Genomic DNA, 72,089 nt, shown 5'->3' with positions numbered 1-72,089 from the left:
AGCCATTTTCGCATGGCTTTAATACAGAATCTTTCGAATTTTAAACTAAAACCAAGGCTACCTATACATGCCATCGTTTCAAAAGAAATTTCAGCTTAAAATATACCGTGATTATTTGATAGTGTGATGAGCTTTACTGACGAATCCCCAAGCTCGTAACAGCTTCAAAATCTATAAAACAGAAGTACACAAATATAAACACACAGTATGTTACTTGAAACTTAGTAAGTCGTAAGCATGAATAATATTTAACAGTAAAGATTAAAAGCACATCTTTTACTTTATAAACATAATATGCATTTCATAGTCACACATCAGCAACATATATCAATTGATAAACCGAATATTCTCTTGTATAAATCCATATAAGATATTCACCTTTAGTAACATAGTTACCAACTAACATTGAATTACATTTATATATATATAAGCTTGATAAATTTCAAACTCATAATCACATAAAAAATACAATTCTAATTAATTTACTTACCTTATTTCTATATACTCATACAACTAATACTGTACATATAATTCATTACATATATGTCTTCATTTTATATTTTCCGTTGTATCGTTTGAAATTTAAAAAGGATACACGAATAGTGGGAAGGCTTGTACAACGCCAATGTCTCAAACGTAGTCTTACATGTAAACAAAGATCGATGCCACTGTCCCAGACAGGGTCTTACACGAAAACACAAGTCGATGCCAACTCCCAGACGTGGTCTTACACGAAAACATTTATCAGAAGATCTCATGTATTTCTAGGGTTTGTACGGGCTTTCAGTTATTAATTATCAATTCAATCGAACTCAATTAACTTACCTCTCTCAATATATAGACAATCGACCAAGACAATTACTAAAGCCAATAATTCAATTTATTACATTTCTACTATAAAATAATGAATTTAACTAAATTTAAATCATATCGACTTACCTCGGATATCGATGGACACAGTCGACTACTCGATTACTTTCGACTTCACCCGATCTAATTCTGTTTTTTCGGTTCCTGATCTAAACATGTTCAAATTTAACACTTTTATTCATCAAATCATTCAATTTAATCCAAAAAATACATAAATAGGCAAATTACCATTTTGCCCCTGACATTTTACACTTTTTGCAATTTAGTCCCCATTGCATAAAACACAAAATACACCAAATTTACCCATACTATGCACACGCCGAATATCACCCTAGTCCATACAAGTCCATATATTTCTTTTATTTCTCATTTTAGTCCCTCAAAATTTTATTTTCACAATTTAGCCCTAATTACTCAAATTCACCAAAAATTCAAAGACAAAACATGTTAATCTTTCACATATCTTTAATATTTCATCATCAAACAACAAAAATCACAAGCTATCGTCAATGGCAAAACAAAAAATCGTCATCCAATCCAAAAATTAAGACATGCGTTTTGAAGATAACTTAGCAACGATTTCAAAAACATAAAAATTATCAAAAACCGAAGCAAAATCATACCTAAATCAAGCTAGTTTTGTGCCGAAACTTAGATTTGTCTTCTTTTTTTTATTTTACTAAATTTCAGCCATGAAGAGGATGAAAATGATTTTATTTCCTTTTTGTTTTATTTAACACATTTTAACATATATTTTAGTTTACCATTTTAACCTTATTTACATAAATTATAAAACATATAATATAAGGGCAATGTTGACCATTGCCACCCACTATCATCTAAATGACTTAATTGACATTTAAAACCCCTATTTTTAAAAGACAACAACAATTGGGTGCTTTTAGATTTGACCCATAAATTTTCATTTTACACGATTAAGTCATTTTCTTTAATCGGTCATTCAAATTATAAAATTTAAACACGGAAATTTCACACAATCAAATTCACACATAATAAACACACAAAATAATATTAAAATATTTTTTTGGCTCAGATTTGTGGTCCCAAAACCACTATGTCCGATTAGGGTTGAAATCGGGCTATTACAGTTTATTAAAAATGAGATGATGGCAACAACAAGGTCATCTGACTCATCATGTTCGAGCTTGGAATTTGAATAAAGGCTCAAACAAGGTTATAAAATGTCGGTGAAGAATTTTTTTAAAAAATTCATCCAATCCCAATCTTGAAAAATAGATAAATAAAATTCATCCAATCCCAATCTTGAAAAATAGATAAATAAAATTCATCCAATGCCAATCTTGAAAAATAGATAGATAAATAAAATTTATTGCTTCAAGCATTCTAACATCTATTTTTCTAGATTCTCAAACCTTTTTCAAAGCAAATTTTTTATTAAAACGAGATCAAGAGTTTGAGGATTGAAAACTCTCGTTAAAAGATTACTCTACCTTACTAGATGGGTTAGATGACTATGCACTGGTTCTTGGCATTTTCTTAAGAGCCATTCTATCTAATTAAACACTTAGAAACACTAAGACTCAAAAGAAAACTCTTTAGGAAATTTTAACAAACACTTGGTGGGCAAGGATTTTGGGCAAAAATGTTAAGAAAAACTTTAGAAATAGGTAACCTCCTACAACAAAACATAATATATAGTGCTCAAAAAAACTCAATAAAACATCAACAAGCACTATTTCAACCCACATTTTATAAAATCAACAAGTTGAAAGTTTTATGGTTTGACCTCAAAAATGTTGAAATAGGTGAAATCTCTAAGCAATGTTGAACAAATCTTGAGGAAATGATGTTTGAAGGTGTTGAAAAGCCAAGATTTAATGAAAAAAATGAAGAAATTTTGGACAAGATTTGAGAGGTTTTCAGTGGAGGGAAGAAAAATTCTTAGGTCTTTTGAAAATTTCTTTTAGAAACTGGTGCAGGTATCTTTAAACACCCCGTGGTATCGATAATTTCTCACGAGTATCGATAGTTTTATAAAAGTATCAATATTTTTAAATTGGTACCGATACCAATTTGCGATTGTGTTTTTCAAGTACAATGAAAATTGCAAAGCTGAGATTTTTTAGTCTTTAAAGGTTCTAAGGGTCTTAAAATGACTCTAAGATCATCCCTAAATGTTTCATATGCATAGAAATGAAAAATGTAAGCATAATGCATAAAATTCATAAATCAAACTTAGATTTTAAAGAAAAATTACTAAGTTAGTAAGTGTAAAACTAATTTAATAAGTTCAAAAACATCACAAGAGCAAGTCATGCTAGATAAATAATGTCAAAATAGATCAAATATCTACATAAACTCCCCCTATTCTCTCCTAAGTGTCCAAAATCTCTCTTTGTCTAATGGTTCTGTAAAAATGTCAGCTAATTGGTTCAATATGTTTATATACTCTAGAACTATTTCACCCTTTTGGACATGATTCTTAATGAAATGGTGTCTAATTTCAATGTGTTTAGTCCTAGAATGTTGGATGGGATTTTTAGTGAGACAAATAGCACTAGTATTGTCACACTTGATAGGAATGGTATCTATATCAATTCTATAGTCCTTAAGTTGTTGTTTCATCCATAAAACTTGAGCACAACAACTACCAACAGAAATATATTCCCCTTTGGTGGTGGAAAAAACAACACTATTTTGTTTCTTTGGAAACCATGATATTAGCATGTTGCCTAAAAATTGAAAAGTATCAGAGGTGTTTTTCCTATCTAATTTGCAACCTCCAAAATCCGCATCCGAAAATGCATGCAAGCTAAAAGATAAGTCTCTAGGATACCAAAGGCTTAAATTTGGAGTGTCTCTAAGGTATCTAAAGATTCTCTTAAAGGCTTTTAAATGTGATTCCTTAGGACAAGATTGATATCTAGAACACAAGCATACACTAAACATAATGTCAGTTCTACTTGCAGTAAGATAAAGCAAAGAACCAAATATTGACCTATATAATTTTAAGTCAACACATTTACCTTCCTCGTCATTCTCAAGCTTTGTAGAAGGGCTCATAGGAGTAGCTTGTGGTTTGAGAGTGTCTATCCCAAACTTCTTGACCATTTCCTTTGTGTACTTAGCTTTATTGATGAAGATTTCATCATTTATTTGCTTGATTTAGAGTCTCACAAAGAAATTTAGTTCTCTCATCATGCTCATCTCAAACTCACATTGCATTAACATAGAAAAATCTTGACAAAGAAGATCATTAGTAAAACCAAAAATAATATAATCAACATAAATTTGAACTACTAATAAATTTTCTTTTCTTTTAATAAAAAGTGTTGTGTCAACCCTCCCTTTACTAAAACATTTCTCAATAAGAAAATTTGATAACCTTTTGTACCAAGCTCTAAGAGCTTGTTTCAAACCATATAAAGCTTTTGAATTTTTAAAAACATGGTTTGAAAATTTTAGATCATCAAAACTAGGTGGTTGTTCAACATACACTTCTTCATTTATAAAACCATATAGGAAAAATACTTTTTTACATCCATTTGATATAATTTAAAACCATTAAAGCATGCAAAAGTTGGAAACATTCTAATGGCTTCCATCCTAGCTACGGGACCATAAGTTTCATCATAATATATTCCTTCTTCTTGAGTGCAACTTTGAGCAACAAGCCTAGCCTTGTTCCTCACTATGTTGCCACTCTCATCTAGCTTATTCCTAAAAACTCATTTAATATCTATAGTAGATTTATCATAAGGTCTTTCAACTAGGGTCCATACTTTACTTCTCTCAAATTGATTTAACTTTTCTTGCATAGCCAATATCTTATTTTCATCATTTAATGCTTCTTTGATATTTTTAGGCTCAATGCATGAGATAAGTGCAACAAAATTACAAGTATTTCTAAGAGAAGATCTAGTAGTTACCCCTTTTGATGGATCTCCAAATATCTTACCATCCTTCACATAGTTTAATTCTCTTGGATCAGTGATTTCTCTTTCATCTATTGTAAGCTCTTCTAGAGCATCTTGTGTTTGTTCTTGAATCTTCTCAATTGATGATTGATCCTCTTTATGATTATTATTAAAATTTTATGCATAATTATCATCAACACAAGAATTCTTTCTAGAAGGAGGTTTAGAGTCATCAAAAACATGTAGAGACTCTTCTACTACTAAAGCTCTTTTGTTAAACACTTGAAAAGCTTTAGAACTTAAAGAATAACCAAGAAAAATTCCTTCATCACTCTTTGCATCAAATTTACCAAGATTATCTTTGCTATTGTTTAAAACAAAACACTTGCATCTAAAGGGAAGAAAATAGCTAATGTTAGGCTTTTTATTTTTGAAAAGTTTATATGGAGTTTTCTTTAAGATAGGTCTAATCATTACTCTATTGATAACATAGCAAGCAATGTTTGTGGCTTCCACCCAAAAATATTTTGGTAAATTATTTTCACAAAGCATAGTTCTAGTAATTTCCTCTAAAGTTCTATTTTTCCTCTCAACAACTCCATTTTGTTGAGGGGTTCTAGGTGCAGAAAAATTATGGCTAATTCCATTTGAGTTGTAAAAATTTTCAAAACCAACATTTTGAAATTCGGTTCCATGATCACTGCTAACACTAGTGATAAAGTAACCTTTTCCGTTTTTGTTGATTTTTGAAAATGTGATGATTTTTTCTAAAGGTTCATCTTTAGTACTTAAGAAAAGAACCCAAGTAAATCTAAAATAGTCATCAACAAGCACAAAAGCATATTATTTTACACCTAAGCTAGTTGTCCTAATTGGACCAAACAAGTTTATGAATTAGTTGAAGAACTTTACTAGTTGATACATCATTAATAGGTTTAAAGGAAACTTTTTATATTTACCCTTAACACATGCATCACAAATTTTATCTCATTCAAAATCAATTTTAGGCAAACCTCCCACTAAGTCATTTTAAACTAGTTTATGCAATATGTTCATGCTAGCATATCCTAGTTTTCTATGCCATAATAAAGAATTAATTTCATTTTTAGCAACTAGGCATATGAGTGAATCATACAAATCTTCAAAATGCACCATATAAACATTTCTTATCCTATGTCCTACAAGCATAATCTTATTAGACACAATGTCAACTATTTTACAACCATTAGATTCAGAAAATGACATTGAGACCACTATCACACAATTGACTAATACTAATTAGATTATGCTTAAGACGATTGGCATAAAGCACATTTTCAATAAGAGTTGAAGAGTTTTTACCAATAGAGTTGTCACCAAATGTAATCAAATGTAATCATTCCTCCAATTTTAGGGTTGTCAACAATAGAGCATGCACACTTGTCCTTTAGGGTTGTCACCAAATGTAATCATTCCTCCAATTTTAGGCTTCAAATTGACAAAATGGCTCTTGTCACCAGTCATGTACTTTGAGCATGCACTATCAAGGTACCATGAGTTTTTGAGTGAATTCTCCACCTTGAAGTAATGTTCCTTTTTCCTACAAACATAGAATTAAACTCTGATTTTTGGTATCCGAATTCTTTTGGGTCCATAAGCATTAGTCCCTATAATTTTAGTGCCTTTAGAAATTCATTTAGAAATCAAGTTCTTATCTTGAGAAGTTATGAGTCCTTCAAAGACCCATACACTTTTAATAATTTTTCTTTTATAAAAGTTTTGGGAACTTCTATGTTTCTAGAAATTAAATTTATTTTAACAAAGTTTTGTTTTGAATTCTCCTTTTCAAAAACTTTGTTAGAGTGAGTTTTTCACTTCAAGTTGTTTTTATGATCATCATGAAGTTTAGAAAGTAAGTTATACAAATCAAAATTCTTTTCTCAAAATCTTTTCTAATAGTTTGCATATCATTTATTTTACTTTTAAGTTCATGCTTGACTTTGGAGAGTGAATTGTTTTTATTTTTAAGTTTTGAAATAGTTTCTTTATATTTTGAAACCATTAATTCAAACTCCAAACTCAATTCATCATAGACATCTTGTAACTCATCAAAAGAATAAGAATGTAAATTAGAATGAGTTAGAAGTTACCTTAGAGTCATCGATGGTCATAAGGTAAAAATTGACTACTTCTTGATCTTCATTGTCAAATGAGTCCTTATCACTCCAAGTAGTAACATGAGCCTTAAGTTTTTTTTTTACCCTCTTTTTTCCCATTAAGGACAATCAAACTTAATGTGTCCCGACTTCTTGCATTCATAGCATATGATGGGGTCATTCTCCTTAGTAGATTCAATCTTGGGTCTTTCCTTCTTTTAAAATTTTCTTCATTTGTTGGACCTCATAAACCCCTAGAATCTTCTTGCAAACATGGTCATCTCTTCATCCTTATACATATATTCATTTGAATTACCTTCTTATATTGTAGACTTGAGGGTAACACCGACCTTCTTCTTTTCAACTTTTTGTTCTCCTATATTCACTCATTCGAGTCTCGTTTCATAAGTGAGCAAGGAACCAATTAGCTCATCTAATGGAAGAGTCTCCAAATTTTTAGCTTCCTCTATGGCTGTAACTTTGGCATCCCAAGACAAAGGCAAGCTTCTAAGAATCTTCCGGACAACTTCTTCATTGGAATAGATCTTTCCATAAGATTTGAGCTCATTGATGATGATGGTAAATCTATCAGACATAGCTTTGATGTCCTCCTCGGGCTTCATCATTAAAGTCTCATAATTGAGAGTGAGAATTCTCACATTTGATTTCTTCACTTGATCGATACCCTCATGAGTGACCTCCAATTTTTCCTAAATTTCCTTGGCATTGGAACATAAAGAAACTCTACTATATTAATCCGAACCAAGTGCACAAAAGAGAGTGTGCATGGCCTTGAAATTGAGTTGAATGTTTCTTATATCTTTCTCATTCCATTCCTTCTTGCTCTTTGAAACTATCTTCTCTCCTTCTTGCTTTAGAGGAATGATTGGACCATCCATGATGACGTTCCACACAGCAAGATCCTTGGCTTGAATGAACAGTGTCGTTTTAATCTTCCAATATGAATAAATTACACCATTGAAGTAATGAGGTTTATTAACAAATTGAGACTCACCTATCATAATGGAGATGGAAGATGTAATCTTGTGAGGTTTGAATAAAAGTAAGTTGAGCTACCTCGAGGATCTTCTCTTGGTTGTTAAACCATCTTTTAAAGATTAGCTCTGATACTAATTGTTAGCTCGATAAATCAAATCGAATTTGCCAAGAAGGTGGTGAATTGGCTTTTAAAAATTTTGTGAAAGCTAGAAAGAAAATTGAAATATGAACACGATAATTTAGAGTGGTTTGGCCCCAATTTCCTACTCCACTACCTTAGCTTTCCACAACTAAGGATTTTTCCAAATTCACTAATTTGATAACCTTTGAGGACAAGGTTTAACCTTACAACTCTCTTAAGATTTCTGCCCTAAATATTAAGACACAAACCCTCTCAAGGAAATAAAAATAAGCAAATAAAGAAATAATCCTTATAAGATCAAAGTGTTTGCAAATTATGTTCAAATACAATCAAATACACTTGAGCAAAAGAATAGAAGTAAAGCTCACAAGTGTATGTAAAAAGAATATGGAAATAATAAGCTCAAATGTTGTTTGATTGATGATTTTTGCTTGAAAGTGCTTTCTTATTGTTGTAGTAACTTTAGAAGTTGGTATTTATACCCCCTCTCTAATTGATTTCCAACCATTGAGGTTGTTGTAGTCATGAATAGAGCCATTGGGGATGTAAAAACCAGAGCATTTAGTTCACCTACAACACTGAGTATCGATACCATATAAAAAGGTGCCGATAATTTTTGCAATAAATGCTAAATTCAATAACCGTTGGAGTTTTGCAATCGATACCAAAACAATTTTTTCGATACTTTATAAAAAGGTATCGATACCATATTGATACTTTGTAAGTATTGTGAGAAATAGAATGTTGTTTTAGTATTGTTTTTAAGAAGGGGTATCGATATTTTTTGAAATATCGATACTTAATAGGGTTTGTGAAAAATAAAATGCCATTTTGGTATCGCTTTTAAGAAGGGTATCGATAATTCATAAAATATCGATACTTGGCCAAAAAGGTATCGGTACTTTTTGGCCTAGAGCTATTTTGTCATGTTTGAAAATTATTTTGGCTTGATAAAATGATAAAAGACTTTGTTACTTAGTCAAAATCATTTTAACTTGATTTTAAAATTTTTCAAAAATATTCTAAGAGTTCAAAGTAGATATTCAAAATTTTATCTCTTAGACTACAATTTTAAAAAATCATTTTGTCAATTTTGTTCAGTTTTAACTTTTATTCAAAAACACTTCGATTTTTTATATCAAAACTTTTTATCAAATAAATCTTGGAAAAAAAATTAGGGTTCGAAGAAGACAAAACAAATTAGAAACAATGAAAAGAAAAAGAAAAACAAAGCATAAAATCAAGAAAGATAAAGATTAGGGTGAGATGGAAAAAGGTTGAATAGAAAAGGATGAAAATAAGATGGATGTTGGAAAGGTTATCCCCCTTGAAGAACAAAGCTTCAATAAAAGCAACCAATAGTGATGATCAAAAGCAGATGTCCTATGAAACCTTTTGAAGAAGAAACTTAAACAAGCTTCACAAATGGCCCTAAGCAACCCCCTAAGGCCAAACCATGGGAATTTGAGGGGGTGGGAAGAGTTCTCCCACGACTTCAAAGAGAAAACTAAGAAGAAAACCTACTTCTAAAATAAATAAAAGAAAAATCTCACAAATAGAAATAAATTAAAGAGTTGAAATTTATTAATCAATATATTATGAATAATAAAGAGGCCTTTATATAGGCTAACTAATTACATAAAAATAAAACTCCTAAGTAGAATAAAACTCTAATTAATCTACACAAAAAGTAGTTCTAATAGAATTAAACTTTTTGTTGACTAAGAAATATAAAACGTCTAAACAACTTAAAATACTTAAAAAATATTAAAATTTAGAATAAATAAATAATAAAAATATAAAACCTAATAGATACAATATTAAGCTCATATATAATCAATATTGAATCTCAAAATTGAACCCAACATGATTTAAACTTGAATTAAAGCTCGAAACTCATAATTTCCCATAATAATTTTGCCCAGAAATTTTGCTTGCACAGTCTTCACTAAAATGATCATAATTTGATCTCCCAAACTCAAAATCGAGTGATTCAAAGTGTGTTTCTAATTTAAGAGATATCTCTTTAAATGCTATGAATACATATCAACCCAGAAATGCTTGGATCACATCAAAAAATTGTTGCAAGTCGATTGATTTTCCAAACTTTAAAATTGGCGGCTTTGGTGAATTGAATTTAATAAATTTCACCCCATCTATGCATGTATCATTAAGCCAAGAATGACATTCTAAGCTATTGTGATCAATCATCTTTATTTCTTGATGAGTATAAACTTGTTTAAGTAAGAACTTAAAAAGCCTATCATACAATATCATTGGGGTTTTCTTTAATCCATACAGTTCCTTAATGAGTTTGTAAACATGATTGGGATGCTTGGAGTCTTCCAATCCTTTAGGCTACTCCACAAACACTTCTACACTGATGAAACCATTTAAGAACACAACCATTAAATCTATCTAGAACTATTTGATATCTAAGAAAGTTGCAACGACCAACAATAGTCTGATGGCCTCCAAACGAGTTACAAATGTAAAAGTCTCGTCAAAGCCAACTCTCTCAACCTGTGTGTAACCTTGAGCCACAAGTCTAGCTTTGTTTGTAGTGATGTTCCTATGCTCATTATTCTTGTTCTTAAATATCCATTTTGTAACAATTACATTTCATCATTCAGACCTGGGGACTAATTGTCATACATAATTACTTTGAAATTGATTTATCTTTTCTTGCACTGCTTGAATCCAATGCTCATCCTTGAGATCTTCTTCAAACTTCTTAGGCTCCATGGAATAAGTGCAACACACCATCCTAACCATGTCACGATAGTTTGGGCTAGGCTTGTTTACCATCAATTTCACCAATTACACTATCCAAAGGATGGTTTTTGCCTACCCTTGGGGATGGTTGTGGTTAGGAAAAGACATATGCAAGTTTATAAGTACTAACAATTTGCCTAGTTGCAATTTCTTCTACAACTGGCTCCATAGTTTTTTTTTTTTTTTTTGCATACTCACTAGATAAGGGACTTCTTGGTACAACTTTGATAACTACATTGATGCACTTGTTGTTCACTTTATGAGTCTTATTATTTGTAAAGTGCCCAAGGAAAATACCCTCATCGTTGTTTGCACTAAACTTCTATGGTATGTTTTATCTCTAAGTATATAACATACACTCCTAAAAAGATAAAAGCATCCTATAGACGGTTTCCCTTCCTCTCTAGATTTCATAAGGTGTCATCCCATTTTAAGTCCTAAACAGATAAAAAGAGTTGAATTTGACCATCAACCTTTTAAATTCAACTCTTTTTAAAATATTTAAATTTTTCATTTTTTTAACGAAAATATTGACTAAAACGTTAAATTTTTAAAATGGCAACTCTCATGACAATCCACATGTACTTCATGTTAATTTTGAATTTTATAAACTTTATATATATTAATTTTAGATACTTTTATAATTTTTAAATTATTTGTTAGCATGGTATATAAGACAAATAGTGTTGTTACAAAGATAAAGTATAAGTGGATTATCACATGGGTTGTCACACCAACATTATTAAAAAGTTAATATTTTAATCAATATTTCCACTAAAAAAAACGATCTGAGTTTTTTAAAAGGCTAATAGTTAACTTTAATTTAAAAAGAAATAAAAGTCAAATTAACAAAAAAAATGCAACTATTAAAAATTAAATTTATCATTCAGTTTAATTTTATAGATAAGTTATGGTGATGCCAATTATGAGGATTGTTATTTCTTTTCTTTTAGTACGTTACAGGAGGAAAATTACATTAGTAGGTTTGAATTTCTGTGTTTGAGGTATAAAAAAAGTCTAGAGACCAAGTCAATTGGACTCCTATTTTGTTATAACATTATGGCTGCCATTGAGGTATAAAAAAAGGAAGGTTTACTTTTGCAACCAAAGAAAGAAAATGCGGAAGAGACCGACTTACAAAGTAAAAAAGGGGAAAACGAAGAAATTACTGGCTTAAAACTGATTTCCATCTTATTTTTATTCATAAAAAATAAAAACAATTTTAAAATAAATTTAGTTTTTATACTTCCCATCTCAACCACTTAAATTAAGTAAGGTGGGAGTCAATGTCATGGGCATGGGCATGGGCATGGGCATGGGCATGGGCATGGGCATGGGCCAACTTATTTTCTTCCCAAGCCAGCTGAATTTGCCTTGGTTTAGTGAATTATTTGCTGCAATTGTCTTGCTGTTATTTTTCTATTTTGTTATTAATTTTTGGATATTGAATAATTTTTATTTTATTATTAATTTTGATATTATTTTAGAGGTCTTTATTTGCTAAGTTTTAGTTATTTTAGTGTTATTTAAATATAAAAACCTTTTCTGATATATTTTTAATTTATTGAGAAATATTTATTTTAATATGTATTATATTTTTTAAACTTATTTTATATAAAACAATAATAATATAAAGTTTTATATTCCTATTTCCTATCCCCTTCCTGTCCTGTTTAAAAGTCAATGATGCACTTGATTGACTTTATTTTTTCTCTCGAAAGGAACCGTTTGGAAACAAAACCGGTAACAATAATATCATCGGGAATTGACTTGAATTGATATTAGATATTGATGGGTTTATGGTTAAATTCCGAGGATCTAAGGGGGGTTTTATTATTATTTCAATTTCCTTCTTGCTTTTGGTGTGTTTGGTTCCTGAGAATTCTTTTTCTGGGGATTTCTTATTTCTTCCAAAATATTGTTTGAAAACATAGGTGGTCTCTCTATCAATATGACCGCCTCATTTTTTTAAAAATTTTTTTAGAATATGAATATATCACATGTCAGATTAAAAAATGATAGCGTATTTGATTATAAAATTTTAATATTTGGACTGTTAGATTAAAACTGGTGCGTTGGACCATATTACCCCACAAATTAATTGCGCAATAAAAGAAACGATAATCAGGGATTAGACAATTCCACACGAATTAAACAGTCTTTTTTTTAATCATCAAGCCATGTGAGATTACTAATCTAAGCTTATAAATATTACCCAGAATGAAGCTTCAAACACCCGCCTTTTCACATCAAAACAAACTCTACACCAGGTTTCTGATACAATCTCAGCTGCTTGGTTCATTAAGAGAGAGAAGAAGAACATGGATGTTGGTTACCATTCGTATGAGACTGAGTCAACCCACACTGCAGGGAAAGTCATCACTTGCAAAGGTAAACAAAAGGCGCCTCTGGTTTTCTCTCTATTTCCTATGATCAACAATCCGGGCTTTAGATTGAGTGTGATTTTCCCTTGTTGCAGCTGCTGTAGCATGGGGTCCTGGACAGCCTCTCGTCATTGAAGATGTTCAAGTGGCACCCCCTCAAAAGATGGAGGTGAGGGTCAAGATTCTCTTCACTTCAATCTGTCACACGGATCTCAGTTCTTGGAAAGGCGAGGTAATTAAACCCATCAACCATTTGTTTTTAACTCTTTCGTCTCAACCTCTGACCCTTGTGGCTTTTGTGTTAAAGAATGAAGCACAGAGAGCATATCCTCGAATTCTAGGCCATGAAGCTGCAGGGTATGTGACCAGGAACTAATTATATTTGTTTTCCCCCAAAGAAAACTATGAAAGCGTATTGCTGATGAATGAAGGATATGCTGGTGTTTGTTCCAGGATTGTTGAGAGCGTTGGGGAAGGTGTTGAAGACATGAAAATAGGTGACCATGTCATCCCTTTCTTCCAAGGGGAGTGTGGCACCTGCATCTGTTGCAGAAGCCAAAAAACTAATCTGTGCCAAAAGTTTGGAGTGAATCCATTGAAGAGCGTGATGGTAAATGATGGGAAGACGAGGTTTTCCACCATGGATGGGAACCCCATCTTTCATTTCCTCAACACCTCCACTTTCAGCCAGTACACCGTTCTTGATTCTGCCTGTGTAGTAAAGATTGACACCAAGGCCCCCCTCGAGAAAATGAGCCTCTTAAGTTGCGGTGTCTCAACTGGTATAAACTAATCACCAAAAAAACAATATCCCTCTCTGTTGGCCTATATTCAACTCGTAGTAATGTCTCTGGCTGACTGTCAATTTGTCAGGCGTGGGAGCAGCTTGGAATGTAGCCAACCTGCAACCTGGCTCAAGCGTGGCAATCTTTGGGTTGGGTGCCGTGGGACTCGCTGTGAGTCGCTTTGCTGACCCAATAAAATTCATATTTTAGTATGAATACAGTGTTGGACGTTACTGAGAAGTGAAAAGAATCAAACCATGCAATCTAGCGTGAACCGGATAAGCCGTAAATAATTAAATAACACATAAATTTTAAATGTAGACAGCTCCGATTTCCTTGCCACTTTTGCTTTTTTCCTGAATCTAACATAAAATAGAAATGCATATTTTTCAAGTAAATCATATAGTACGTAGCGTGAATCATCCCATGTGCTAAAGATATAAAATAGTGAAGTAATGGCAAATTGGAATGGAGCAGGTAGCTGAAGGAGCACGAGTAAGAGGTGCATCGAAAATAATAGGCGTTGATATCAACCCTAGCAAATTTTTCAAAGGTATTTATTCCCCCCCATCTTTTCTAGCGACGGCAAGATTAAGTGTTTTATGAGTAAATTAATATTGGAAGGTTATATAATGTTGTGGGTGGCGGTGGAGCAGGCAAAGCAGTGGGAATTACAGAATTCATAAACCCAAAGGATCTAGACGTACCAGTGCATGAGGTTAGTATTTAGTAATCATCATTTATGCAACTGTGGAATATAATAGACTTAAAAAAACAAATGGGTGAGCGCAGAAAATCGGAGCTATTACAGTGGGAGGTGTAGACTACAGCTTCGAATGTGTAGGAAACCTTGAAGTTCTTCGAGAGGCATTTTTGTCCACCCATACCGTAACTCCCTCCTCTTATCACCCTGCCTCTGATTTCCCAGTTTCATCTATTGTTGTCCCCCTTTAATCATCAAAGTGTGGCATGCATATACAGGGATGGGGACTGACTGTACTACTGGGGATTCACCCAAGCCCAATGTTGCTGCCTCTCCATCCAATGGAGTTATTTAACGGACGCCAAATCGTAGGATCCATCTTTGGAGGCTTCAAAGGCAAAACCCAACTGCCAAAGTTGGCCGAACAATGCATGTGTGGGGTAGGTAAAAGTTAAATCATCAATTCAAGCCCTGCTTCTTTCTTACAATCAAACTGAGTTTTTGGAATATGATTCCAGACCCTGAACTTGGACGAGTTTATCACACATGAGCTTCCCTTCCACAACATAAATGAAGCTTTTCAACTGCTAATCGAGGGGAAATCGCTTAGATGCCTTCTGCACCTCTGAGCTTTTACGCAATAAAATTATATAAATAAATCATATAGGTGCCGGTTGATTCACAATCACTGGCTTGTTTGTAGTAAAATTTTCTTAAATTTACGGTGCTTCAGTTCAGCATGAGGCCCCCACAAATTTCCTGCTTGTTAGATGATGTAAAACTTCTATCGATCAATTTGGTATCCCAACTATATTATTTTTCTTCGGAAGTTCGGAGCCTCCATGAACGTACAACCTGGAATTCTCAATGACTTGATTGATATTGGCGTAAAGCAGATCAGATCATATAGTTCATGCACCCAAGAAAAAATCCAACAAGTATGAGTTTTTATCCAATGCCGCCCAAAAGATCAAATGAAACAACACAAATTTAAGACTAAATAGGAGAGGAGGAAAAAGAGTTGATAGAGTGGGCATCTCATCTCCAGTGGCATCAAGCCAAAGCTTGGCACAGTACCAGTGACACAAAAGTACTAGAGAACCACTCCATCAATTACATAGCCCAGAATGTGCAAAAAGAAGTTCAATTTGGGACAAACCCTGTCCACATTAGTGAGTAATAATGCATAATATCTTTCAAAGCCTCGAAGTTCCATCCAACTCTATGTACTGCAAGTTGCAAGAATAAACAAAAGACAACAACACCTAGGGTAAACAACCAAGCGCTGCAGAGGACAATATATATAATATAAATGGACAAGCCATCCACATGGGAAACATCTTTACATGGGTGTGTGTATGGATTTTAAATATATATAAACCAGTACTAAAATCAGTTGGAGTGCCACAATGATTCAGTGCATGGGAAGGCGAGGGGTGCGCGGCCGAACTGGGGTCTTTGATGGGCTTACCCTGATCATACACAACAACAATAATATACTCAGAACACAATGGGAATAAATGCTTAATCAATCTTTGCAGATAAATTATAGCAAAAAAAAATCATTTGGAGAACTGATGGAAAAAACAGGGATCTAACCTTATGGGCAATGACCCCAGAACCACACCACTACAGTTGAGAGCAGCAATTGCACTTTCAGCCTGCAAGTGAATAATAGAATATTACAGATTCGTTCATTCATGAAAAGTCAAGCAACCCATTCTCAAGATGGTCTAAAAGCAGCTACATATCACTTGATTTGAAAACTAGGACATCGTCTCCGATAAGCCAACATCGGTTTACTGACCAAAGAGGGCAGACAATCGAGAAATAATTCACAAAATCACTTGCCATCCCAATCCAAACCACTTCAAATAATTCCTTTTCCGGCAACAAACACAACATATTTTGATAATAAGTAATCCTTTGCTTCAAGTGCCAGGCAAAGCTACAGTAATTAGCAAGTTGCTACTATACAAATGAAACATTTTGTGATTTAACAAGCAAAACTGCAATGCTATGGAAATGCAAATACCTAGAATACTCTAGAATATAACTAAATACTAGTATTTGAGGTACCCTCTGGATTTCAATCAGCACAAACTAAACCAAAGCTCTAAATATGACCAAGCATTGCATCATCACAACTGTAGGAAGCACCAGAGCAAAGAGTATAAATGTATAATAGTTGATAAGCAAGTCCTCAGTGCAAGAGCAGAATACACTCTTCAAAAGTTTCATGCACATAAGACACAATCCGACCCATGTTAAAACAGAAAAGTTTGATTGTACTGCCACAGGTGGAAGATTTAGTAGGAGGATTGTTATGGCAAGGGGTCCATAAACAGCATTGAAATGCTTGGGAGTATATAGGACATGCAGAAATGAAGCTACACAAACATTACCCTTAATAGACAGAACATCACACATAAATCAACTTAAAAGGAACATACATCATGGGAAACAATTAATCCAGCAACTTTGCATCATTGCACTAGAGAAAAAGGAAGCACAGCATGCCATCTTTGAGCACAAGAAAGATTCAAAGAAAGGCGGGTCACTGCTATCTACGCAAAATAGGATTATACAGGCACAAATTTCCCTAGAAGACAATAATGTGTTATACACTTGGTTTCAAATGCAAATCCATTGTATCTACTAGCAACAAGCAGATTTGCATCTATTAAAAAAATAGATCAACTAGATAGCTTATCAATTTATTTTTCTGACACCTAATAAAAAAATTTGCTCCAATATTCTTCCCGTCAATATCTCAATTGAAGATACCTCAGGCTTATTTCATTTTAGGTAAAATTTTAGAAGGAAAAGGTGCTCCAAAACACAACAAGTATTCTTAGAACTTTCTTCTCCGACCTTTAACAAGGAGTCAAAGACTTTTCCCAAGATACAGGAAAAAAGGAAATTTTTGGCCATTCCCCAAGAACCAAATTATCGGTAGTCTTTAGTTTCATTTCACTATCTTGCCTTTCCCTTTTTTTTGTTTCCCCTACTTCCTATCCATAGAACCCTGAACTTTTGAACAAAATGTTAGTATAGAAAGGATCAGAAACCCCAATATTTTGAGCTAACACAAACTTCTTTCTTGCTGGCTAGCTTACATCTTTAAGATCTTAAAGTAAGGTCACACAAAGACCTGGAAAACCCTTTTCATATCCGTCAAAAACCAGAGGAAATTTGTTCAGGCATGTTCAAAGAATAGCATGAATACAGAGGAAGAAACAATTACCATTACAAACTCAACAAAAGCAATGCGAGTTGAATGGTGGTAGTCCCCCAGCAACCTCAGGTGATAAACCTACATGAGACAATATGTCCTTCTAAATGCATCCTCACTTAGGTTTTTGATGTAATAAATAAAAGAAACAAAACTTTGTAGTCATGGAATAACAAACCTCCCCACAGACTGTTTCGAAAAAGAGCTTAACATCAGCTTGAGTAACCTGCAGTGTGTAAAATCATGTAATAAATGTAAAGAGCCTTTATTGCAATCAGGATTATTATTAATAATCAACATCCCAGAATGCTAAAAGCTTCTCACCTTCTTGTCAATGTTTGTACAGTAGATAGTTCTTGCACACATCTGGCGCTCATCTTCATTCTGAAAAAGAAATAAAAAAACATTTAACAAACTGAATAGGAGAGGAGAATGGCTTATGCATCAATTACTCAAGTTATAAATGAGTTCCAGCACAATAAATTGAAGAAATGAGCCTCACCCTTGGCAAAAATGTTGGGTTAACTGGTGCAATAGCTGTTTTCGAAGGTAGCACCCTAACTGGGTAGAATCCAAGCATAGTCCCTGCATGATTCAGAGCAGCTCGCGCACCTTCTGAACAGTCAAACCACCATGCAGTAGCATGTAAATATCAAGTTTTACAGTTAAATTCACAATCCTTAAATCATACATCAAATAACCGTATCTAAACATCACCTTCGTCAGTGAACTCAACAAAGGCAAAACGAAGCACAGAATTAGGATCACCACATATGCGGCAATCAACCACCTTCATAAGAAACAAAATTCATTCAGATACATTGCTTTTGATGAAAACTGCTAAGAAGCAAAGAAAACCATATCACCTGCCCGCAACTCACAAATAAACCTGCAAGCTGCTCTTCGGTGACCTACATCCCAACAAGCAAAAGACCGCATGAATCCAAATAACAAAGAGCAGAAATTGTAGAATTAATTTCAGCATCCTAACAAGCTCAAACCTGTTGGTCAATATCAGACACATAAACAGTCCTACGGATAACCTCTTCTCTCTGGGCCATACTTGTCCTATTGTTTAATCTCCTTTTACCTTGATTGAAAATTTTCTGCTGAGAAAATACAAAAACCAATGAACAAATCCATGAGATTAGATGATTCTCTCATCTACAATTGAGATTATGTATAACAAAAATTTGATAACATTTGGAAATTGAACCTTTAAATTTCATGCCACTTAAAATGTACATGAACCGTAGCCTCAACTAAAATTAACCAAAAGAAAAAACACATGAAATTTTCTTATGCAGAACGCACTCAATAACAAAACAGAAACTTTGAAAACCTTCATCCTTAAAACCCCAAACAAACAAATTTTATTCTTTTTTTTTTATATGCTAATTTTCTTCCTTCAAGATGACTAAAATTCTTAATAAAAAAACAGTAAACACAGCAATCAATCAACAAATGGGTTTTTGATGGCATACCCGCCTACCAGCACCATTTCCATTAGCATGACCATTCCTCGAGATGTTAGTGTTGTTTTGAAGAAAAGAGTTGTTAATGAAAAACCCTCCATTAAGTCCATGGTTAGCAATTGAATGGGGCACGAACTCTTCAGCCATGGGGTTAAGCTTAGAGAACAGTTCTTCCAACTCTCTCATGTCTCTCTTGAAGCTATCCCCAACGTCATCCCCAGTACCACCATTGCTCATCTGTAAATCCCCACCGTTGGATCGATGATGGGGGGCACCGATCTTGTCGTATAACCCCTGATCGTTCTGGTGTAAGCTCGGATCAATTCTTGACCCAACATGGTTTTGCTTTGACTGATCCTGATCGTTTGATGCCACTGCTGTTGCAGCCGCATCTTGATTCGAACCATTCTCAACTACTGCCATGGCCTGATAAATATTCCCAAAAAAAAAATCTCTTTTATCGACTGATCAAGAAAAGGACCTGAAATTTATAAGCCCAAACATCAAAAAAAAAAAGATGATTTTTTTTAAATGGCGTTGTGAAATGTAGGGAATATAAAAATGATAGAATCGTTTCGGAAACTAAGCCAAGGCTACATTCATCTCCATTGATGACGAGCAAAACTAAAAACCCACCTCGAGATCACTACGGAGAAAACGAAATGGAAATAAATAACAGCAGAAAACAAAGTAGAGCAGCCAAAAAAAAAAAGGGATGATTTTCCTTTTCTTACAGTGTCTGTAACGCTGAGCTTAACTTTTTTTTTTTTTTTGAATTGTTTTCTATCTAAAAATTAGGGATTTTGGATCGTTTACTGACATGTAAAAAAATAAAAAAAAATACATGTCTATGTATGACATGATTTTGATGCATGTATGTAGGATGATACTTGGCGACATCCATCATGCGTCTGTACTAGACGTGTCGCGTAGTTATTGGCTGCTGGGCGTAACTTTTAACCATCATAACAGTGAGGCACTGTTTCAGATTTTACGAGTGAATGAAGGGTGTTTTGGTAAATCAGCCCGATTCGCTAAACTTGGTTTGAAACAAATGTAAAAGATTTAGGTAGGTTTAGGTTGTATTAACGAGCACAAATATAGCTGGGGACCCAAGTAAATAGGACTGACCAAAAATGCAGTAAAACTTTTGGCATTTAATTCTTTATGTATTTAATATTTCATAAAAAATCTTATTCTAAAAATAATAGTTCATATAATTTTTTAATATTAAATAAATTATAATCATATTTATTAATATATCCAACACGGGTTAATTGCACCTTATACATTTAAATTGACTCAAATTTAAAATTGATCTCTAAACTTTAAAGCATTCTAATTGAGTTCTTAAAATATTAGTATTGAATCAATCATGTCTTTATATCAATTTAATATCAACTTGACAGTGTGTAGAAATATGTTATAATTAAAATTTAAAAGGGTTATTTGTTTTCTTGAAATAATATCAAGGATAAAACATCATGTCTACTTTTACAAATGTCATTCCTACAAGGCTTTTTTAGGTTTTTTCCCGCAAAACATCATCTTAACATCATAATGACCCTTGAAACTTATCAAATTTATTGAGGACCTTTCACTTTAAAATTATATTTTAAAATAGTATGTTATTTTTAAAATTATAAAAATATTTGAAATGTTAGATTATTTTAAAATATGAAAACTTTAAATTTAATTGTTAAAAGAAATTATAGCATTTTTTTTAATATGAAACATACAAATTACTTTTTTTCAAGAAAAATGTTAGATTGCTCATTATTAAAAAGATAGCACCAAAACATAAATCAATCACAAAACCCATAAAGCCCAAATTAAACACCTTCCTAACCAAAAATCCCTAAAACAAAACGCCCCAAGGCCGTATCAGCCTAAAAGCCCTTATCCTAAACTTAATCCACATTTTTCCTAAAACCCTAAGACAAAGCCGCAACCATCCACCAAAACTTGTTGGTCACTTTCCCTCACTTCTCTTTTAACTTTATCATTTCCCATGCTCTGACCGACTTTTCTAGAACTCTGTTTCTTAGGGCATCCCAGCCATGGCCAAGTTCTCTTCACCGATCCGATTCCGTTTATCGATCTGCCCATACTAAAATGCCTTTACTGAGTTCTTATTGTTTCCATTCCATTTTCCCAAGCCGTTCTTCTTCAGCATCTACCTCTCTGACCCACTCACTTTGTTGTTCCTGGACTTTGCTTTAGATGTACTGTCTCTTTCGATCCCCGCATATTGTTCTTCCTTTTCACTGAAGTCCCTTACCTATTCCCAGCAATCCTCGACAATCCTCTACCATAACGGCTAACACTGCCCCAGAAAGTCTGTTATTTAGATAAGTATCGTCTCCTACCCTTAGTCCCTCTTTTGCAAAGGTATGTGCCACATTATTCCCTGTTCTTGAAGCATATTTGAATTTGAAATTAATAAAGTTTCTCTTTAGGCGCTTAACATTAAGAATATAGGCTCTGATTTCTGATCTATCGTCTAAGGGTGAGTTTGGATGGCCAGTGCGTTTACCTACGGTTAGTGTAAAAACAACGATGGCGTTGAGATTAGATACTGTAGCAACACTATAGCGTGAGACAAAAAGTAAGCTAAACGCACCGCACCGCACCCAATCGCCCATCCAAACCCACATTAAGTCTTCTTGCAATTTTCTTAATACTGATAAGGTATCACCTTCGATGTCGACTCTTAAATAACTGGATTTGGCTCCAAATTGGATTGCTTGTACACAAGCCAGGGCTTCTGCTGCAAATGCATTTGGTATGTATTTGTTTAGGTATATTTTAGCTTTTAAAACCTGACCTTCTTCATCCCAAATCACTATTCTTGTACACAATTTCTTGTTTTGTTGTTGATATGCAGCATCAAATTTTATCTTGACATGTATGGGCTTCGGTGGTCTCCACCGTTCAATCCTTATTTTCTGAACAAGTAGCTTATTCTTGATTCCTTTTAATTCTAGTAAATAATTTTCAATAAAGCACTTTATCTCCTCTCCAGTTTGTTGTTTTCTCTCATAAAATAATTTATTACTTGTTGTCTGTAATGCCCATATAGTACATGCAATTGTTTTGCATTTCTGGCTCAGGTAGTTATTAAAAAGAAATTGCATCCATTCATTGTACTGTGTATAATTTTGCTCTTGTGGCCACTCAATCTGCAATTTTGACCAAACTTTTGATGCTATAGGGCAATCCCTAAAGACATGCTCCACACTCTCCGTCTGGCCTTGACATTTTGGACAATTTGTCGAGCTTACTAACCTCTGTTGATATAGGTTGAATAGATTCAGTAAATAGTTGTTTATGGACTTCCATACCATAATTTTGATTTTAGAGGGTAGATTTAGTAGCCATAATTTTTTGTACATTGGTTTGTAATTATTTTGGCCAATTTGCAAATTTGTGTTGTCGTTTTGTATAAGATTTTGTAACCACTCCTCACCGAATAGTCTCTTGATGCTTCTCTACGCCATACCAACCTGTCTTCATGTTGATCAACTGGGAGGGGTATACATGATATTCTTTCCGCATCTTCCTCACAAAGGTACTTTTGACTAAATCCTCATTTTAGGGATTTGACAGTTGATCTATTAAGTCAGAAACTCGTTTGATATTCTGGTTTATCTCTAATGTTTGCATATTGTGATCCACAACACATGGTATCCATGCATCAGTCCAAACAAATATTTGATCCTTCAAACCAACAAGCCAGCATATCCATTTCTCAATAATTCCTCTGGCTGACCAAATACTCCTCCAAGTATAAGATGGTAAGTTTCCCAGTTGTGCATTCATAAAATTTGACTGCAGGTAATACTTAGCTTTTACGGATTTTGCTAATAAAGAATTTGGATAACTCATAAAATGTCATCCTTATTTTGCTAAAAGTGCTATATTGAATTTTGATAAACACGAAAACCCATACCTCCATCTTCTTTTAATTCACCCAGTTTCCTCCATTCGCACTAATGAATTCCCCTCTTATTATGTTTTTTTTTCCACCAAAATCGCCCCATTAAATGTTCCAATTCAACACAATAATATTTTGGTAATAGAAAACACGCCATAGAATAAGTAGGGATTGCCTGTAAAACTGATTTAATAAATACTTCCTTACCACCATGCGAGAGATGCCTTGTGCTCCACCCATCGTTTTTACTTAGTACTCGGTTTTTCAAAATTTGAAAGATCTCTTTTTGTCCCTTCCTACCATATTAGGTGAGCCCAAATACTTTTTTTTGGTTTTGTGAAGTTCTTACCTCTAATATATCTGCAATTTGTTCCTTCCTTTGCTCTGAAACATTAGAGCTAAAATAACAAATTGATTTTTCAAAATTTATACACTGTCCCGAGCATATTTCATATTCTCTTAGAATTTTTTTTAAATTTTGAGCTCCTCTCTCTTTAGCGTTTCCGAATAGGATACAATCGTCTACAAATAAAAGATAAGTAACAATCGGCCTTCTTCGACACACTTTTGCTCCTTTGATTCTACCCTCTTGCTAAGCTAATCTCATTAGAGACAAGAGTCCTTCACTACAAATTAAAAACAAATAGGGGCTTAGGGGGTCACCTTGTCGCAAACCCTTAGTTGGTTTAAACCGACCCCCCATCTCTCCATTTATACATATTGAATAGTTTACTAAGCTACTGCGTCTTAAGATTAAATCCACAAAAGACTCTACAAAGCCTATCTTTAGCATAAATTTTTCTAGAAACGTCTATTTAACTCTATTATATGCTTTACTCATGTTTAGTTTTAATGCCAAGCCTCCGTGTTGTCCCATCCTTTGTTGTTTGAAAGTGTGCATCAATTCATATACAAGTAAGATATTATCAGTAATGAGTCTTCCTAGAACAAATACACTTTGGGCTTCGTCAATGCATATATGTAAAACTTTTTGGAGATGATTTGCTATCGTTTTTTAAATGATTTTATAAAGAACTGTGCATAGACTGATAGGATGAAAGTTTTTAAGGTTTGTTGGATGGGCCACCTTTGGAATAAGAACTATATTTGTCATATTAACACCTTCAAGAGAACCCTCTTTGTTCAAAATATCAAGGTAGAATTCCCCAACCCCCTTTCATGTATATACCAATAAGTTTGAAAAAATAATTCTAAAAATCCATCACTTCCAGCAACTTTTTTCGGCCCCATGGTTTTTAAAGCAAAGACAATTTCTTCCATTGTATATTTAGTAGTCAACCATTGATTCATGCTCATCATAATACAATTTCCAATATTAGAAAGGATATAGTCTAAATTGCCAATATCACCTAAAGAAAAAATATTTTCAAAGTACCTCTTTGCAACAACTGTCATTCCTTGTTTATCCATAATTGTTTGTCTTTGTTCGTTCTCCAATTCATCAATCCGATTTATCCTTCTCTTTTGGGATGCAAAATTGTGGAAAAATTTTGTATTCTTATCTCTCAACTTTAACCAATTCGCTCTTGCTCTTTGCTCCCAATATATTTTTTCCTTTTCAATTTCCAAGTTTAATTGTATATTTGTGTCAATTAGCTCTGCTAAATTTAATTACAAATTACTTTTAAACTCGTAAAGTACATTTAAAATTTTATTTTCTTCATGAAAGAAAATATAATTACAGATCAAATTTATAAAAAAAAAAAACAATATACTATTTTTAAATATAATTTTGATGTTGAGGGATTATATAGAAAAAATTGATAAACTTCAAGAACCATTATCCCAATTTATAAATTTGGAGCATGAGGCATTTTTGCCCGTTGTATGTCCACCAGAACATCATGTTGAAATGGAATACATCGAATTAAACTCATAATAACATTTTCAATGAAGTTCACTGTTCACCAATTGCCCTAGTTTACTCGCTAATCTAATTTCTAGTACAATTTTTAATGAGTAAGGTCATTCGTCCAAATTCGAAAGTCCATTCGAAGAGTGAAATGATTTGGCCAAAAAAATAGGCTCGAAAAATGGGTTTGGATAAAAATATAATCTGTTTTCTAAACGAGTCAGGTCTCGGGTAGGATTTTTTGACCCCACTCGAGTTAGCCTAAACTTTTTGTTATTGTTTTGCTACCATTTCGTTGCTGTTTTGTTGCCATTTTGTTGTTATTCTTTGGATATTATATAACTATTGTTTTATTGTTAATTTTACTACTGTTTTATCGGCATTTGCTTGCTAAGTTGCAACTCTCTTAGTGTCATTTAAGCACAAAGACTTTTTTAATGTATTTTTAATTTGTTAGGAAATATTTATTTTAATGTTTTTAGTGTATTTGATATATTATATTTTTAAAATTTATTTTTATATAGGAGAGCCAAGTCGGACTTGGGCAGAATTTTAAGCCTATTTTTCAAGCCAAATTGAACCTAAAATTTTGCATTGATCTGACCCAAACCCAACCGATCCAACCCATGATAGAATTATTGTCTAATAACAAAATTACAAACAACTTCAACAATCAAATCAACCTGACTAATTAATTAAATTAAACCATTAATACTAAATCTACTCCTAAATACTTAAATAATAAAGAAGTAGTTGATGAGATTTAAATTAATCTAATCTCATTAAACTAAAAATGTAGGATAAAGAAGATTAAGAATAATAATCATATATAATAAACAACTGCAAGCATATATGAAAATATGATTAACCTGATCCTATTTTTAATACATATCTTTTTTAATTGTATATAAAATTTAATTTTAAAATTTAAATATTATTAAGTAGGTCCCATTTGCAATAAGAAAACAAAATATATATGAAAACATTAGGTGAATTCTTTGAAATTCAAAACACTTTTTTTAGTTATTTTAAAGTAGATATCACTTTTGAAATTAAATTTTAATAATAAATTATATTAATCATATATATATACAATAAAGTAATTGTTATTTTTTCTATTATCCATGTTCATTTTATGGTTTATGTTCGGGTTTGTAATCGTCCTCCTAATAATATCGCTCCAAAGATCAAACATGCATCTTTTTTCAAAAGTTTAATCTTAGATAAAACAGAATTCCTTACACCTCTATTTCATTTTTAATAATTTACAATATCAAAATAATAAAATATATATTTTATATTATTATCTATTTATTTATATAATTAAATTTAAATAAAAGTATTTTAAAAATTATCTTATTAGAATTCGGGCCAAACGGACCAAGAATTTAAAAATTAATTTATACATATTTAATATATTTTAATTTTTATTTACATTTACCATAATTAAATCATTCAAATTTAACCATTTAATATACATTCACTTTTGATTCAATCAAGCAGACCAAGTGTTCAAAGAACATCTAAATTGAAATATAACTTATAAGCATTAACTAAATCATTAACGATCACTCTCATTTATCTCTACCATCCAAGTTGAATAACCTTAATTGTTAGTGAATATCTTAAGTAGCTTGGTAATTATTTAACTAATGAATAATATTTTCTTTCCTATTTTTATTCACGTTTTTTCTTTTTTCAGTTTATAGATATATTTTGTGAGTATTTTTGTTGTCTTCACAAGTTGTGATGGACAGATGACGGCGTCTGTCGTTCGTTAAAACTCCACCGGCCATCAGTAAATTTTCTTGGAAAGTGAGTGACTCTTCATCAGATGCTTAATATGTTTCTATTTTGAGAGTATTTCAGAATAATAAATTATTTCACGAGTCGATTTGGACTTGTGTTGTAAGTTTTATATGTTTTCTTGTTTGTTTTTCCATTGTTAATAAATTTTAAGTTTTAGAAGTTTTTGTCTGCTCTTGTAGCACGTTATTTAGTCTTGCTTATGTATGTAACCTTAGTTTTACAAGTGATTTTAGAAATGATTTTGCCGTCGTCCTCTCTAGTTTGGTGAATATTCGATTCTTTTCTCGATTTTGCTCGCAGCTTTGGATAATCCGGGGTTGATTTTCTTATCGTATTAAGTGCTTGCAATCACTCCAGATAAGTCGTGCTTGAGTTATGACAAAGCTAATTGTCAACGTGTCATGATGTTCTATTGATGCTAAGGCTAAAGCATTTATTGTGTTGATAGAGCTTGTCTTTCACCATCTACGATGAGTATTTATTATTTTTTTCATGAATTGTATAGTTTTATTAATTAAATGAATTAACGAATTTTCCATTTAAAAAAATATTATTCTATTTTAGTAACTATGTTAGTAACCTATGATTCCGAATCACTTAGATAGTTTAGTTTATTTGGAAATTCAAATAAATATAAAACATTAATAATGGAGGTTGAAATCAACAAAATAAATTTCTACTAAAATATAAAATTTGTATATAACAATGAGTAGGGTGAAATCCAATAAAAATAATTAAAAATAAAAGGAGCTTGAAGATAGAAATTAGAATTATGAAAGAAGTGATAAAATTTTAGTAAAAGCCAAAATTCATGTTTTGATTCATGAGTTTGATCATCTATGCAAACATAAATTTCAATATTCTTCAATAAATTAGCTATAGTTATTGACCTTATGCCTAGCAATCGATCTTCTTTCCTTCTTGATAATCAATAAGAAGGTTGTTGAAATTATTTCCATTATTAACAAATAACACTATAACCATGGACCTAAGATTGATAAGCGCTAAAAGTAACATGTTTTAATCTAATTTTTAATGCGTTTTTGGATGATTGTTCGATGTTAATGGTGAATTTTATGCTCCTAATCCTTTAAATTCATATTTTTATACTTAGGAGAGCATTTGGGAGCAAAATGAGCGAAAACTGGAAAATCGGAGCGAGTTACATGAGCCACACGGCCTGGATTATTCCACATGGCCTGGACATACAACTGTATGGTAGACCATGTCAATTTCGTGAATTGCACTCCGAACAACGAAAAAACGCTATTTTTTAGGTTTTTTGGGCATTCTAAGACGTATATATGTAAAAAAATATGAAGATAGGAGAAATTCATCATAGAATATTCAAGAAAACAACTCAAAAAATACCATTGAAGTCGATTCTGAAGCAGATTTCCGTCAAGAATGAAGACTCCTAGTTGATTTCTTAGGAGATTATCATGAGTTTCTTTATTTCTTTCGGTTATATTGTCTTTTGGATGTTTTTATTTGCAAGCATGAACTAATTTTCTAAATACCTAGGGGAGATGAACCTTATTATGGATTCTGTCGTTTGATTTTTATTTTACGCAATAAATACTTAGATCTTGTTCTCAATTATGTGTGCATAATTCTTGGTTTAATATTTCTAGACTATTGATCCATGTTTGATGTGCTTGAATCAAAGGAGGAATAAACCTTATTTAAGAGTAGATCTAGCATAATTGAATGGAGTTGCATGTAATCCTAGAAATAGGACGACATAAATCAAACGGATTAGAGTCAAATCTAATAGGGGAATCCATAGATCGAGTTAATGCAATAATAGGGGTTTTAATTAGAAAAAAATTTCAATTAATCAACCTAGAGTCAATTGCTCTTAGAGATATTAGCATAATTTAAGAAATTTTATGGATCAAGATACCAAGTGAAGAAATTGCGTAATTTAGATTGATAATGACAGATGAAATCTAGGTGAATTCTTTCATGGGTATTGTTTCGTTTCTTGGTTATTATTTGATTATTTTCCTGATTTGTTCTTTGTTGCGTTCGTAGTTAATTAATTTAATTAATTTTAGTTTTAATCAATCACTCAAATTTATCGGTTAAATAATAAAAAGACGGTAATTACTATTACTTTTAGTCTTTGTGAGAATGGTATCTTTGCTCACCGTAACTGTACTATTAATTGATAGGTGCACTTGGCTTAGTCGAATTTTTAGTTAATTTCGTGAACATCAAAGATTTATTTTATTAATATCATTAAAACCAAAGAGATCTAATTCTAGCCAGCAAAATAGTTTAAATTAAATCATGTATCCACGCAATATAAAATGCATTATCTACATTATCACCCATATATGATTCAATCAATGAATGAAGCATTTAGTTATAACAATTATATATTTTATTTGACATTAAGAAATGGTAAGATTTATATATACATAGATGTTGACCTACAATACAATTAACTCTCTCAATTCAATTCCTTTGATTAATCTGGTTAAGAGTAACTTATTTGAATTTAATTCTACATTATCCAAAAAACAGTGACATAAATCAGGTGGTTGGTTTGAATTCCAATAGCAAAATTATTAAAATCACCTAAAAAGGTACTATTATATGAGATGCTTTCCCTGCAAAATATTTATTAAAATTAAGAACATAGTTTGACATAACAAAATAAAATAAATACCAACAGGAGAAGATCACCTTAAAATTTACACGATAGAATTTAGAAGAAAAATAAATGCCTGCGCCTCTTTTGATAATCATCTACATGCACTTTGATTTTGTGGAGTCGAAAATAAAGTTGATGATTCCTTAGAATCAGAATTTTACATTTTCCCTAACCATGAAGCTGCCTCTTATTCTCTCTCTTCTCTTTTTCCCCTTCCTTTAAATCTGATGCAAAGAAAGAGCTTTGGATTCGTCTCTAAACCAAGGTTTTAATAATCAACAATGGCACCATCCGCACCACATGCCCCAATAATTGATATCTTTGCTGCTATCAATCCAAAATTTTTGAATCACGTAAATGTCACCATTTCAAAGTTTGCCATGCAAATAGAATTCAATGAATGGCATATAACTTACCCTTGCGGAAGAAATGGACATATAACCTGTGGAAGAACTCATCGGATAATACGGGTTCGTTACGGCATTCCCGAAACGTCCACCACCGACGGTCGTATTTCTCCCGACGACATTGTTAGGAGTGATCCCAAGAGGATACGCGGGTGTTCCGTCTGGCTTAAACAACCCGTAATTCCTCTCTGAAGTGGGACCTGGTTTCATATTCTCATTAAACAAAGCAAAAATGTAAATGTTAAGATCCGAATTCGGCCTCATTGGAGTCCCTGTTTTTCCCGACATCAATTTAATCAAATTCCCATTGTATTTTTCAGCATTTTCGGGCGTCGCTCCTGCCTCGTCTTCATCTCCCTTTGAAGGCCACCCAGTTTCCGATATGTGAACCAGGAGTTTCTTGTAACCCAAGGAAGCTAAAGCAGAGTAAACGGCGTCGATTTGAGCATACAACATGTTATCGTAATGTAAATGGGTTTGTGGATCGGTAACTCCTTGGTTTGGCTGAAAAAGAACAAAATCCAATGGAACTTGCTCGGGGTTTCCCTTGTATGCAAAGTAGGGATAGGCATTAATCAAAAAAGGAGAGCCAGTTTTTTGATGGAAATTCAACGTTTCGCACAAAGGATCCATCAAATCTTCACGGAACGCCCCAGCTGAAGGCGGATAAGAGGTTTGAAGAATGGCTAGGGAATGTGTTGTAGTGACGGTCACCTGTTTATCCAGTCCGAAGTTAAGCAGCGCAGCATGAACGCTTTGCATTGCCGGGAGAAGGCAGTCGGAGAGAGAAGTGTCGTTTAAAGTGAGAACCTCGTTGCCGACAAAGATGGAGGTGATTTTGGTGGCTGGTAAATGGGGTTGAATGTTTTCTTTCACCCATGCTTGGGCATTGGTTGGATCTCGCATCTTGTCCAAGTACTCGTTGCCTAAACCAACCATGAATTCAACGTCGGTGTTTGCAAACGCCTTAAGGACTCTGGGATCTGCATCGTAAAGTTTAATTTTGGTTGCTCCGATTGATTTCACCAGTGGCACCACGTCTTCTGGGGATGGAAGGTTGTTTGCTATTTGTCCATAATTTATCCCAATCGAATTAACCATAATTGGAAACAAACAAGCTGCAATAACCCAGAAAAAAAATCATTCAGCACAGTTCAAACCAAGTAGATGGAAGTGGAGAATAAGTGAGTTATAAGTTACATAAAATTGAAACATAGCAGAAGAATTCAGGCAAGTCCATGAGAAGAGAGAGAGAGAGCAGTAGCAGGTAAAGCGAGTGAGCAAGCAAGCGTGTAGAGGGAGGCAAAAGATGATTGGCTCAATTATCAGTATGTCTTTAAGCCAAAAGATGCGAATTGTGACGGAAATTCATTGGCCAAAAGTATTGAACAAGGCAACCAAATAAGAAATAGAGAGACAACTGTAATGAGCAAATGAGTTTAGCTTGGCAAAAAGAATATTAACGAATTATAATGTTTATTTAGAGAAGATGAATTGTTTTTTCTTTCAATTAATTATTCCATTAAGCATTTAATTGAGTTCAGTGCGGTTTGCACTTTTGCACTTTGCAATGGTAATGCGTTGAGAGAGTGATATAATATATGTGATGAGAAGAAGATAAAGAGACAGCACTAGATACATGGGCAGGGCATCCATGCAAAGCAAAGTGATTGGAGGTCGCTTTCGGTGTCCCCACTTCCCCTCATTGGCTTTGATGGGGATTGGTTCCTCTCAATTCATCACCCACTATTTGCATTTGTAAACATCACTCTTTTGCCGAGGATCTCCCCCACTACAAATTTAAGCCATAAAAATGCATCATCTGCTCCAGCCAATTATTTGAGCAAGCATGGACACCTTCGTAATAAAACCCCGATCTTCTATGTTGACACCATTTTTTTGATAAAACGAAGTCGACTTGGGTTTTGAAAAACGAAAAAGAAAACGGGAGTCGCCACCAATCTTTTTTGATGAGGTGTGATCGGATCACCTCGTAAAGTGGTTGTTTTTAATAAATAATTTAATTTTATTAAAACAACGGTTTTGGTCTACGAAATTTAGAAAAATGGGTTCGGGAGTCGGTTACGTACGAGGAACGATTAGCACCCTCGTAATGCCCAAAATTGGTACCTAGTTGATTAATTAATGTCTTAGTGTTGAAAATTGAAAAATTTAAAGAGATTTAAAATACAATCCTTTGTTTTAAAACTTATATGAAACGAGATACTCGTTAAGATCCTCTCATTTCGGAAAGAGAAAAGGTCACACCCAATGAGTTAGGGCACGATATTTCGCCTCTCCGAAAATGAGCTTATCTAAGAGCTCGCATAATATTTAAAAGGATATTCAATTATTTAAGTCGTATAAAAATTGCAACCCAATACGTTAGGGTACAATTTCTCAAAATACTAAACATTGAATATTGTCTTTATTTATAGAAAAATCTTCATCTCTAGAAAATAACATGTCACATCCAATGCGTTAGGACACAACGTATTGAATTCCCGATAATGAGCTTTTCATTTTATTTTTGATTAAAGAGCATTCTCGATTATTAGATTCAACGAAGAAAATTGAAACCCAATACGTTAGGGCCCAATCTTCTCGAATCTAAACACGAAATTTTGCTTATTCAAAAATTAAAACTTATGCGTCGAGACAAATTAATCTAACTCGAAATAGTGGAAATGAAACATGAGGTTAATATGCGTACAAAGCACAATATTGAATATGATAGTAAAAAAGGTTACAAGCAACAACAATAAAAATGAATGGATAAAGAGGACAAATTAATAACATGTAGAACAACAAACATATGAGCAAATTAGATTGAAATATTCTTTTAAAAATAATAGTGAAAACGTGAATTGTTAGGATCGTCCCGATTAAGCAACAAACAAGTAAAAATAGCAGAAGAAATTGAGAAGATGAACACACAAATTTAACGTGGAAAAACCCCTCCAAAGAGGATAAAAAACCACGAGTAAAGATAATTTTACTATAATGGCAAAAGAACGAAGAGTACAAAAGATGGAGATAAAAACTGAACCCAAAAAACCCCAAAAAACAAAGAACTCCCAAAACGTAAACACAAAATTCTCTGAATGTGTTATGAGTTCTAATTTAATGAGAATGTATTCTAAGATTGTAAAAGAGCCTATTTATAAGCTAAATTAGTAAGTCAAATAAACTATACTAATAAATGTTAAATATATTATACTAATAAATACTAAATCTTCTAGAAAGAAAATATATATTTGTTTAACTTGACTTGCAAACAATCTCTTAGAATTTGGGTCACACAACTCTAACAATCTCCACATTGACACGAATTCTTTCAACACCATCTTTACCAAAACCCGTCACGGGCCTATCTTGAACTATGCAGGGAATTAACTGAGTCGAATCTATGCTTAGAAGCTGGAAGACTTCTAGCCTTCGACTTATGCACAGCCAAATCAATACTAACCCGGGTCTGATTTTCATGAATACAATGCGAACCTCTCTTCAACGAAACGGTCATACCTTTTTCCCTCCTATGACCAAGTTGCCTCCGCTCCAAACGAGTTGACTTTGACTCCGTAACGAACGAGGGACGTCCGATTTCACTGGTCACTGTAGAACCTTCCAGAATATAAAGACTGCCAGTTCTTTTACCTTTTAACAAAACGAGAGCTCCACGAGATACTTTAATGTCGCTCAACTCGATGTTGATTCTACATCCTTTCAAGTCTAAAATACTCAAGGACATGAGATTCTTTCGTAAATCAGGTACATACCTGACATCTGAGAGTGTCCTAATCGTCCCATCGTGTATCCTAATTTTAACAGTACCAATACCGATTATCTTACTAGATGAATCGTTTCCCATGTGCACAACTCCACCTTCAACTAAACTGTATGTGGAGAACTATTCTCTATTGGGACACATGTGGAAAGAATATCCTGAATCTAGGATCCATTCAGACGTAAGCTTGGAGTTATCGCTCGTTGACACTAACAAGAAATCATCACCACCTTCATCGACCAAATTAGCACCAACTACATCTTCCTCGTTACTCTCAGCAGCTCTTTTATTTCGCAGTTTATAACAATCTGTTTTGACATAACCTAACTTTTTACAATAGCGACACCTTTTGTCTCGTTTCTTTGATGCTACCAAAACGGAAGCTTGCCTATCTACTTTGCTATTCAAACCAAACTCATTGTCGAGTTTGTCTCTACTCAACAAATGACCCTTCACATCTTCGAACGAGAGTTTGTCTCTACCATAAATCAAGGTCTCCCTGAAAGACTTGTATGAAGAGGGTAAAGAGCACAATAATAACATAGCTTGATCTTCATTGTCAATATGAACCTCAACGTTCTTTAAATCATTTAAAAGAGTAATGAATTGACTGATGTGATCTCTAAGAAGCTCACCTTCGTTCATGCGAAACGTAAATAGACGTTGTTTCAACACTAAATGGTTAGCCAGAAACTTAATTGCATAAAGAGTTTCTAACCTTTTCCATAAGGCGAATGAGGTCTTCTCCATCAATACCTCCTGCAATACTATATTCGCGAGGCACAATTGGATTTTAGATAAGGCCTTTTCATCAAGCTCTTCCCATTCTGTTTGGTTTAGATTTTCAGGCTTTTTCCCTGTAACAACCTTTTTCAAGACGTTTTGAACTAGAATTGCCATCATCCGAACTTGCCACAGATTGAAATTTATCTCACCATCGAACTTCTCAATTTCAAACCTTGTTGCTGCCATTTCTGAACGGGCTAATCTACGAAAATTTAACTAGCTCTGATACCACTTGTTAAGATCGTCCCGATTAAGTAATAAACAAGTAAAAATAGCAAAAGAAATTGAGAAGATGAACACACAAACGTGGAAAACCCTCTCCAAAGAAGATAAAAAACCACGGGGCAAAGATAATTTTACTATAATGGCAAAAGAACGAATAGTACAAAAGATGGAGATAAAAACTAAACCCCGAAAGCCCCAAAAAATAAAAAACTCCCAAAACGTAAACACAAAATTCTCTGAATGTGTTATGAGTTCTAATCTAATGGGTATGTATTCTAATATTGTAAAAGAGCCTATTTATAGGCTAAATTAGTAAGTCAAATAAACTATACTAATAAATGTTAAATATATTATAATAATAAATACTAAATCTTCTAGAAAGAAAATATATATTTGTTTAACTTGACTTGCAAGCAATCTCTTAAAATTTGAATTACACAACTCTAACATGAATAAATAATTAAAATGAACATGATCAAAATAATATAAAAGTATAAATGTGTACATATATATGTATGTGGAAATTATAAAATATAAAAACAAGACAACAAAGATATATGTAAATATGTATATATATATGTATATATGTATGTCTATAAATTGTAAAATATATAAATGATGTATGTATATATAAAAATAAAATATATATAAAAAGGGTACATTTCAAAATATGAAGAATATAAAATAGGTATATATATATTTATGAAAAGAAGATGTGTATGTAGATATATATAGTCGTGTGTATAAATTATAAAACATATAAAATATAAAAATATTTATATGCATGTATATAAATAGGTTATACAAATATATACGTATAGGTGTATATATATGTGTTATAAAAGACATGTATAATACATACATAAATTATAAAATATAAAAAGCATAAGAATATATGTGTATAAATCAAAGATGTGCATATTTTAAAGTTGTGAAATATAACGAATATGTATATAAATTATGATATATGTACATGTGTATTATAAAATGTATATAAGTATACGTATATTTTAAGATTATAAAATGCATATAAAAAGAATATATGTATGTATATATGTATTATAAGAACGAATGCATGTATTTAGGATTATAAAATATGAAAATATATGTGCATATGTATTATAAAATGTATATATATATATATATTAAAATTATAAAGCACAAAATGTATGTATGCATATGGAATATAAAGTGTGTATGCGTGTATTACTAACAGTATGCATGTATATATTTATACAATAAAGTTTTGAATCAATGGTATGCGCAAATACATGGTTATAAAAATAATCATACTCTAGTAATAATATTATATAATAATAAGAACAATAGTAAGAATAATTAATTTAGTAATAAAATAACAAATAGAGGGCTAGATTGAAGCTAAACGAAATTTCAAGGTATACATTTGAAATAATAAAAATATGGGATAAAGCGCTGATTCGTAATGCGCTAGAAGCATCAGGGGGCGAACAAGCAAATATGCCAGGCCTCTCCGTGCGCAGCGCTTCGCGGGGGACGACGCATGGTCTAAGGACCAAATCGAAATAGAAGCAAGATTCGTGGCCCAAATGAAAAAAAAAACCAAAAAGGACCGGATCGCGCTATGTTGCAAAACCGGAGGGACCGCCTGCGAAAATAGCCCCTCAAATCAGAAAATACGCGGATCCTACGGTCGGACGGGCCGGGTCACGGGTCAAATGCCAAACGGCGCCGTTTTGGAACCTAAAGTCTCTGAATGAAACGACGCCGTTTCAATACTAGTATAAATAGTAAAGTTTTTTAAAAAAATCCTCATTTCCCTTCCCTCTTCCAGAAAAAAAAAAAGAAAAAAGATTTCATTCTCTCTCAGGCTCTCTACCTCCATCCTGGATCCCGGCCGATGACCACCGTGGCCGCCGTGGCCGGAAAATTCAAAAAAGGTATTTTTTGCTACATATGCGTATATACATATATATTTTTGAACAAAACAAAAGTAAAAATAAAAAATGAACAAAAAAGTTTTGGAAACTAAAACTTTTATCTTTGTTTCTATTTCATTATCTCCTTTTTTGTTTTTGATTTTTTTGTCCCCCCTATTACAGCCTATTCGGCTTTTGCCGAAAGAAAGGAAGAAAAAACGTAAAGAAAATCCCCCCCTTACAATCGGTTCAAAATATGGCTTTATAGCCGAAAATTTCAATGTTTGCTGTCTTCTTTCCCCTTTTTTTTGTGCTGCTGTTGCGTGTTCCTTTTCACTTTGCAGGGACTGATGGTGGCGTAGCAGTTAGCAGGTGGAGCAGAGGGCAGGTGGCTAAGGTGATGGTGGCAGAGGCATGGGAGCGGCGGCTGAGGGCAGTAGGCTAGGGTTTCAGTTTTCTGAAACCCTAGTTTGACCGGTGATTGGGTCCGTTGGGCTTATTGGGCCGATTGTATTGGGCCATTTGGGTTAGTTTTGGGGTTTGTAAAGGGGCTATTTGGGTAGGTTTAGTTTGGGTTTAATTAATTTGGGTTTTGGGTCTCTGCATGTTGGGCCCGGGCATAAATTGGGCTGTACACCATGTTATAAAAATATTTGCTGTTCAACACATTTTAAGAGAATGGGATTCTTCATATTCATAGCCTTAGACTATTTTCCCATCTCAATTCTCCATCCTTTTGAGACCCAAAACATCCATCATTTTACCTAATTACAATATAAAAAAAGATGGAATATAGGACATATATAAAGCTCAAATATGATGCAAGCATTCATTCACGTAAGAAGACACCTTAAGTAGAAGTTGAACATTTTATCTTATTTCACATTGCTCACTACTCATAAAACTATGCAGAGAAACTGATTCTCCTTTAAGTTCTTGACAACATTACTAACACCCATTAGCTGCTATAACTATGGATATATATCATACTATCTCCTGACTTTTCACCCTCAAAAATAGCACTACTGACTTCACGTATGGCAGGTCAGTTTGTTTTCCGCCGGTCAAGCCAATGGCTATCGAGAGTAGACAGGTACTTGGACTTGGTTGTCTAAGAAAACAGGTTACTAAGCTTTATCCATAGTTGCCTTCTGATTATGCTCAGGGTGTGGCAACATTTTCCTTGGCAAGAGGAGCAACCTCCTCTCCTTCAATGCCAGGTTCACTGCCAGCCACCCCGAGGCTCAACAACATCTTCTCCCACAACCTTGATGGTCCCTGCACAAATCAATAAATTTCCATTTAAACCTCAAAGAACTAGAGATGCGTATTCGTTTCTCCCTAGAACTCTAAATTAGCTACATTATCCACCATATGCAAGACAAGCTTCCTACACGAGCTACTAACCTTCCATGAAAAATCTTGTGCCATACAATTCTGGATCATTTCTTTCAGTGCTTGAGTCCCATATGTTGCAAGAGCTCTCTTGACAGTTTTTACCACCTTAATCACATCACTTGGATCCACTTCATCACACTGCAAACACATCCCATTGAGATGAGTGATCTTCCCATAAAAGGTGGATGAGATAAATATAAATATATCATTCACGGAGCTTCACACAAAGACAAATAATTTTTACTACTTACTTCAACGTTGAAAGCTCCCATTTGGAACCCTGTGAATCCTTCCTTGACTGTGTCAACAAGTCCACCAGTAGAGGCAACTATCGGAACCTATAGCACAAAACCAATAGCATATCGAGGTTAATTTGATCCGGTACAATGAGACTAAGATTAACAACATAGTGCTTATGAAATCAAATCAGTTGGTTGCCGAAAAGAGATGGTCAGAAGCATTTACTGTTCCATATCGCATAGCATGCAGCTGAATGAGACCGCATGGTTCGAATCTACTAGGGACCAAAATGTAATCAGCACCAGCAATAATCATATGGGCCAATGAGACATTGAATTTGGCTACTGCTCTAACGTTGTCAGGGTATTGGATCTCCAGCTGCTCAATCTGCTTCTCCATGGCCTTTTTGCCTGTGCCCTGAAAGGAAAATAGATCCCTTTATTAATACTATACTCGTTGAAGCAACGGTAACAATCACAGAAGGGGGAATTCTAAAATTTGACACTAACAAGGACTACAATCTGGCAATTTTCAGCAACTAATTTCGGAATAGCTTCTGCCAAAATATCTGAACCCTTCTGCTCTTCTAGCCTACCAATGAATCCGATCAAAGGAACATCTCCGTCGCAAGGCAATCCCACCTCAGCTTGAAGAGCTTCCTTTAACAATGGCTTTGCCTTCATTACCTGCATTGACAGTTACTAAAAAACGCGTCTCCTACTACCACAACCAACCGGGAAACTGGATGCTATAGAAAGCACTTACAGTTGTTGCATCATATTTGACACTGATGTATTTGTCAGAGGCAGGATTCCATTCTTGAACATCCATGCCATTCACGATGCCGGTGATGCCAGTTTTACGAATGATGTTATCAAGTTCTACACCTTTGTCTTCACCAGATACAAGCTCCTGGGCATAGTATGGGCTTACAGTCAAGACTCTATGTGATTCCAATATTCCAGCCTTCATCCAATTAATTTTCCTTCCCTTGACGGGCTTGTTATACCTGACGATAAAAACCTTTTAAATCCTTGACCAAAGAAAACAATTCATCAATACTGTAACAAAAATAGTAACAGCAGCAGCACTTTTGGTTTCATTACCCATCAATGAAATCGAATGAACTCTTGAACCGTTCAGGCAAATTGAGACGTTTGAAATCTGCAAAGGCAAATCTTCCCTGATAGGCTATGTTGTGGATGCAAAATACAACCTGACATATTTATCACGCACAATGTAAGATCCAATCTTCTGCTTGCTTAACTTAGCGTTTCAGAGGCCATCAACCATACCTTTGCATTCATGTAGATACCCCTTGACTGGTACATGCTTTTTAAATAGCATGGAAGAAGAGCACTGTGCCAATCATTTGCAATAAAGACAACATCTTCCCCTGCAGAAGATGGTGGTGAAGCACATTAGCCTAAACCATTTCATGGAAGAAGAGAGTTAAACTTTCAAGGTTAGAACTAAAGAGGAGGACTTCATACCATATGGTCCTGAGAAATTTTTACTGCTATTTAAATTTAGAACCCTAGGTGCCTCCAAAGCAGCCTACAAACAAACAAAATAAAAATGGCATTAAATTAGGTTGACTTATATTTGAAAGAGACAATATCATGGTTAGACTCAGGGACATGGCAAAATTTTTTTTTACCTGGCATAACAAGCTGAACCGCAGTTGATTGTCTTCGTAGTCCAAACCTGCTCTGGGGCCATAGATTTTGGATGCTGTTTTGCCCCATACCTGAATCATCAGAACAGCGACCATAAGAAAATTGATTGAACGAGAATCATTTACCAGGAACATTAAACCAAGGCAACAATCATTTCAAACCTTCTCAAGGAACATGGGGTGATCGACAAAGACACGATCAACTCCACGTTTGTAGCAGTGGAAGAACCGAACAGTTACAACTTTGTCTCCGACTTTTAGCTGCATATTAGGATCTCAAGTTTAAGAAATTAATCCAAACATAGATCCTTTTAGTGGAATATGAAGTACTAAAAAAGTAAAATATGATATCTCTTGAATCGAGCAGGATTGGAAACCTTACATCAACTAACACACTTGTATCCCATGCATCCTTGTACTGATCATAGCGAGGACACACTGTCATAACACGGTGTCCTTTGGCCTATTGAACGATAAATAAGCAATAGCGGCTAGTTATCTCACTTAAATACCAAAACCAAAGCCAAAATCTCTACTTATATGTACTTACAGCCATTGCGGGAGGAAGTCCACCGAGGACATCACCGAGTCCACCAGTTTTGCTCCAGGGGCCACACTCAGCTGACACAAACACTATATTCATCCCTATTCCGCAAATAATTTTTCCCAAAGGCCTGTGATCTGCCTGTTTCATAGCTTTCGTAACGACAGCCTTTGCGTTGGTGGTCCTTATCTGCAACCTATCGACCTTGTTCAAAGACCGCAAACCATTGTGAGTCATGGCTTGATTCCTGGCACCAACCTGTGCAAGATTGGCCTTTGTGTCTGCTCCATGGCTGCTGAAATGTGAACTTGTCGAAACAAAGTGTGAGGTTGTCAGGGTTGCCATTGATCGAAAGCTGATACCAAAAAGAAAACCAAACCAAATTAACTAAAGACAAAAACCCAACATTTTATATAGCTTCAAGAGAACGTAGGGTGATGAAAAGGAAACAGGAACCTATGTAACTCAAAATCAGCTAAGTTAGCAGTACCTCAAGAACTCGAGATGGTTCACTCACTGAGTGCAGCTGGGTTAGGAGTGATGGAAGTTGTTGAAGTGGCGTGGTCACTGAAGTTCACCTAGGATCTGCCAATTTGAACTGATTACAACGTTGAACTACAATAAAACGTGGCTTTATGAGAGAGGAGGAGTCTCATCTCAATGTCTAAGTGCTTCCCACGTGGAAGGTGGGGGCCCTTAGAATGGTATGAGTATGCAGAAAATTTGCGGTCACTAGTCACGCTTCAGTCTTAGGTGGGTTCATAACTGGTGGGCTCCAACAAATGTCTGTTTCATCGTGAAAAAAACTTGAAAGTTGGTGGAATGCTTTTCCCGATATCTTATAATTTTAGTACTATGAATTGAAGTTAATTGACGGTGTGGAATTAGCCATGGCTGTATTTTTGCCTCCTTTTTTTACTCTTGTTTTTAGTGCAAAAATTGGTAGCAGACAAACTTTTAGGTAGCGTAAGCGTTGGATTAAAATTAAGTTGAGAATAGTTTATTGAGTTGATGAATTTTATTTTGTTGTTTTAATTTAATTTAATTTTTTTGAATTAAGTTGGGTGAAATGGAATTTAATTCGAGTCGAGTTGAATCGAATTGAATTGAGTAAGATTGTTTGAGTTAGATTAAAAAATTAAACATGTCGATTAACATCTTCTTACTATATAATTAATTCTATTTTAGAGCATATAAATTTGAAACCATATATAGTTGAATTTTTTTTAATTTCAAAGCAAAATAAGAGAAAAAAGAATAATTTAGTATGATAAACTTAAATCCTTAATTTACTTATTTAAATCCTAAAATTATTGTTTTAGAATCCTTTTAACTTTTTTATATATTCTTTAGAAATTTTTATTTTTATAAAATTTTAAAATATATAAATTTTAGAGATTTTATAAATATTTGGATCTTTAAAATTATTTTGAATTTAAAAAATCAATTTGCTTATTTTCAAATTTTAACAATGGTTGAATTAATCGATTTAATTAACATAAAATTTAAATTCTTTTTGATTTTTTGAATCAAATCAATTTTGCTCATCATACTCTTAAGTTCAGTAATTTTTTTATAAAGTATATGTATTTCATATTATATTTATATTATTTTTCAACATTATATTTATTTTATAGAACAATATTATTTTTAAGTTTTTGATATAATGATAAATTATGTTTTCATCATTTATAACTATTATCACAATAGAAATTTATCAGCTTTTCCGGTCATGTGTATATTCCTTGGCATCCAGCATCGCATGTGCTGTGGAAGATATTTCTGCCAAATTTATACAGTATTCGTATGGTCATTTCCCTACATATCAATAATATTGATTCCATCAGTTCGTTAAATTTAATTAAATAAATTATTAAAATTATAACATATTTAAAAGAAAAAATTAAATCAATATTCAATTCGTAACTCAATTAATCTAATTCTTTTTTTTTTTGAATTCATACTCAACTAATTTTCTGATCCACTTTTGAAAACCATGTTAGGAAGTTGTATTTTTTTTAATAATTTAATTATAAATTTTGATCACATCTATTCTTTTGACATAATGCCTAGAATTACTCATAGCCTCTTTCCAACCTATAACTAGGAGGACAATGCGCTTCATCACACTCGAACCCACTTCCTCCTGCATTGACAACAATGTCAATTCTGATCGAGTTAAAACTCAATCAGCGATGGAAGCCGCATCCTTTTAAACCTTGCTAAAGATAAAATTCACATTTAATATAAATATATGGTTATTAACTTAAAAGGTTCTTGTTGAAAATTAATTTTAATGAAATGATTTTATAATCATATATATTACAATATTTTTAAGTTTTAATGTGTTCACATTATAAAATTTTGACTTAGAATAAGGAAAGAAAGTAAGCATTTTTGAAGTGAAAATTTGTAACATAAACTATTCCGCTTATATATATATAAATATAAAATTTAACGGTGTTTTGTAAGTTATATTTTCATAATAAATTCTTTCAATTTGCTTATATTAAATAATTTAATTTACAATTTTACATAATAAATTATGATAAATTTTAAAACAATTAAAAAACTCTTTTAAGTTTATCATTATTTTTACAAATTAAATAAACTATTAAAATTAAAATAGATATTGAAAAATATAAATAATGGTATGGTCACAATATTTAAATTTAATTAACAATCTACACCCACTAATTAATAATTAAATTTATATTAGAAATTATATATAAAAATAGAAATTTCATACAATCTACCATTATAATATTTATACTTTAAAGTAATTTCAAAATATTGTTTATTTAAATTTAATCTAAAATCATATCGTGCTTTTAAGATTAAATTTATATATTATTATGTTTTAATTTTATAACTATATTATTAATAAAATTTTACAAAATTTAAGAAATAATTAAATGTAATTTTATTAATACATACAAACAACACATAGATGGCAAAGTAAAGAAAACTACTCTATATTTATATTTATACTAAAAAAAGCCTAAATAGAACCTTTGACGAACGTCTATCAATTTTTTTAATTTTAACATAATGATGTATTTGACACTCTAACTTTATAAAAAATCAATTTAGCCATTCATTTAAACTTTCTTCTATTTTAGCTATTAAACTTGTATTATTTGTCAAATCACCTAAAATAGATGAAAAAGTTAACATTGTTGATGTGACATACATGTGAATTGCTACGTGGATGCCATGTCAACAATTAATTAGTTTTTAAATTTTAAAAAAATTCAAAATAATATATAAAAATTATTTTAAAAATTATAAAATGTATTTTTAAATTTTAAAAATAATTAGTTAATTGCAAACGTGGTGTATACTGCGTCAACAAAGTTAACAAACATTAACTTCTAGCTATTTTGGGTGATTTGACAAGCAATGCAAGTTTATGAGCTAAAAGAGACGAAAAATTAAATGGAGGGCTAAAATATATTTTTTAAGTTAAATGGCCAAAAAAGATATTATGCCTTATTTTTTAATACCTTCTTTTTTGTTTCAAATGGACATGATATTGTTTTTTTAGGCTTAATATAACATTTTGTACATGAACTTGACATTTTTTCCTAATTTAGTACCTAAATTTTTTTGGCCCAATTTGGTACCTGAACTTGACACTTTTTCCTAATTTGATACCTAAATTTTTTTGGCCCAATTTAGTACCTGAACTTGGCATTTTTTCCTAATTTGGTACCTAAGCTTTTTATTAGGTTCAATTTGGTACATAAATTTATTAAATGTTATACAAATTAAGAAAAACATTAATAGTGTTAAAAAATTTTCTTATGCTACAAAAATATTGTCAGTATTAGAGGAATTCATGTTAAAAAATAGGTATTGAGCTATGCTTAATGAATTAATATTAAATAAGTAAAAAACCCAAATTAAAAGAAATTCATTATTTTCAATTAATAAAATAATTAAAAACTAAATAAAACTAAAAGTAATTTAACATATAAAATACAAAAATATCATATCAACTGTCATATATCGCCATACATTGATTATTTTTGCTACCTTATAAAAATAATATTTTTAGTATATTGGGTAAATTGTAAAACGTTTGACAAGTACCAAATTGAACAAAAAATTAAGTAAATTGAACAAAAAGATTAAGTACCAAATTAGGAAAAATGTCAAGTTTGGGTACCAAATTGGATCAAATCTATTTTTAATTTTATAAATAGATGGATTTCTAAAATTATTTAGAATTTTTTAATTTTTTTGTTGAGAGAGACTAATTTGTTAATTTTCAAAATTGGGAAAAGACCAAATGTGTAATTTTACTAATATGTTATTTGAGTTATTCGAATTTTAAAGTTTAATTCAACTCGAACTCGAAAGTCGAATTACATATTTCATTTGACTCAAATAACTCGAATAAATCGATTCGATTAATTTGAAATTCAAAATTTTTTCTGATTTTTTCGAATCAAATCGAGTTTTGCTTACCCATATTATTGACTGAGGTAAATTTTTTTATAAAGTATATGTATTTCATATTATATTTATATTATTTTCAATATTATTTATTTATTTTATAGAAAAATATTATATTTAAGTTTTTGATATGATGATTATAACAATATCACATCAGAAAATTGTGAGCTTTTCCAGTCATGTGAATATTCATTGGCATCCAGCATTGCATGTGCTGTGGAAGATATTTCTGCCAAATTTATCCGTATTCAAATGGTCATTTCCCAATTCCCATTCATATCAATAATATTTTCATAATGAGAGCTGTGAGTATTATTATTTTGATCAGTTTTTTTAAATTTAATTAAAAAAATTATTAAAAATTAAAAAATAAATTTAATCATTCATTCATATTGATTTGCGAGTTAATCGATCTAACTCTTTATTTTGAATTGATACTCAACTAGTTTTCAATCCTTCGACGAATAGTCTGATTCAATTTTGAAAACCATGATAATAGGGAGTTGCATCCTTTTAAACCTTACTAAAGATAAAATTCACAGTTAATATAAATATTTTGTTATTAACTTAAAAGATTATTGTCAATAATTTTTTTGGATGAAATTGTTAAACTATCTTTATTTGATAAATTGTTTTGATATAACAAACAAAAATGTTTTTGAATAAAGTTTGTTTTTGAACAAAGAAATTATAAAGTTCAAAGCATAAAATCATTTCAAGACTTCCAAAATTTTAGAAAATGTTTTGAACACTTAGAAAATTTTGGACAAAGTTCAAAATGGTTTTAAACTCTTTAACTCGATTGAAACATTTTAAATCGATTGAAAAATTGCTCCTACAAGAAGTATCGATAATTTTAAAATATATTGGTACCTATTGTATTTTATCAATACCATCTTTTATAAAGATACCATTTTTGAATCGATACCTTTTACCAGGTATAGATAAATGATCTTTGGTATCGTTGTAAACTAACTTTAAAGGTCACTAAATCAAACATTAAATGCTAATAGTATCGATACTCACAGAAAAAGTATCGATACTTTTTGTTGCAGGCGAATTTAATGATCTGATATTTTTATATCCAACGGCTCTATTTAATTCCTCAACAACCACAATGGCTGGAAATGAATTAGAGGGTATAAATACCAACTTCCAAAAGTCCTACAACAACAAGAGAGAATATTCAAGCTTAAAGATCAATTAAACAACCTTTGTGATAAAATTTTCTATATTTTTCTTACAAACACTTGTGAGCGTCATTGTTATTCTATCTGCTCAAGTGTTCTTCTTTGTAATTTAGCTTAATTTACAAACATTCTGATATTGTAAGGGTTTGTTCTTCGTTTGTTTATTTGCATTTCTTTGAGAGAGTTTGTGTCTTAAGGTTTGGGTAGAAATCTTAAGGGAGTTTGTAAGGTTAAACCTTGTCCTTAAAGGTTGTCAAATTAGTGAATTTGGGAAAATCATTAGTAGTAGAAAGCTAAGTTAGTGGAGTAGGCAATTGGGGTCGAACCACTCTAAATTCTTGTGTTCAAATTTTCTATCCTTATTCTCTAGCTTCCACAAAATTTTGAAAACCAATTCACCCCTTCTTGGCAATTTCGGTTTGATTATTTGAGCTAACAATTGGTATTAGACTTAGTTTCTATTTGACGATTTTATAACCAAGAGAAGATTTTTGAGGTAGCTTAACTTTCATCGAATCAATCCACAAGAGATGATATCTACATCCAATTTAGTTTTTCTTAGAGAGTCACAATCTATCTCCAAGCCTTCTTACTTCAATGGTGCCAACTATTTTTATTGGAAGACAAGAATGATATTGTTCATACAAGCAAATGATCTTTCCATATGGGACATCATCATGGACAGTCCCTCCATACCTCTCAAGTAAGAAGAAGAGCTCTTTATTCCAAGAAGTAAGAAAGAGTGGAATGAGAAAGATAGAAGGAGTATTCAGTTGAATGCCAAGGCTATGTACACCTTATTTTGTGCACTTGACCCGGACGAATATAGTAGAGTATCATATTGTTCCAATGCCAATGAGATATGGGGTAAGCTTGAAGTCACATATGAAGGTACCGACCAAGTAAAGAAGTCTAAAGTTGAAATTTTTACTTTAAATTATGAAACCTTCAAAATGAAGCTCGATGAAGATATTAAGGTGATGTCTAGTCGATTTACTATCATCATAAATGAATTAAAGTCTTATGGGAATACATATCCAAATGAAGAGGTAGTAAGGAAGATGCTTTGAAGCTTGCCTAAATTGTGGGAAGGCAAGTTAATTGAAATTGAAGAAGCAAAGAATTTAGAAACGTTCACTTTGGATTAACTCATCGGTTCTTTGCTTACATACGAGATGAGGCTTAATGAAGGGGTTGAAGAAGCCAAACTTGAGAAGAAAAAGGTTGATGTTGCTCTTAAATCCACCATAAATGAAGATAATGAATCAAGTGAAGAGGTGGATGAAGACAAAGAGATGGCCATGTTTGCTAGGAGATTCAAAAGGTTCATGAAGTCCAATAAAGGAAGAAGATTACAAAAGAAGAAGGGATTGAAGCTTGAATCTACTAAGGAGAAAGATCCCATTATTTATTATGAGTGTAAAAAACTAGGACATATCAAGTTTGATTGTCCTCAATGGAAGAAGAAGGGATCAAGCAAACAAAAGCTTAAATCCAATGTGGTTACATGGAGTGATGAGGATTCCTCTGATGAAGAAGATCAAGAAGTAGCCAACTTATGCCTTATAGCAATTTGTAACAGCCAGCTTTTCTATAGTGTCGAAAATAGTGGTTTCAAGACCACAATTTTGATGAGTGAGTCTGTAAATATTATTTAATATTTACGAGTAAAATTTAGTGTTATATTGAAGTTTGATCAGATAAATTTGCTAATTAAACAGTTAGTTAAAGTACAAGTGGTTTGGCCTTAAAATCAATGGTTTTGGAAAATAAGATATCGAGACCTCATTTTCGTAAACCAAGCTTGTAAATATTTTTAGTAAATGCTTACAGAGTTGTTACATAGGTGAATTAATTTTTGATAGTTAATTTTACCGAATTAGTGATTAATTAAGGTATAAGGACTAAATCATAAAACCATAAAGTTGATCACTATTGAATTTTAACTTATAAAAGATTTAATTAATGAATCTATTGGGATATAAGTGACACTTTAGCCACTTTTATATAGGCAAGATGGTTAATGTTTATAATTAATAATTTATAAGTTAAATTATTAATGTTAAAAATAAAGGTTAATTAACATATAATAAAACAAAAACAAAAGTGGACACCATTGTATTTTCTTTCTTCTTTAACCGCGAGTGTCAAAAAGAATGAAGAAAGCCATGGTTAACCTTCAACCATTCGGCCAAGCTTCCAAGCTTTGCATGGGTATGTTATTTTAGTCTATTTTTCGTCAATTTTATGTTTTTGAGATCGTTGTAACTCGATTTAGCTAACCTGAGTATTAGTTTTCAAAACTGTTAAAATTATTAAAAGTTACAATTTATGAATGCTTGATGAAATTGGTATTATTTGGTTAGATTTTCTGTTTAGATATGAAAAAGGATTAATTTGTAAAAAAAATTGTTAATTTTGAGTATAGAGACTAAAACAAATATATTTTGAAATTGGTAAGAAATATCTGTAATTATTGAATTTAGAGGGCTATACAATGATATAATTAGAATCGATTGTAAAACGAAGCTTGAATTTGAAAGATATAGCTATTTTGATTTTAGGGACTAAATTGAATAAAATGTGAACTTTAGAGAAATTGTGTAAAATGAAATTAAGTTGTTATATGCATATAATAAGAAGTTATAAGGCTATTTGAATTGATAAATTGTAATTAATTACTATAGATTTGGAATTAAATCAATCGAAAGTTAATCGAGAAATAAGAGAAATTGCATATTAGTCTTTGACACTTTGTGGTTACCATTTTTTAGGTAAGTTCATATGGAACTTACTATATTCTATTATTATTTTTGAATTGTGTGTTTATACCTATTAATTATATATATAAGTGTAATTTTTATTAATCGACATCTATCGACTAAATTGTAAAAAAACTAAATGATAATAGTGAATAGATGAGTAGTATTGATTGATCAAAGTTGTGATATGATTGAATGATGTGTATATGATGATAACTCACCGTAAATGTATGTGAATTTTTATCAGAAATACGAAAAGCGAGTATTCGACTACAAAAATTGAAAATAAATTGAATACGAGGAATAAGACCCGTGTGAACTTAGTGAAAGCGAGGATACAAAAGACATGTCATTAAGGTTTATACAATTTCGGGTGCTGGTCTTGGATGTTTAATCGATGGCTAAGGTCTTACATTTGTTGCAAATTATTCACAGCTTGTGTGAGTAGCATCGTGTAAAGTTAACATCCCGACCCACATCTCGTGTGAGCAGGCTCATTTTCATAGCCTGTGTGAGCATTTCTTTTCACAGCTCATGTGAGCAATCTTATCCTGTGTGTCCGAAGTATACTTACTATTTTTCTTCGACAATAAACAGGTTGTGAAAGTGAATTGGATAAAGGTTCAAAGATGTATTAAATGTCGTATGTTTATAACTTGTAATTAAATCATTACGAACTAATGAATTGGTCGTGAAGTATTAATTTCTGAAATGTTATATGATTGTTGAAAATGATGGTTCATGAGAAAGTATATGGCTATGTTACATGATTATGAGAATATCAAGGGATTGGAATGGATTAAATTGTTATGTTTCCAAATGAGCATGGTTTGAATGTGATATGAGTAAGAACTTAAGTATATACGTATATAAGTCGAGTATGAATTGAAATATCATATTTTATGCTATACTGAATTGTTGTACATGTATATGTGAATTGATTTATAAAGGTTTGATGTATGAGTAAACTAACAATTTGATTATTTCATGAAAGTGTATATGAAAGTAACATGATGTCAAAGATTCTCGTACTTAGCTACATTATGTTTTCATTACTTAAATGTTGAGTTATCAGGGTAAGTTGAGTAAATTTTCATATGGACTTACTAAACATTCATAATGCTTATCTTGTTTGCTTTTCTGTGTCTATATAGGTTATTTTGCGGAACTCGTCGGTTGGACCAACTTGGAGCTCACACTATCCAACCTTTGATTTAGTAGTCTCTTATTTGTTCCGACTACGGTTATGTGGCATGTATATCGGGTTGTATTGTGTTTAAGTTATCTTGAATGTTTATGATTTTGGTCTAATGATGTTGATGATGTTGGATGTTTTGGTATTATTATGAGATATGTAAGTGGCAAGTGAATAGCCAACTTGAAATGTGACTTATTTGAGCCAATGGATGTGTAATGGCCAAGTTTGATTATGGTTTCTATATGCTAGAATGTTATGAAAGGTGTAACGAAATTGACATTGTTGTATTCCATGTTTAAGACAAGTAAATAGCTAAGTTTTAATTTTTCGTAGGTTGACATAACGTGTTTGGATTGATAGGTTAGTTTGTCTTTGAATGTGAAATGGTAATATAAGTTTTGGTATATGAAAATGGTATTGAATGGTTATTATTTGATTGTATCATGGTTGATTTTAGATACCAATTTTGGATTGAAACACATGGTTGAATAATTTGTAAGGATTCGACTGGTCTAATTGTGTTTGAGGTGCTAATCGTGGCATATTGGTTAGGTATTTAGGGAGGAGTTATAAGTTGTATTTTTGACATGAAAGTGTATGTTTAAACTAGTATTTTTGTTGGCTAAATGTACATTTTAGGTCCTTTTGAATGGTTAAATTGAGCTATGCATTTAATGGCTTATTTTTGCACCACATGATTTGACACACGACACACAGGCTATTGACACGGCCGTGTACTCTTTAGAAATTAGGAAGCATATGTATCACATAGTTTCAGTCTGCCACACATCTAGCCACACGATTGTGTATTTTTTATGAAATTTGCAATTTAGTCCACACGAATTCAGTGAGTTACATGGTCTGGATACACAATTGTGTGACCCTTGTTTTACACAATTGCCTTTATCTTTTGAAAATGTTACAATTTAATCCTTGTGTGTTTCTAGGTCAAATTTTAGAGTTTTCGTAAGCTCAATTAAGACTCGGATTTAATTGTATGTCATAATATTTGAATGTTTATGACATGGTTGATTATTGGAAGGTTTTATTCATGATATAATTGATTCATAATTTCAGAAATGTTACAAACTAGTTCTAGTTAATTTTTAGGTTGATACTAGTGAATACATAAGCTTGAATAAGGCCTGGGAAAGATTTATATTGGGTGATTATGCATTGAACTGATTATGATTATATGATTCATGTATAGTTTGAATGTTAATTGTGTATTTATGAAGAAATTCCATGTTTATTTGGAATAATTGATGTGAATTGAATGTGTTCTGTTCCGGTTTTAACTGTAGCACTCCGTAGCTCAGGTCCGGTGATTGGATCAGGTAAGGGGTGTTACGCCATTAATGACTCTAAGGTAACTTTTAACTCATGTAATTCAGTTTGTTATTCATTTGATAAGTTACTAGATGCCTATGATGAGTTGGGTTTGGAATTTAAAACTATGGTTTCAAAATATAAGAAAAACATTTCAAAATTAAAAGATGAAAATAATTCACTTTTCAAAACTAATCATGAACTTGAAAGTAAAATTCATGATATGCAAGCTATTATAAATGATTTTGAGAAAAAGAACCAAGACTTGCATAATTTTCTCTTAAAAGTTTAGATGATCATCAAAAGCAACTTGAGTTGCTTAAGAGTGAAAAAGCTCACTCTGACAAAGTTTTTGCAACAAGATTTGGAAAAGAAGAAATTCCAAGCAAAACTTTGTTAAAAATAGCTTTAATTACTATAAACATGGAGACCCTTTTAAAACTTATAAAGGAAAAATAATTAGACCCTAAAGGACTCATTACTACTAAAGATAATGATATCCTTTCTAAATGGATACATAAAGAGACTAAAATCTTGTAAACTAATGCTTATGAACCTAAAAGAATTTGGGTACCAAAAATCAAAAAATAATTCTATGTTTGTAGGAAAAGGATTATTGCTTCAAGGTGGGAAACTCAAGCAAAAACTCATGGTACCTTGATAGTGAATGCTCAAGGCATATGATCGATAACGAGCAATTTTATCGAATTGAAGCCAAAAAGTGGGGGATAAATTACATTTGGTGACAACTTCAAAGGACAAATATAAGGAATTGACTCTACTGGTAAAAACTCTTCAGTCTTTATTGAAAATGTTTTGTATGTCAACGATCTTAAGCATAATCTATTAAGTATTAGTCAATTGTGTGATAAAGGTCTCAATGTCATTTTTGAGTCTAATGGTTGTAAAGTTATTGACATTGTGTCTAATAAGATTATGCTTGTAATACATTGTAACACCCCTAACCTGGCCTAAACATTATGGCCTAATCTGGGTGTGTTACGAAGAAGGGTTTTAAACTATATCTATTAAGTTAAAACTTATCGTTTTATTAGTTTACCAAGCTCGTGTTTCCAAAACTATTTGTTAAAACCATTTGTTTGCGTAAAGTGTTTTTGTCAACATTGTGGAAAAGAAAGCAAAACAATATCCAAATCCAAAAGTTAAAACCATACAGTCCAAAGAGTCCCAAAAATTAAAAACTCTCAAGAAAAACCAGATTTTTAAAATAAAACCGATATTACTAAATAAAAACAATTCTCTGTCGAGTGGTCACCGCTGAGCCTCCGCCGTGTCGACCCGCCTAAGTCTGTGGATTACTTGAACAGAACAGAAAAATAGATGTGAGTTTTCGTAAACTCAGTGTGTAACCTAACAGAAATAGTCATACGACATACACAAAGTTTAATATACAGTCAGATATAGATTCGGACCTAAGTCCATAATAGTAATAGATATCAGAATCAGATAACATATCAGGCATACAGAATCCTACCCCCATCCTCTACACACCATCTTCGCCTATCCCATCACACCATGTGGGGGCTTAAAAACACCCACCCATCCCTACACACCATAGAGTGTCGATGCGACACAAAACAGATAATATGTAGTCATGTACAGATCACTTCCTCCACAAATACAAATCCCACCCCAAACACAGATACATAATACAAATGCAAAAATAACAGAATAAACATGCTTAACATGCTCGTATATAGATAAATACATACTTAACAGTACAATCAGGCATACATATCAGTTTCCTACACAAATTAGACTATTAGAGTATTAGATAACATGAAATAGGGTTTGGTTAGCCCTTACCAACCCTACAATAGGTCTACAGTTGATTAGAACGACCCGCGTGATCCTAGGAAAAATTTTAGAATTTTGGGCCCACATGCCCATGCGGCCCACCAAACCTGGCCTAGCCCGTGTGGCCCACACGACCATACTCACACCGTCACACGGTCATGTCGAGCACACTGCCACACCTTTGTTAGTCACACGACCATGTCTCACACACGGTCGGGCACACGCTCATGTAGCGTCGACAACCCATTTTTTGGGCTTTCGCCAAACCTCCATTTTTCGTGTTTAGGGTACACACCTGGTACGGTTTTGATGCTACTATAAACTCAAGCCCACCAGAACCTAAAAAATCAACATCACATGCTCCCCAAAACCAGTTTTAATTCATAATTAAACTGAACCAACAAAATCGACAATAGTAAAATTCAAGTGTTTGATACTTACCCAACTTCTCGAATAAACCTGACTACGATTTTGTAATAGGAGAATTCCGTTCCTCACGATTCATTGAAAACAACCCAAAACCACATTACTAAAAAGAAAAGGATAGAATCGATTTAGAATAGCTAAAGAAAAATGATTCCCTAACCTACACAAAAAAAAAATCACCCCTTACACTTACCAAGCTGCACAACAACATTGAAGAACTAGAATACCAAGATTGAATGACAAGATTGCGACAGAATTCAGAAGGCAAGGGAAAATATAATTTTGCCAAGTAACAGGAAAAATGTCAAACTTGGGAATTTTTGGAGGAGAGAGAGATGTTCGCCAAAAATTGATTTTGATTTAAATAAAGTTGCTGATACATGTGTTAAAGGCAAACATAAGAGAGTTTCTTTTAAACCTAAAAATGATGTATCTTCTAGTAGAGTTCTTCAATTATTTCACATTGATCTTTTTGGACCAATTAGGACTACTAGCTTGGGTGCAAAACAATATGCTTTTGTGCTTGTAGATAATTATTCTAGATTTACTTAGGTTCTTTTCTTAAGTACTAAATATGAAGCTTTAGAAAAATTAGTCACATTTTCAAAAATCAATCAAGATGAAAAAGCTTACTCTATCACTAATGTTAGAAGTGACCATGGAACCGAATTTCAAAATCTTGATTTTAAAAATTTTTACAACTCAAATGAGATTAGCCATAATCTTTCAGCACCTAGAACCTTTTAACAAAATGGAGTTATTGAGAGCAAACCTAGAACTTTAGAAGAAATGGATAGAACCATACTTTGTGAAAACAAAATACCAAATTATTTTTAGGCGGAACCACAAACACCGCTTGCTATATTGTTCATAGAGTAATGGTTAGACCTTTTTTAAAGAAAACTCTATATGAATTCTTCAGAAACAAAAAGCCTAACATTACCTATTTTCGTCCTTTTGAATGCAAGTATTTTATTTTAAAAAATGACAAAGACAATCTTGATAAATTTGATGCAAAAAGTGATGAAGGAAATTTTCTTAGTTATTCTTTAAATTCTAAAGCTTGTAGAGTCTTTAATAAAAGAACTTTAGTAGTTGAAGAATCAAAACATGTTTTCAATGATGCTAACCCTCTTCCTAGAAAGGATACTTGTGTTGATGATGATGATATTGGAATATTAAACAATGATGCTAAAGTTGATCATTCATCAAATGACAAGATTCAAGAACTAACAAAAGATGCTCTAAAGGAGCTCATAATAGAGGAAAAAGAAGTTAATCATCCAAGAGAGTACAACTATGTGAAATGTGGTAAGACTTTGGGACATCCATCCGAAGGAATAACTACTAGATCTTTTCTTAGAAATACATGTAATTATGTTGCATTTATCTCATGCATTGAGCCTAAGAATATCAAAGAAGCTTTAAATGATGAATATTGGATATTGGCCCTTGTAGAAAGACCTTGAGAAAAATCTACTAGGATGGGAGTGGTAACATAGTGAGGAACAAGGCTAAGCTTGTTGCTCAAGGTTATACTCAAGAGGAAGGAATAAACATGATAAAATGTATGCTTCTGTAGCTAGAATGGAAGCCATTAGAATACTTTTAACTTTTTCATACTTTAATAATTTTAAATTATATCAAATGGATGTTAAAAGTTCTTTTCTAAATGGTTTTATAAATGAAGAAGTGTATGTTGAACAACCACCTGGTTTTAAAGATCCAAAATTTTCAAACCATTTTTCAAAATTTCAAAAGCTTTATATGGTTTGAAACAAGCTCCTAGAGATTGGTATGAAAGACTATTGAATTTTCTTGTTGAAAAAGGTTTTTGTAAAGGGAAGGTTGACATAACATTTTTTATTAAAAGAAAAAAAAATGATTTATTAGTAGTTCAAAAATATGTTGATGATATTATTTTTGGTGCTACTAATGATCTTCTTTGTCAAGAATTTTCCAAGTTAATGCAAGGTAAATTGGAGATGAGCATGATGGGAGAACTAAACTTCTTTTTAGGACTCCAAATCAATCAAAAGAAGGATATCATCTTCATCAATCAAGCTAAGGACACAAGGGAAATGCTAAAAAAATTTGGGGTGGACAACCTTAAACCACAAGGTGCACCCATGAGCTCTTCTACGAAGTTTGGCAAAGATGAATAAGATAAATGTGTAGATATTAAATTATATAGGTCAATGATTGGTTCTTTACTTTATCTTACCACAAGTAGACCCGACATTACATTTAGTGTTTTCTTGTGTGCTAGATATCAATCTTGTCCTAAGGAATCTCATTTACAAGTCGTTAAGAGAATTTTTAGGTACCTTAGAGACACTCCTAATTTAAGACTTTGATATCCTAGAGATTCATCATTTAGCTTGCATGCTTTCTCAGATCCGGACTTTGGAGGTTGCAAACTAGATAGGAAGAGCACCTCTGGTACTTGTCAATTCTTAGGCAACATGTTAATTTCATGGTTTTCAAAGAAACAAAATAGTGTTGTGTTGTCTACCACCAAAGCGGAATACGTTTTTATCAGTAGCTGTTGTGCTCAAGTTTTATGGATGAAACAACAACTTAAGGACTATGTAATTGATGTAGATAGTATTCCTATCAAGTGTGACAATACTAGTGTTATTTGTCTCACTAAAAATCTCATCCAACATTCTAAGACTAAGCATATTGAAATAAGATAGCATTTCATCAACGATCATGTCTAAAGAGGTTATATTGTTCTAGAGTATGTAGACACTTTGCATCAATTAGCTGACATTTTTAGAAAACCTTTAGATAAAGAAATATTTTGGACATTTAGGAGAGAACTGGGTATCACTACCTTGTCTTGATTTTGTATTCAAATAAATTTATGGACTTAGTTGTTTTCAAAATGTTTTAGGCATTAAATTGTTTGAAAAAAAAAGCATGAACAAATTATTTAAATGGATCTTATATGCAATTAGCTAGGGGGAGTTGATTTTGCATGATTAGTCTATTTTTGACTTATTTAGTCTAATTTACATGATCGTTGAATGCCTTTGAATATGCTAAATTAGACTTTGATGGGTGTTAATAATTAATTTTTGCACGTCTTATAATGCTCTATGTTTCATATGCATCATACTTAAATTTGACATGTGAAATCATTAGAAATTTCTAAAAAGTCATTCTAAGTTAGTTTAGAATGTATTAGAACTTTGGGAAACAAATTCAACATTTGGTATCGATACTAGCACTATTTTATCAATATCGATACTCGTTGGGTTTTAAAGACTCTTGTAGCATGTTTTTAATAGAATAAGAAAATCTCAAATTTCTTAACCAATTTTTCTTAGAACCTCTCAATCCTATTGTAACACCCCTTACTCGAGACCGTTTCCGGAGTCGAGCACGAGGCGTTATCTGACTTAACTTACTAGTTCGAAACACAAAAATTTGCTTTTAAAATTAATTTCACTATTCCCAACAAAACTGTCTACCTGCGTGACTGTCACTAATTTAATTATAACTTAAGTTATGAAACTCAAATTTTAGATTCATAAATTTTATCTGAAAATAGACTCATAAAATTTCCAGAATTTTTGGCTTAGCCAATTAGTACAGTTTATTCGTTAAATTCTTCCCTGTTTCACTGCTTGACAGTTCTGACCTCTTGTCACTAAAAATCAATTATCTCATTGTACAGAATTCATATAATGTTATCATTTGATTATTTTAAAAATAGACTCACTAGGGAATTTAGAAATATAAATTATGACCCATAATTATTTCTGTATAATTTTTAATGAATTTCTAAAGTCAGAACACAGGACTTCAAAAACCATTCTGACCTTATCTCACTAAAATTAAAATATCTCAAAATATAAAATTTCTTTGCCTACACCGTTTCTTTCATGTAAAAATAGACTTGATAATATTTAATTATATATATCATTCACTCTCTAATTCCATTTCTACTATTTTTGGTGATTTTTTAAAATCACGTCACTGCTGCTATTGAAAAACTGCTTCTTTGTATTAGCTACCATTTAAACATATATAACACCAAAACATGTTATTTACTAACCATTTCAATAGCAAATCTTTAGCCATATCATATGAACATACTCAAAATGAATAAGTCTCTATACATGCCATAGCTTTAAAAGTTTTGAAATCACATAATACCGAGATGTCTGTTGATAGTGTGATACGAAGCGCCGACGATCCCCAATTCGAGTAAGCTCAAAACACTATAAAACAAAGGAAATGAAGAAAGGAGTAAGCTACTAATAGCTTAGTAAGTTACATGTAAACAATAAGCACTCATTTAATAATTAACATTTTTTAACATATAACTAATCAATACATTTCTTAGCAATTTCAATCACTTATATATGTACAATCTTACCAAATTCACTTGCATATACATTTACACACTTAACCTTTATCACATATGCTCATTCTTTCAAATGTACCTGCATACACACCTCATTTCATATTTACTTTAACTCATTATTAATCCCGCTGAACACTCGAAATATACACGGATACGTAGAGAATTAGCACATAAGTGCCATTAATCGATATGTAGCCAAGCTACCATCGATATGTAGTCAGTAGCTACCACTGAAATGTAGCCGAAGCTACCACTGATCAAAAACCCTGAAAATGTCCACGGGCCTGCTCATACAAGCTGTCAGGTATCTGCAACACATGCTATATCACCCAGCACCCGAGACTCACTGTAACACTGTAACATTGGTCTCTAGTGACATGTCACTTGTATCCATTTCTATTCTTAAGTTCAACCGGGAATTTAAACTTAATACTTTATTTTAAACACTTTATCACTTGAATAATTCATGAATAATTTTACTTCCACATTCAATATTAATTCACATATCAAATATAATTCACAATTTATAAAAATATGTTGCTATTATTTACACGTAACTTACCTCGGATGCAAAACAACCATTTTCGTAAATTAGTCGATAACCTTCTCTTTTCCTCGATCACTTTCACTATTCCTTCTTTCTTGATCTATATTAACACAATTTAATATATTTTATCAAAATTCCATTCAAATACAATTCATAAACAATATTTTGGCAAATTTACATTTTTCCCATAACTTTTCAAAAATTACACTTTTGCCCCAAAGCTTGTAAAATAAAATTCACTAAATTTCTTAAATTTTAAACCTCACTAAATCATATTTCATGCTCATAACAGCCCTCAATTTCACAAAATCACAACTTTATGCACACTTTACTATCTTTCACAATTTAGTCCTTTTTAAACATTTTTATCGAAATTCATCTAGTAAAGCGGTAATTAGCACTTCAATGATTCATTATCTATCATCACTCATCAAATTACAACTATATCATGAATGGGTAAATTTTTAAAATTTCATTTCATTTAAAATAAATGGTAGAAAAATGAAATTCAAGCTTCAATAAGCATAAAAATACGAAAATAATTAAAAACAGGGCAGGAAATCACTTACAATTGAGCTTAGAAAAATTAAGAACCTTAGCTATGGTGACATGAAATTTTTAGCAACAAGGGTCTAATTTGAAGAAGATGAGCACTTGTTTTCATCTTATTTTGTCTTTTATTCAATTTTGACAAAAATGCCCTTGACCCACTTACTTAGATATTTTTCTAGAATTACCCTTATGTGTCCATAACACTAATTTATGGTCTACTTGCCACATAAACACTTCCAATTTCATGCAATAATTCAATTAAGTCCTTTAATCACTAATTAGACACACTTTGCATTTTTCTCAATTTAGTCCTAAAAATTCAATTAGGCACTAAATCATTAAAATTTCTTATCCATATTTTCACACAATATTTCAATCAATTGGTAATTAATAAAAATTTATAAAATTAAACTATTTCACTTCAGATTTGTGGTTACAAAACCACTGTTCCGATTAGGCCCTATTTCGGGCTATCACACCTATATTCACAAATCTTGAAATCTTTCACCTTTTATTTAAAATCTTGACACAAAACAACCAACATTGCCTTTTTATATGAGGATTTAACAAGTTTTCTTTCAAATTTCATCATTTCCAAGAAATTTTGTGGTAAAATTCATTTTTCTCATTTCGCTTTTTTTTTGAATTTTTGTTAAATTATTGGTTGAAAATTGTGTTTTTAGGTTATTTGGAGTCTATATATTTTATTTTATTGCAGGAGGTTACATAAACTTAGCCAAAATCTTAAAAATTTTCTTTAAACCCTTTGCTTACAATGTGTTTGATAAAATTCCCAACTAAAATTTTAAGTGCAAATAGTGTCTTCTCTAATCTAGTTAGTTACAATGTCTATCAAGAAACGCCCTGGTTCCGGGCCTTCGTCTTCAAATAAATCCAGTGGTTAAACCATTTCTTTCAATGATTGCTTTAGAGAGGACAATGATTCTTACCGATGTGACCATTATTTTTCTAAATGTAAAGTTAACGTTTTACGGACACTTAATTTTGAGTTTTTAACCAAAATTAACTTTTGATTTCTTGGAACTTTGACTGAATGACATTGGATTAACTTTTTTAAATTTTTTTCACCAACGTATGCTAATCTTGTTCGAGCATTTTATTCGAATGCTAGACTCGAAAATGATGAAACAAGTGAGATCATGGTTGCCATTAACTCTTTTCTTATAAAAACACCTATTTCTCTCACTTTGGAAAACTTTGACAAAATTTTAAAACTTCTTCCGGTGGTGAATCGAATGAGAAAGGCCTTTAAATTCGGCTTTGAATGTTCAACGCTCATACGCATCCAAGCTCAATGTCTATGATCGTGTTTTGCATCTTATTATCACATTGATATTGCGTCCAATCTCAAAACGTGTCGTTCTTCAATCTACCAATTATTGGTGTATTGATTGTTTTCATAGTAATAAGCATCTCAATCTTACTTTAATTTTATTTAATAACATTACCAAAAGCATTGGTAAGGAGCTCTCTAGTACCCTCACCTCGCCTTTTGGAACGTACATGTCTTACATCTTTATAAGCCTAAACATCCCTACCCATGTCGATCCTCCCTTGTCCGTTAAGCTTCAACCTATTAGTTTTGTTGCTCTTCATTGTGCTGGATTCAAATTGGATCCTCTTACCTGAAATTGGGTTAAGGATGACCAACCCAATCCTCAATAGGTTGATGGTGAAGACATCAAAAAAGAGAATAATGATATTCCTCCACCAAAGCCAACTCCTATCCATGCCACTTCTTCTGATCCACCACAAGAACAGAATTTTTCAACTGGCACACTAGTAATTCTTAGAGTAATTGGATTTTTTCGAGTTGACTTTAGAGGCCTAGACTTTAGCATGTCTAAGATGGAGGAAAATATAGCATATCTTATGTCTCAATTTCTTCCAACTCCTCCACCTCAAGAAGACTAAAGTGCATTTTTTCTCTTATGCATTTTAATCATTTTCATTGCACATTTACCTATCTTTACGTGTTAGAACTTTAACACTTATCGTTAGATCCCAAAATTGGGTTTAGAAGTTTCAAGGGTAATTTTGGAATTATTGCACAAAATGAGTTCGAAAATTCAAAATGTGGTAACCCAAAAATATCTTTGTTTATGGCTTTAGAAAATTTAAACTAATTTATGAAAATAGTGAGAAATAGGATTTAAATTTTAAAAAGATGACTGTTTTGTAAAAATATTAAACTTAAGGGTAGCTTTAAAGCTACCACACCAAGTTTTAAAATTAGCCCATATTTTCCCCCTTTCACCCTATTTTTAACGTGAAAGAAGAGAAAAGAGAAACACCCTTTCACCTTTTTCTACTGTTTTGTAAAAATATTAAACTTAAGGGTAGCTTTAAAGCTACTACACCAAGTTTTAAAATTAGCCCATATTTTCCCCCTTTCACCCTATTTTTAACGTGAAAGAAGAGAAAGAGAAACACCCTTTCACCTTTTTCTACTGTTTTGTAAAAATATTAAACTTAAGGGTAGCTTTAAAGCTACTACACCAAGTTTTAAAATTAGCCCATATTTTCCCCCTTTCACCCTATTTTTAACGTGAAAGAAGAGAAAAGAGAAACACCCTTTCACCCTTTTTTTGTGTCGTCCATTAGAGAGAAAAACCCCAAAAATTCATCCTTCAATTTTTGGTCTCTATTACTCAAATATCTTATTTTCTATCACCTTTCAAACATAGAAACCCCTTCAAATTCAAAGAAAGACACCAAGAACACCATTAAATCCATTAATTTTTCTTCAAGTGAGTTTTTCCAGATTTTCAATCAATCATTTGTTCTTCACTCAATCAAGGTAATGTTTTGTTTTTCTAATAGTTTTTGTTGTAGTCTAGCCTTTGAAATCGAGTTTTAAGCCATTGAATCAAAGGTTTTGTGTAGAAGCCGAGATTTGGGTCGTTAATGGTGAAATTTGGTATTTTGAATAAAATTAATGTTTCAAAGTGTTTTTCAAATTTTCTTGATATAATTATAATTTTTTTAAACTCTCCTTAAAGTTTTGTTAAAGAATTCAAAGGTTTTGTTGAGTTTTCGTTAAAATTGGCCATGTATGTCAAATTTTCGAAACCATGAATTTGAGCAGTTTTGTGTGGTTTGAAGGTTGAGAATTATTCTTAGATGAATAATTAGATGATTTGAATTGATTTTAAATAATGGGAATGAGTAGAGATTAAGATATTTGAGTTTCGAAGTTGGTAATCAAAAATTTCAATTCCAAGAGGAACTAACCTTTGATCTATGTTTTTTTCTTGTGGAGGTGTGTCTAAGGTTGTAAATTAATTGTGTTTATTGTGCAATTTATTTTGGTGAAGCTTCAGAACCGTTGGAGCCTTCTTCGCAGCAAGGCGAAAGGCAAAGAGAAGCTAGTTTAAACTTTCGGCAAATAGGTAAAAACGTGAACAATGAGTATTTGAAATTGTTGCTTGTAGACACGATTCATAGTGTTAAATGAGAGATTATGTAACACCTTAAACCCGACCTTGATGAAAAGACCAAGTCTAGGATATCAAATGAGCTTACCAGAAAATAGATGCACTTAAAGTCGGTTTAATCGATACATAAATAAGTCTTAAAACCATCAACCATTCAAGATAATTCAATCTTAAAACTTAGAGTTGGAAAACAAATAAAAAGTTTAAACACACACATATATTTAAAATAGGACCATTAGATGACCGAGTCTAGCGTCCGCCAACCGCTTGGTTCTGAGAGGTTCCTGAAATTCATTCAGTCTAGTTAGTACGTTACAACCTAATGTAAAATGTACATACTCAACGTACATAAAATAACTTAAATATTATTGAGAATTTAGACAACACACTCAGTCTTATGATCAAATTAATAGCTCATAATAGTTCGGATACAGAGTAGTTAGATATACAGCAGATCAGATAAAAAATAGATTCAGATGTAAATACAGATATAGATGTAGTTATCCTACCCCCATCTGTTACACACCATATCCAACCAACCCAACACACCAGTAGGTATATAATACTCGTCTCTCCCTATACACATTATAATGTTGGTATGACACGTTGTAGTGTTTACAGTCTCACTTCCAGATCATATATAATTACGGGTGGTTTAACCACCAAATCAGTACATAACACTTCCTTCAATTCATAATTTCCGCCCTATGCAAATGTTGAGAAAAAATGACCAATATATATTCTTATGCAGATACAATCGTACAGTTCCAATATAACAGAGGGTTGATATTCTTACGAATTGTCTCATACTGGTATGTAAAACTAGTTTATAATCATGATAAAGTAGATCATACAGTTCAGTTTCATTCATACATATCCTACAGACGACTTACACTCGTCTCGTACAATAATTATGGCATTAACAAAAATTTGGTGATTTAGGCTCACATGCCCGTGTGGGTGCCCATGTGACTCCATATGGTCTGGCACATAATCGTGTGGCTGCTCGTGTGCCCCTATTCACCAAGTTAGTGAGTTACATGGTCTGGGCACACACCCGTGTTTGCTCGTGTTCCTTGCCAGTGTGTCCCTAATACATAAATAATGAGTCACACGGTCTGGACACACGCCCATGTGCCAGCTCGTGTTACCATTGCACCTTAATATCTCACACATGGCCTACCACACGCCCGTATAGCTCGTCCATGTGTCTCAAATCTGAACTTAGTCAGTTACACGGTCCACCACACGACTTTCTATACTGTTGTGTGGCATACATGGCCTGCACACACATCTGTGTGGCAGTCCATGTGCTGTCGACTGTCCCATTTCTGACGATAAAAAAATACAAAAGAAGAAGGGTTTCAATACCTTACCTGAAACAGCAATGACCCAGAAGAAATCGTAAAACTCCCAAAGCCTAGAAATCCAATCCAATTACTCAATTAATGGAGATTCAAAGGGATACGATAAATCACAACAACAATCAACGTTGAAACCTTTAACCCACAAACCTGAAACGAACAAAACTTGCTTATTGAAGTTCAAGAGCGCACACTCGAGTTCTAGACGATGAGAGAAGCGTTAGACGTCTCTTGACCTTCCCCTAACCTTCCATAACCACGAGCAAACAAAGCAAAGCAAAATCGATCAACACCCTCACTTTGGGATTTCAAATAAATTCTCAATTCATACCTAACAATAATAATTACTACAGTTTAATACTACCGTTAAGCACTGAAACAACCAACAGTACAATATGATTCTACAATTAACCTATCAGAACGTTATACGAAGAGGAATTCAAAAATGATGCCAAAAAGTAAGAAGAAAGTAAAATAAAAAAATAGTGAGGGAAATGAAGTTAAACGTATAAGGAAATTCATTTAAAATTCTAATATCTGTATTTAATGAGAAGTGCAAAAATAATATTCCTTAATGCACACGTAGAGGTTCGAACACAGGACCAATGAAACAGATAGATGCTTAACCATTGAACCACTAGGCTCATCGTTGAAACATCAACACACAAAATTTAACTTATGTGACACATGTAAGTCTAAAATTCAATTAAAGAATACGCAAAACTTTAAAAGATGCAACTCGAGCCTCAGACCTTTAATGAGCAACCAGAGCACATTACCACAGAAACACCCACATTTTCATTGACACAACCTAATAAGAAAAGTCATGTTTTTAGGGCGTTACAACTTAAGAGTAGCCTAAACCCCTGCTCTAAGTTTTGAGTGTAAGCTTTCTTATTCCTCTCGTTTATTTTGCAAAATTTGTGACTTTGTGTTGTAGATTAAGTAGTATGATGTGTAATGTGATATGTGCTATATGTTATGTTAACTCTTGTGAAATGTTTTAGTTGTGAGCATGCTAAACATGCCAAGTGATAGTGATGATGTTGTGTTAATGATGTAAATGTGCAGTGAAAGTGTGCAAAAAATGGTAAGTAAATATGTGTTATATTGTGGATACTTTGGACTTGTGATTTTTTGAGACCGTTAGATATAGTTGGCCTGCCATAAGATTTTGTGAGTACTCACCCTTGTGTTATGATTTTGGGGCATTAAGGTTCAGGACAGTTTGGAGAGACAAGGGAATGTGATATAAGCTCCATTCATCGGGATATATTAGTGTGAAGGAGAGTGTTAGCTTGATGCTACACTTTTGGGATATGTTCGACTCCTCAGTCATTGGTGTGTTGGAGATTCGTGTATCTAATGTGTGATGACATAACCCACTTTTATGTTTCACAGTCTCAAGTTGCTAATGTATCAATTAATGAATCATTTGTGAAATATAATGCATGTATAAATATGTGATTACAAAGTTAGATGTATAAGTAAGTGATGCATAAATATGTTAGTTTGGCACTATAGTTAAACTCTATTGTGAATGTGTCTTTTGTTGCTTACATTTAACGTATGATATTGTGCATCTTTACGATAATTCTATACATTCATTAAGATTGTTTAAGCTCTCACACTCCATTGTAAACCATTTCAGATATTTAGAGTTACGGTGTAAGCGGTGCGGTCCCAAGGAAGTGATCCAAGTTAGGCTTAGTAAATTGAGTAGGTGACATTTTGATTATTGTTTGAACTGTGGGAATAAAGGCCATGTGGCTAGAATTTTGGTTGTTTCTGTTATTATGTCTTTAGTGTTTTGATATGATTGTAGACTTTTAAGATTTGATGGATGTTTACCATTATTCTACTGGTTTTGTTATAGTTTAATTAACTTGAGGTAGAGATGTTATTTTGGACTATGATTCTGATCATTTTGATGTTGGATAGTATGTTAGTTGATGCCTATTGGATAGGAAGATGTTTAAGTATGAATTTTTGCCCTGTTTTGTAGTTTTTTTTTATGTTTTGTGCAAAGGTATCGATATTTGGGCATAAGTATTGATACCTCCATGCTGTAAGGAATGTGAAAGAAAATAGTAGCTCATTTTGGTATCGATACCCTTTCATGAGTATCGATACTCAGGGTAAAAATACATATACTTTTGCTTTGTATCGATAATTTGCTTAGTTTTAAAATTTGAGGAAAAATAGAATGCTAAAAAGGTATCGATTTTCCTAATGGTATCGATACCTATCTTCATATATATCGGTACCTGCGATTGAGTATCGACACCTACGTGAATGTCTTTGAAATTGTTAATTGGTCCCTAAGCATGCTTTTAAATTGTTCCTAAAGTCGATTAAAGGTTAAGTCGTGTGAATGATGCCTAAGGTGTTTTAGCTTCAATACTCCTATAAATGTTTGAATGTGATGATGGTTGTACGTAAATGTGACTATGTGAATGTGTATGAAGTTGTGAGGTTTAATGTTCAATAATCCTATAAATGTTTGAATGTGATGATGGTTGTACGTAAATGTGACTATGTGAATGTGTATGAAGTTGTGAGGTTTAATGTAGCGTCTTGGTACTTAAGTTCCGCGACCGGGCCGGATATATGGTGTTACACTTATTTTGGTATCTTTTGTAGATACTTGAAGGCTTGATGTTAGTTTGATTTTAATTTTTAAATTTCTTTTCTTGGACTAACAAAGTCTTTCTCTTAAACTTTATTTGTTGATTTTTGATATAACAAAAAGGGGGAGAAGAGAAGAGAAAGGTAATTTTAATTGGTATTTGGTTGAGTATTTTTTGACTAATCTTTTAATGCAAACACCTAAGTGACCAGTTTTTCACTCTCAAGTCTTTGTTTTAAATTCATAAAACCAAGTCATTGATTCAAATTAAACTTTAACAAGGGGGAGTAACAAATTCAAAAAGAAATTTACCAAAGTGTTTTGTTATATAAAAATGGGGGAGATTGTTAAACTAGCTTTATTTGATAAATTGTTCCGATATAACAAACAAAAATGCTTTTGAATAAAGTTTGTTTTTGAACAAAGAAATTATAAAGTTCAAAGCATAAAAACCATTTCAAGACTTCCAAAAAACTTAGAAAATATTTTGAACACTTAAAAAATTTTGGGCAAAGTTCAAAAATAATTTTAAACTTTTTAACTCGATTGAAACATTTTTAAATCGATTGAAAAAAAAAACTCTCTACAAGAAGTATCGATACTCATACAATTTTTATCGATGCCCTTTTCTATATCAATATCAAACTTGCTCACTAGCTTGAAACAAAAATTGAACAAAAGCAAAAAGTATCGATAATTTTCAAAATATATCGATACCTATGGTATTTTATTGATAGCATCTTTTTATATCGATACCAATTTTTCATTCTGACTTGATGATTTTTCAAACAATCACAAAACGTATCGATACTCATTCAAAAATATCGATACCTTTTACTAGGTATAGATAAATGGTCTTTGTTATCGTTGTAAACTAACTTTAACGGTCACTGAATTAGACATTAAATGCTAATAGTATCGGTACTCGTAGAAAAAGTATTGATATTTTTTGTTGTAGGTGAATTTAATGATCTGGTATTTTCATCAGCAACGGTTCTATTTAATTCCTCAACAACCACAACGGTTGGAAATGAATTAGAGGGTATAAATACCAACTTCTAAAGATCCTACAACAACAAGAGAGAATATTCAAGCTTAAAGATCAATCAAACAACCTTTGTGCTAAAATTTTCTATAATTTTCTTACAAACACTTGTGAGCTTTATCATTATTCTATCAGCTTAAGTGTTCTTCTTTGTAATTGAGTTTAATTTACAAACATTCTGATATTGTAAGGGTTTGTTCTTAGTTTGCTTATTTGTATTTCTTTGAGAGGGTTTGTGTCTGAAGGTTTGAGTAGAAATCTTAAGGGAGTTTGAAAGGTTAAATCTTGTCCTCAAAGGTTGTCAAATTAGTGAATTTGGGAAAATCCATAGCATGGAAAGCTGAGGTAGTGGAGTAGGCATCGAACCACTCTAAATTCTTGTGTGCAATTTTTTCATCCTTATTCTCTAGCTCCCACAAAATTTTAAAAAACCAATTCACCCCCTCCCATGGCAATTTCAGTTTGATTTTTTGAGCTAGCAGAAATGATTTTAAAATAATATATATTAAAATATTTTTAAATTTTCAATGTGTTTACATTATAAAAATTTGACATGGGGTAAGGAAAGAAAGTAAGCATTTGTGGAGGGAAAATTTTGAACATAAACCCTTCCGCCTTTTTTATATAATTTTTAATGGTGTTTTTTAAGTTATATTTTCATAATAAAACCTTTCATTTTACTTTTATTCAATAATTTAACTTAAATTTTACAGAATAAGCTACTGTAAATTTTAAAAAATTTAAAAAATCTTTTAAGTTTATCATTATTTTTACAAATTAATACACTATTAAAATTAAAATAAATATTTAAAAATATAAATAATGATACACTAAATTTGTTAGTAGTCACAATATTTAAATTTAATTAACAATTTACATTCACTAATTAATAATTAAAAGTATGTTAGAAATTATATATAAAATAGAATTTTCGTACAATCTATTATTATAATATTTATACTTTAAAGTAATTACAATATATTGTTTATTTAAATTTAGTCTTAAGATTATATTGTGTTTTTAAGATTAAACTTATATATTATTATGCTTTAATTTTACAACTATATTATTAATGAAATTTTACAAAATTTAAGAAATAATTAAATGTAATTTTATTAATACATACAATCAACGTATAGATAGTGCAAGTAAAGAAAATTAGTCTATACTTTAAGATTAAACTTATATATTGTTATGTTTTAATTTTATAACTATATAATTAATGAAATTTTACCAAATTTAAGAAATAATTAAATGTAATTTTGAGAGACACCTGTCCGATTTTTTCTTTTTGACATAATGACTTATTTGACCTCTAACTTTATAAAAAAATCATTTTAACCGTTCTTTCAATCTTTCGTCGTTTTAGCTTTTAAACTTGTATTGTTTGTTAAATTACCTAAAATTGATTAAAAAGTTAGCATTGTTGATGTGGCATACATGTAAATTACTACATGGATGCCATGTTAGCAATTAATTATTTTTAAAATTTAAAAATTAAAAATTAAAATTTATTTTAAAAATAAAATTAATAAAGAGTATAAAATATTTTTAAATTTAAAAATAATTAATTAATTGCTAACGTGGTGTATGCCACGTTAGCAAAGTTAACAAATATTAACTTCCAAACATTTTGAAATGATTTGACAAATAATACAAATTTAAAAACTAAAAGAGACGAAAAATTAAATGATAGCTAATTTTTTTCTTTCAACTTAAAGGAAAAAATTCAAAGGCAAATTCAGTCCTTTCTTTTTTTGTTTCTAATGGACATGAATTTTTTCTTTAATATTGCTTTTTAAGTTTTTTTTAAATTTGAGATTTATTTTTAATTTTGTGTTTTAGTTTTTAATGGTGTTTTAGAAGTATTGATTTACCTTTAAATTTGAAAATTATTTTATCATTATTTTCTAAAACGATGTAGTTAAAGAGATTTTTGTACAAGTTTGATTTATATATGCATCTTATTTACTCAAGAAAATAATTAAAAGGAATTTATTATATTAATTAAATTTTTAGATTAAATTTATTATTTTAAATTTTATAAATACTATTTTACTTTTAAATTACACTTAGGGTTAACATTTGTTTTAGAGCCATTGGATTTTTTTTAAAAGGGATATATTTTATTAATTATTTATATTATTTGTATGACCCGTATTACACTTGTATTTAAAAATATTAATTATTTTAATCTTAAATCAATATTTAACAGAATTAGTTTGAATCTTAAAATTTTTTTATAAAAGGTACCTTTTAGTCTTAAAAAAGGTTGTTAATTGGTAATTTAATTGATGCGATTAGTGAATTACAGATGTTGTTTTGGAGATAGTGAATTATCATAATTTATGATTCATTTTCTTTTCTCATAAGATAAGCTTTTAATTATGTGAACGCCAACTAAGCTCAAGAAAAGATGCATGCATGTGATTCACAATCATTTACATGCACATTGATACACTATTATTTTCTTTTTCCTTGTTTTGATACATACAAGCAACATCAACATACGTATCTTTCATATTTTTAGCCCTACATTTTTTACAAACACCTAAGCAGGATTTGTTGGCTTAAGAGAAAATGGCATGCCGTCTACTCCAAACCTCATCTCCTTTTGTTCTCCTATATATGAGGCTAAAATGATTCTCTAGTGGAAAAAATTAATTAATTTAATTATTTATTCAAATTTATGACTATCTTTATCCTTAAATGATAATTGCTAGACTTGATAAATGAACAAAAATTCTTTGACAATATATATATATATATATATATATATATATATAATGGCTTATCACTCAACTTTGAAAAAGTTTGATTCAATAATTTTGTTGAGATTTTAGCTGTCTTGTTATTGATGTTCATCTCATGATCGAACAACTCTTTGAACTGTTTGTTTATTCTCATGTTTGAACAGATGTAAACAGTTTGGACAACAGTTTCGACGTGTCTTCAAGACAAGTCAAGTAGAGTTAGTTGTTAGTGTGTGTGTGTGTGTGTGTGTTTTATCCTTATGGTTCATTTCTCTATAACCAAATGATCCTAAGAATATGTTCTATCCTTTCTTAAATGATGGTGATTGAGATTGACTAATTGGTGATCGACTAAGGCTTATATATCCTTAAGCCATTTACTTGGTGATTAAGTTGTTGATTTTAATTGGCTTAAAAAACTTTATTTTGAGATAAATATTGGAAGTTTTTACCTAGGATAATCATATAATTAAAAATGATGATTCTATCTTCACACAACTACTTGAGGAAACTGTCATATTATTATTATAAATAGGTTATTTTATTCACGTGGCTTGGCACATCTTTGAGAGAGAGTTTTTGTATTATTTTCTTGTGTAATTATTGTCAGCATTTACTTTGTTGTTTGCACTCTGCTATAGGCATTTTTGGAGAGTTAAATTTATTGTAAGTGAGTTTATTTGGGTAAGTGGTTCTAACAAGTTGGGGTTATCTACTAGGTTGCATTTGCTTCTTGTGTAAGGGTATATTAGGCTTTAACAAATAGTTTGTTGGACCAATTGTTGAATAAACCATTCATTAAGTAAGGGTACACAGAGTAGATAGTTTCCAAACTACTTTGTTAGGGATTCTGTGACCTGAATCCTGTCACTTGTTGAAGAAATAAATACAGTGGCAAAACATGTGTGTTCTTATTTTTCCTTCTCTTATTGTTTTGCGATCGTTCTACCGCCATTAGGTATGTTTAATATAAAAAACTGGTATCAGAGCTTTTTGGGTTGCTCGTCTCGATCACAATAATGATGAAGTATGATATTTTGTTGTTGGATTGTAACACTAGATTCGCATTGTGGCAGGTAAAGATGCAGACAGTTCTTGCACAGATAGATTTGGAGGATGCTCTGCTAGGGGTAGATAAATGCCTTTGACATTTACAACTGAAGAGAAGCAGCGTAATGATCAAAAGGTTCTGACGTATTTACATCTGTATCTGTCGAATGATATTCTACAGGACATGTTGAAGAAGAAGACCCCCGCTACATTATGGACAAAGCTGGAGTAGCTCTGTATATCAAAAACCCTAACTAGCAAGTTGCATTTGAAGCAACGTCTTTATTCTCATCATTTGGAAGAAGGTACATCTTTGGTCGAACACTTAACTGTGTTTAAAGAAATCATCTCAGACTTAGAAGCCATGGAGGTTCAATATGATAAAGAGGATTTAGGGTTAATTTTGCTTTGTTCATTGCCTCTTTCTTATACAACCTTTAAAGATACGATTTTGTATAGTCATGAATCTCTCACAGTTAATGA

At 32.0% G+C, this 72,089-nt stretch overlaps 4 protein-coding genes across 9 annotated transcripts; 1 reads left to right on the top strand and 3 right to left on the bottom strand.

Moving 5' to 3' along the window:
- The first annotated feature begins 13,040 nt into the window (after positions 1 to 13,040).
- On the top strand, positions 13,041 to 15,521 carry LOC105791293 (alcohol dehydrogenase-like 4). Its single transcript, XM_012619307.2, has 10 exons — positions 13,041 to 13,211; positions 13,300 to 13,436; positions 13,512 to 13,561; positions 13,658 to 13,986; positions 14,078 to 14,160; positions 14,467 to 14,542; positions 14,646 to 14,707; positions 14,782 to 14,877; positions 14,971 to 15,132; positions 15,211 to 15,521. The coding sequence occupies exons 1-10, from the start codon at positions 13,142 to 13,144 to the stop codon at positions 15,319 to 15,321; spliced, it is 1,176 nt and encodes a 391-aa protein (XP_012474761.1). The 5' UTR covers positions 13,041 to 13,141; the 3' UTR covers positions 15,322 to 15,521.
- A 442-nt stretch (positions 15,522 to 15,963) lies between these two features.
- LOC105791294 (polyadenylate-binding protein-interacting protein 11) lies at positions 15,964 to 20,243 on the bottom strand. 5 transcript variants are annotated; one of them, XM_012619309.2, is made up of 11 exons: positions 20,137 to 20,243; positions 19,412 to 19,828; positions 18,929 to 19,036; positions 18,794 to 18,838; positions 18,645 to 18,717; positions 18,430 to 18,542; positions 18,252 to 18,311; positions 18,106 to 18,153; positions 17,940 to 18,008; positions 16,292 to 16,353; positions 15,964 to 16,164 (listed from the first exon to the last, which is right to left on the bottom strand). In XM_012619309.2, exons 2-11 carry the CDS (start codon positions 19,823 to 19,825, stop codon positions 16,107 to 16,109), a joined length of 1,050 nt encoding a protein of 349 aa, XP_012474763.1. In that variant the 5' UTR covers positions 19,826 to 19,828; positions 20,137 to 20,243; the 3' UTR covers positions 15,964 to 16,106. The 5 variants fall into 5 exon arrangements, with proteins under 5 accessions (XP_012474763.1, XP_052490310.1, XP_012474764.1 ...); XM_052634350.1 differs by having other exon boundaries at positions 18,929 to 19,033; positions 20,039 to 20,197; XM_012619310.2 differs by having other exon boundaries at positions 20,039 to 20,196.
- Positions 20,244 to 29,621: 9,378 nt separating this feature from the next.
- LOC105791292 (glucan endo-1,3-beta-glucosidase 11) lies at positions 29,622 to 31,536 on the bottom strand. 2 transcript variants are annotated; one of them, XM_012619305.2, is made up of 3 exons: positions 31,291 to 31,536; positions 30,100 to 31,208; positions 29,622 to 30,010 (listed from the first exon to the last, which is right to left on the bottom strand). In XM_012619305.2, the coding sequence occupies exons 1-3, from the start codon at positions 31,328 to 31,330 to the stop codon at positions 29,939 to 29,941; spliced, it is 1,221 nt and encodes a 406-aa protein (XP_012474759.1). In that variant the 5' UTR covers positions 31,331 to 31,536; the 3' UTR covers positions 29,622 to 29,938. The 2 variants fall into 2 exon arrangements, with proteins under 2 accessions (XP_012474759.1, XP_012474760.1); XM_012619306.2 differs by having other exon boundaries at positions 29,622 to 30,007; positions 31,291 to 31,534.
- A 6,054-nt stretch (positions 31,537 to 37,590) lies between these two features.
- LOC105791291 (granule-bound starch synthase 1, chloroplastic/amyloplastic) lies at positions 37,591 to 41,290 on the bottom strand. The gene is made up of 14 exons (XM_012619301.2): positions 41,137 to 41,290; positions 40,653 to 41,001; positions 40,485 to 40,565; positions 40,265 to 40,363; positions 40,085 to 40,174; positions 39,918 to 39,981; positions 39,720 to 39,820; positions 39,531 to 39,640; positions 39,190 to 39,433; positions 38,934 to 39,110; positions 38,650 to 38,841; positions 38,436 to 38,522; positions 38,194 to 38,322; positions 37,591 to 38,064 (listed from the first exon to the last, which is right to left on the bottom strand). Exons 2-14 carry the CDS (start codon positions 40,989 to 40,991, stop codon positions 37,948 to 37,950), a joined length of 1,830 nt encoding a protein of 609 aa, XP_012474755.1. The 5' UTR covers positions 40,992 to 41,001; positions 41,137 to 41,290; the 3' UTR covers positions 37,591 to 37,947.
- Positions 41,291 to 72,089: the final 30,799 nt, after the last annotated feature.

The sequence above is a fragment of the Gossypium raimondii genome, chromosome 8, assembly GCF_025698545.1.
Source record: "Gossypium raimondii isolate GPD5lz chromosome 8, ASM2569854v1, whole genome shotgun sequence".
Classification (NCBI taxonomy): domain Eukaryota; kingdom Viridiplantae; phylum Streptophyta; class Magnoliopsida; order Malvales; family Malvaceae; genus Gossypium; species Gossypium raimondii.
Note: the sequence above shows the minus strand (reverse complement) of the source record. Positions and strands in the feature narration are given on the sequence as shown.

Coding starts and splice junctions, on each gene's coding strand:
- LOC105791293 (XM_012619307.2), top strand. CDS start 13,142: ATGGATGTTGGTTACCATTCGTATGAGACTGAGTCAACCCACACTGCA. Junction 13,437..13,511: donor TCAGTTCTTGGAAAGGCGAG/GTAATTAAACCC, acceptor TTTGTGTTAAAG/AATGAAGCACAGAGAGCATA. Junction 14,878..14,970: donor CATTTTTGTCCACCCATACC/GTAACTCCCTCC, acceptor ATGCATATACAG/GGATGGGGACTGACTGTACT.
- LOC105791294 (XM_012619309.2), bottom strand. CDS start 19,825: ATGGCAGTAGTTGAGAATGGTTCGAATCAAGATGCGGCTGCAACAGCA. Junction 18,839..18,928: donor TGTCTGATATTGACCAACAG/GTTTGAGCTTGT, acceptor GTTGGGATGTAG/GTCACCGAAGAGCAGCTTGC. Junction 18,009..18,105: donor TCGAAACAGTCTGTGGGGAG/GTTTGTTATTCC, acceptor TGTCTCATGTAG/GTTTATCACCTGAGGTTGCT.
- LOC105791292 (XM_012619305.2), bottom strand. CDS start 31,330: ATGGACTTGCCTGAATTCTTCTGCTATGTTTCAATTTTAT. Junction 31,209..31,290: donor CTGCTATGTTTCAATTTTAT/GTAACTTATAAC, acceptor GGGTTATTGCAG/CTTGTTTGTTTCCAATTATG. Junction 30,011..30,099: donor TGTCCATTTCTTCCGCAAGG/GTAAGTTATATG, acceptor TTGGATTGATAG/CAGCAAAGATATCAATTATT.
- LOC105791291 (XM_012619301.2), bottom strand. CDS start 40,991: ATGGCAACCCTGACAACCTCACACTTTGTTTCGACAAGTTCACATTTC. Junction 40,175..40,264: donor ACCCCATGTTCCTTGAGAAG/GTTTGAAATGAT, acceptor CTGATGATTCAG/GTATGGGGCAAAACAGCATC. Junction 39,821..39,917: donor AAATTTCTCAGGACCATATG/GTATGAAGTCCT, acceptor CATCTTCTGCAG/GGGAAGATGTTGTCTTTATT.